Here is a 72089-nt window from a genome sequence, read left to right on the forward strand (position 1 = left end):
ACACTTAGAGGCGCCTCTCTTCTCTTATATACTCGGTTGTGACATGATGCTACTCTTATATCAAGACATCGCTTATATATCAAGTCAAAAATTATTTAAAAAATTGCTTGTCTTGCAAAACGCTCTCAAACTAGGTTACTCTCAAACCAAGGTTTTACTGTACTTGACCTAATAGCTAGGGCCTAGAAGACCTCCAGCTTTGAACTTTCAGGAGGAGAAGCAGAGAATACTGGACAGTTTAGTTAGCAATAATACTTACAGCCTTATGATCACCAATATCATATATAATATATTTTATAATGAAAACTGTTTTAGTGGTATTCTGAAAACTTGAGGCTTCCAACATGTAGAAAGATTTTTAAAAATACTCAATTATTACATAAAATATTTTATTACATTCTTTCTTTAACATTTAAACAGTAAAGTTTGTGATAACAAAACCTTATACAGTATATAGTGGTGTATTCCTTAGTAAATGTTGAACAAAAGTAACAGTTTTTTTAATTCCAAACAGGAATGTAGAAGGGTTATTTACTATGTAGAAAGAATGTGTCAGTATATTGAGAATATCTCTGTTTAAAAAATCCTGTCCATTATGTCTTAGTGAGAGCTTGGGATCCTTAGTTCAGTTCCTACCAGAGACACTATCCTTATGAAGTTTGTATCATTTTTTTATTTTTATTTTTTGTGTGGTTTCCATTTATTTCCAGCCAGGTGCTCTGTTGTCCTGCCACTATAAAAAAAAATAATTCATACCAACATATGTTCATGTCTTCCTCTGTAAAGCCTAAAGTTCATTGGCTCTTTAAAGCCCAGCTCCAGGCACATTTTGTTCCCATGCAATGGGGCTCTGCATGGGTTAGCTGCTTGTTTTGTCTAGCGGTGAACACAGCGCCTATACTTCGAACCTTCAGGACATGGGGCTGACTGTTCCTGATGTCTTTGTGTCCAGAGTCGGTCTATTGGCGTGACTACGTCAGAAACACCCACAAGACCACTAGACCACAGGGAGCCAGGAACCCAAGAAACCAGTCCTGCGCTTGGAAGATTAGGTGGGTATATCTTGGCTCTCCGAACCCCTAGACCAGTGATGGCGAACCTTGGCACCCCAGATGATTTGAAACTACATTTCCCATGATGCTCAACTACACTGCTGAGTGCACGAGCATCATGGGAAATGTAGTTCCAAAACATCTGGGGTGCCAAGGTTCGCCATCACTGCCCTAGACCAAAACAAGCAGGTAACTCATACGGTGCAGGCACAGCCCCAATGCATGGAAAAAAACATTTGCCCGGATTTGGGATTTAAAGTTTACGATACTGTGACTCAACCATTTTTGGTCACTTCATTTGCAACACATTTATTGTAGCATGTTGCTAATAAAGAGACTGCTAAAAAGACTTTAGTAGCATTATATAAAATTACCCATGTAATAATTGCTTTGTTTTCATCACATTAGATATAATGAAAACTGTTAAACAAGCTATTTACAGTCATGCTAAAAAGATTCATTTGTGCTATGTTATGAAAAATATTAGGCCTCATGCACACGTTTTTTAAGTGTTCAGCATTTTTTTTTCTTTCTCCGTTTGCCTATGTTAGCCTATGTGTCCATGCACACATAGGTGTCTACAAGCACATTAGAAGAGGAGTGTTTGGGCATAAAAAAAACCAGCAGAATGCACCTAAACACTAGATGCGTTTATGCGTGTTTGCCAGTTAATGCATTCTGCTTTCTAGGATATTCTGGGAAATAGGATGCATTAACAAGCACATAACGGCTATGCAATACGTGACTATTACTACTTATTTTAAGCAGTTTTTCTCCTGCTAGGAGAAATGGAATTTAGAGGAGCTGAGGCATTAGTGATTAATTTCTCATTTCCTTACCATGAAGTTCTTCATCCTCAAAGTTCTGAGAATACTTTCACTAAGGCCTCTTTCACGCGAATGATTCGTTCAGGTCCGCCTGTCAGTTTTTTAGGCGGACCTGAACAGATGCTTCATAGACCTCTATGGATCGTCAGATGTCAGTGATGACATGTCCGCTGACATCTGACCCGCTCCGATCCGAAAAAGTGTGACGGAGGAAAAACCTACTTTGCCATCCATCTGCGGAATTGGATCGGGTGACGACGGACTCTGCGGTTCTGTCGCCATCCAATCTCCCATAGGGGAGAGCGGCGCTCTGACAGGTCCATCCCTGCACAGTGTGCAGAGACAGATCTGTCATCTTCCTGCGATCCCCACTGAGCAAGCAGATGTTCACTGAGTGGATCATCATGGATCCGTCCCGTATGAAAGAGGCCTAACATTTTCCCTCAGGAGATGGCTTTGTTCCCCCTGTCAACAGTGAGTTGGTAGCCTGCCAGCCTTCCAATCTGTAATGCAAATACAACAGGTGTACAGGGAGCAAGGAAAGAACTTAAGGCCAGGTTCACACTTGTACGACAAACACTCCGACATTGGGAGCTCATGTCGCATGACGTGTGAAAAATCAATGTTTCCCTATGAGAGCCGTCTAAACTGACTTTGGTCCTAGTTCAGCCCATTGAATATCATTGAAGTCGGATCAAAGTAGGATCCTTGTCCTAACCATCCGACTTGGGACATCCGACATGGTGATTACAGCAGCAGTAAAAGGATATTATGTCACACTGGGATTGTTTTGATTGGTCAAAGGATAAGATGTACTATCTCAAAGTCAGATCAAAGTAGTATCCTGTTCATTCAAGTCAGATGGATGCAGGACCGATGTAGGACTGATGTCGCAGAGCATAGTAGGATGATAGTCCTATGACTGTCATGTAGTATCAGTGTGAACCCAGCCTTATGCAGATTACAGATTTCTAGGACTTCACTTGATGTTTTGTGAAATTTGAGGATGAATTGCTCCACAGTGCCTGCAACTGAGATAAGTAATGTCTTTTATTTAAAGCTTATTAAGGGCAGGTTCCCACTGGTGCAATGTCCGAGATCAGATGTGATTCACTTGCAGTGCAAATCACATGCGAACTCTGTGCAATGCAATTTCAGCCATACAGATGGTATGGCTGAATTTGCATTGCATTCAGATCAAACTCGCACAGGACCGTTTTTTGGTCCGCAGCAGAATTGGAGCGCATGGGTGACCGCACCCATGTGCTCCAATTCCTGTCTGAGTTTGCAGATCGCACTGCGATATGTGAGCTTATTTGGGGGTGTCATAAACTTTTAACACCCCCATCGCCGGGAGACATGCAAAGCGGGAACCCTTGGTCGATTTGCAGGGTTCCCGCATTCGCAGCAGTGTGAAACGGCCCTAAAGCCAAAAAAAAAATCCCCAATTAAAATTCTCACCCAGGAGTTTACGACTTTCAGTGCTGCCTCCCTGAACTTTTTATGCGCAGTAAAGAATTAACAATGGACACTGCAGTCTTGAGACAGTCCATTAGCTTCTAGAAGTGAAGGGGGATGAGCAGGGTAGGGCCTTGCCATCCATAGGCTATGGGGCTGTGTTTTTCTATTGATGCACATAGTGTATTCAGACACAACTCTAGTCCCTGCATGCAAGAGTAGCTCCATATAATACTGCAAGAGAAAAGAGCCACCCTGAAAAAGGAACCCTGAGGCAGCGGTTACGACACCAGTATAAATAGAGGAACATAGGCAAGGATTAAAAAATAAAGAAGTTGCACACTCATTAGGTGATTAAATCGGATGCTTTAAAAAACTGACAGTTTAATATTATTTTAAATCTAGGTGATTGCAGACAAGGCTCTGTTACTTATCTGACACCCTGATGGCTCTGGTGCTCTCCTCTCAGATCTGTGGATAGAGCCTCTGCATCATCACGTACAGTGCAGGGCTATTAACCCTATATTGTACACGGTGGAGGCGGGAGTGTGACCAGGAACAACTCATAAAGGAGGCTGTGGGGAGAGTGATTGCACTCATCTCGAGAGCCTGCTGGAGCAAGGACAAAGGTAAGTTATACAGCCAATTCCTCAACCCCCAGATTTAACAAGCATTTAGCCCCTGCAATATGGGGGACACCACGGCAAGGGTTCATTTTTTTTTTTGCTTTTGTTCCTGGAGTTGGGCTTTAATTGCTTGCCAAGCATACTGTAGGTAAGTAGTTCAAATTTGTTAGTCTGGTCACAGTTCTATTCTACATTGGTTACAGACGGACAGATCTTTTGTCATTTACAGTAAAGGTCGTCTAATAGCAGTTGTGAAAGCCATGATCTAGTTCAGATTTGAATGTTTAACATACATTTTCCATCTTCCTGCAAGATTTCTGTGACTGATCGTGGCAACTTTCATTTGCTGGATCTAACTATCAATCACACATAACTCAAATGTTTGTTAATTATCTAAAGAAGGTCTTATATCTGTGCCACTGCTTGTGAAAATTCCATAGCTGAAATTATGACCAGTGGTAGTATCTTGCGCATTGTGACTTCTGAGCACTATATATACGTTTTTTGACTGTTAGTGCTTTTACCAGTAGCGAACATTATTTATTTATTTTATTTTTGCATTTTATTTGTTTAGAATATTCATAAAAAATGCAGGTAGGGCTACAAGTCCTCTGTTACGTAAATATAAAGCTGTGCACCATGGGGCATGAGCACTTGTCAGCTTGTCTTACTTTTCTCCAGGACCCATAACACCTGGCATTGCCCACAGCTTGCCAGTGAAGAATCTGATTCCTGAAAATAAACATCAAAAGATAGGTCAGTGGAGCAAACATTTTTTTAAAATAATAATTATATAATAATAAAAAACAATATATAATAACAAAACGATTTTAAAAAATGCCTTAACCCTCATTTTCTTTTTTATTCCTAACATTAAGATACCAAAGACATTGGGTAAGTGGAATTGCTTATAGGTTCCACAATCATACTAACTTAGCAAGATATCATGATGTAACTTAAAGCAGAGTTCCAGGCTGGGTGAAAAATAAATACAAATACTGTAGCTGATGCCTTTTAATATAAGGGCACTTACCTGTCTGGGTTGAGCTCGCAATGTCGGCACCCAAAGCCGACCCGTACTTCGGCTCCAGGTGCAGGCACTGGCATCCTTACTAAGGGAAACAGGAAGTGAAGCTCTGTAGCTTCACAGCCTGTTTCCTACACTCTGAATGGCGATGGGGGGGGAGGAGGAGGGCACAAAAAAAACATGGAAGGGAAATCCATTATGATCACCTCAAACTAACTTAAGAGCTTAATATTTTTGGTACAGTAAGATAATCAGCATGAACCAAGGATATGTGTGTGAGCGGCTCAGGCTCTATGGGAAAGAAGACCTGTACCCACCTCTGTAATTACTGGCTGGGGCAAAGCCTGCTGTGTGATAGTGAATGGCAGTTTTAACCTGGAACCCCATCAGGCTATACCCCAACAACGTATTTCACCTCATCCACCAGAGCTTACTCATGGGGAAGATAATCAGTATGTAGTACACCATAAGGCCCCTTTCACACTGACAGACCAATCGGGTCTGCCTGTCAGTTTTTCAGGCAGATTCGATTGGACCATCTATAGAGCGGAGCGACAGATGTCAGCAGACATGTGTCCGCTAACACCCTTAAGATGCTGCTGCAGATTAACCTCATGTGCCCAGAGTGGCAAGGCCATGAATCATAACATTCCAAAAAGCAGCAACTTCTCTTGTTTAATAAACAACATCAGGGGTAACATCTGATACATTAATGATAAGCCCTTTCTCAAAGAGTGTGAAAAATAAACCATTCTGATGTTTTAACCACTTAAGGACCACCTCACACCGATATACGTCGTCAGAATGGCACGGCTGGGCACAATCACATACCTGTATGTGGCTCTTTAAGTGCCCAGCCGTGGGTCGCTCGTTCGCCGCCGGTCGCATTCTCGCAACCCGGTCCTGTGCTCCGTGACCATGGCAGCGGGACCCGCAGACCCGATCGCCGCTGGTGTTCCGCGATCGGGTCACAGAGCTGAAGAACGAGGAAAGGTCTGTGCAAACAAACCTATCCCCGTGCTTCCTAGTGTGGCTGTCACCGATCGTCTGTTCCCTGTTATAGGGAAAGACGATAAGTGACATCACATGCCAAGCCACGCCCCCAACAGTAAAAAAAATACACACTCATCACACATAACCCCTCCCCACCCCCTAGTGGTTAACTCCTTCACTGCCAGTGTCATTTACACAGGAATCCATGCATTTAAAGTGGAAGTAAACTCCCCTATCGTTTTCAGCCAAGGAAGCTGCCATCTTTGCCTCTGTTTAATCTTCAACTGCTATGGTGCTGCACATGTGATTCGTTATGACACCAGCCATTGGATGGTTTGATAGTTTGGCTGAGAGCACAGCCAATGTGCAGTTAGCATTCCTGGCATGCCTTTTTTTTTTAACTGTTTAAATCGATGGGTTTACTTCCACTTTAAATAGCACTGATTTCTGTATAAATGACAATGGTCCCAAAAATGTGTCATGTGTCCGCCATAATGTCGCAGTCACAATAAAAATCGCTGATCACCACCATTACTAGTAAAAAAAAAATATTAATAAAAATGCTATAAAACTATCCCCTATTTTGTAAGCGCTATAACTTTTGCGCAAACCAATCAATAATCGCTAATTGCGCTTTTTTTACCAAAAATATGTAGAAGATTACATATCGGCCTAAACTGAGGGAAAAAATTTTTATATATTTTTTGGGATATTTATTATAGCAAAAAGTTAAAAATATTGAATTTATTTCAAAATTGTCGCTCTATTTTTGTTTATAGCGCAAAAAATAAAAACCGCAGAGGTGATCAAATACCACCAAAACAAAGCTCTATTTTCGGGGAAAAAAAGACACCAATTTTGTTTGGGAGCCACGTCGCATGACCGCGCAATTGTCAGTTAAAGCGACGCATGGCCAAATCGCAAAAAGGGGCCTGGTCCTTTGCCGGCAAATTGGTCCGGGGCTTAAGTGGTTAAGCAAGTTCACAATGTATGATGGCCGTATTGTTTATAATATGTTATTGCCTGTGATCATCAGCTTCATCTGGCGGGCATTTTTTTTTTTTTTGATTGAGGTGTTTCAGAACAATACTGCATTATGGTTACTAGATGGGGCACATTCACACAGTGACTGGCTTTTTTCCACACTGGATAAACAGCAGTCACCACTAGGGCACATAGAAAACACTGCACTGGGCAATGCAGCCCAGTGTAGTGAGCTGTTCAAAAATGTAGACATGCGGCATTCTACTGCAGCGCACAGATATTCACAACATGTCACCACGCTGCTGTGCAGAGACATGAATGTTGTGTCACTTTTGTGCACTTTAAATAAAGTTTAAATAAGTAAACCATCTCCTCGCTGAAAACTGACAGCTGCCTGCGCAAAGTGTTTAGCATGTGGGCAATGCAAACAGGCCCTTGTATATAGCTATCTAGCTACAAATGTATCACAAACAGAAAATCTAAAAGCATTGTTTGAAAACATAAAAAGGCTTACAACAATATCCAATGGTAAAAGTAGAGCCTAGTTTAATGAGCAATATGTGGCTAATACTAAATGGACCTATGTAAGCAAGGAGTGCCTAGTCACCTTGAGCAGTATTTAGATCTTCTAGTGGAAAAGGCATTTTTGCACTTAACAAATTCACAATTTCACCCTTAGGCTGACTAATTGTGTATATATATATATATATATATATATATATATATATATATATATATATATATATTGTGGTAGTGTGGTACCCCACTAGTGTACGGACACAGCATTTATAACCAGGTGGGTTGAGGGGCTCCAGGGAGCTTGCAACATTGGGAGGAAACTGACTTTTCAGTTTCCTCATTATTTACTAAATTCTGTTTTGGGATCTGGAGCCCGGGGATTTCGTAGTGATCTGGGTGGGATGAAATCCCCAATCCTGGGTCCAGATTTTGGGATTCACCAGCACACTGACTGGTCAGGTGTGTGTTGGTCTATTTCTAGACACCTGACCATGGTTCTGGGCTCCACCCTCCCGAGGAGTCCAGGCAAGCAAGGGAGAAGCATGCATGTCTGCATGGTGTAGTCAGAAGGCCCAAAGCTGTGGGATGAGCAGTAAGGGAGATTAAAAGAGGTACAGTCCGTGATCTCTGTTATATGGCCAAGAGGGCTGAAGGGTAAAGCCCAAATAAAGCCAGATGGCTTGGTATTTTTCGTTTACTACTGCTTTGAAATTGAAACCCCTGCGTGGGAATTATTGATGGACATTTTTCTTTTCCTTTTTTAATAAAAGTGGGTCAAAAAGCCCTGAAATTGAGTTTCTGGTGTGGATTGGTCTCGCTAGCGGGTGCTACACTTGAGTTAAACAACCCCCAATATTACTATATGTGTATATATATATATATATATATATATATATATATATATATATATATATATATATAATATTATGGATTGGCCAGTCAATATGCATTCACTAAGCAATAAACACATGTATTAACTTGAGTCCTTCAAAAAAAAGCGAAGTTTTTCCAATAACTTGAATGTTTTATTATTTAATATACGTATTTATGTCTTTAGGATTGATATGAAAGTTTTACATATTTTATGTTACACATAGATTATTGCTACTTCCAACATGAAGGGGGAATTTACTCACTCATTGGCATCACTGCCATCACCATAGCATCGATGACTTCTAATATGCATTGCAGGGTGCTGACAAGCAACACATACTGTGTACCCTTCCCGTAGGTAGAGCATCCAACGGGCATGTGGACGGTCCTCTGTTAGACAAGCTGGAGATAAGGATTCAATCTTGAACTCCACACAATATCTGTTGATAATTATTGGAAGATAACCATCATTTACCACATGTAAACCATGTAAGACACAAACAGAGCTATAAAATTTGCCCAATCCTAGATATATAACTAAGTACACTTAGGAACCACAATATACAACCATTGAAGGGATGATCTTTTACTATTTTACTAAGCATTCCAATATCCATCTTTAAAGTAATCCCACCTCTTAGCCCTCAGCCATTCTAAAGAATTTGATGAAGGTGCCTAAGACTAAAGTGATTATGCCACTGGTAACCACTCACCAGCTACCAAATTGCTAAAAGTCCACTGACCCTCTCCTATGGTGCCAATTTCTAATTTTCTTAACCAGGGAGATGTCACCATGTTGCTGCTCCCTCATTAGCAATAATTCTGCAGAAAGAACTTGACATTTTGTAGGTAAGCACCTCAGTGAGATGTTACCAGCGGTATTCAAAGTTATTTGCCAAATACTAGTTTTGCCTGCAGTCAAGACAGTCTGCTTGCTTGGTCTTCTATCTGCTATACTACTATCTACTGTATGTAAACTTTATTGTTAAGTTTCCATTAGACAAAAGAGGCAAATATGCCGACAGGCTGACCAGCCAAAGATTATTATTATTCTTTTTTTTTTACAGAGTGATGCATAAGTACAATATATATGCTCAGGTTCACTACTTGCATGTTTATATACACGATGACAGGAAGGGGACCACTGTCAGAGCCGTGGGTGCATGAAGAAGGTATTTTACCACAGAGAACATCAATAAGGCTCCCTTGAGATGCAAACATACCAAGATAACCATCATTATTTCTCTTTTCGTTTTTGTGGAAGTTTATCTAATGTACACACCCTGCCAATATTCATGGTGGTACCCTCATTCATTCAATATTTATCAGGTTCCTGGTCTTAATTTTTTATTTTTTATTTTCAATATACCAAGATAACCTCGAATGCCCAGTTGGCCAAGTGGAGCTGAGTAGCGGTAATCTGCTACTCAGTGCCACATTTACACATCAGTGGTTACTGAATAATGTAGTAGGCTGTATCAATTATATAAAATTCTTCAAGAAGCAATGTTATTTTAAATATTTGTATGTCTATATATTTATTGATATAATCATTTTTTTCTACTATATATGTAAAATAAAAGGATTTTATTAAAATCCCAAAATAGAGTTTTTTTCATATTTTGTAATTATTTTTTTAATGCGGTGCATTATAGCATCACTTTGTAAAAGGGTCGCTCTTAAGAACTATCTGAATCTACTGCATGTGTCAGTAAAGTTACCAAAACGATTAGTAGAGATTTTTGAATTTGGTGCATGCCATTTTAAAGGGCCTCAGTCCCAAACAACTGTTGGTATTTCTTCTATAAATACCCCCCCTCCCCCATTGCGAAATATCCTGTATCAGTGTCGTGGAAATCGTCACAGAGGGCTTTTGTTCTGTGCTCCGTGAAAAACTAGGAATAAGTGCTAAAATATTCGTGTGCATCACCTCTCTATGGCACTACTCTCGATATTTAATTTTTATTTATTCATTCATGGACAGTGCTAGCGTCTGGAAGCTGAGTGTCAGCCTACAAACAGAAAGTCATTCATTCATGATAACATCAGATGCCTAAATACTTCTGAGATCGGCCCCTGGCCCCTGTACCTACATCAGCAACCCTACTGTAATAGTTCACAATATTTGATTAAATGAATACCCAGGATCTTCTGTATGGGAAGCCCAGTCTGGAGACAATGCACGCTTCCTTCTGGCTTTGTTGTACTCAAAAGTCGTAATAAAAGCAGGCACTGGAAATAGAGAAACATATATATGATATGAGCCAACGCAAACCTGTAAGTGGATCACACATACACATTCTGTACACTGACTGTGTCACACAAGAGCTTTTTATGCCAATGATTTCTTTGTTATAAGTCAACCACCTAACTATGGAAACCAATGTGAAACAGTGTCCTCTGTTACAGATTGCTTTGTATGGGTGAAAATAATCTTGAAAGACAGAACTGCAGATATGAAATCACAGGATGTCATGGAAAATGTTTTTGCGACGTTATCCTTGTGTTATAAATACTGCAAAAGTAGCAGTAAAAATGCACGTATCAATTTAACCAATATGTTTTGTTTATTAATGCTTTATAGTCTTTTGCCTATATACTTTGTGTTAAAAGATTTCCCTCTTTCTCATCTCTTAGACTGGCCATACATGGTTCAAATCTCGGCCGGTTCAACTGGAAGTTGATCGATCAGCTTGGGTACAACCAGCCTGCTGGATTTTCTTGCAATTATTGCTAGCGGCTGCTATAGCTGCTAGCGATAATCGCTGTCTTCTCCCGGCAGGGACAGCTTCCCCCACTTCCCTGCTAGGAGAAGACAATTGCCAATTCCCCTGTCAGCACTGTCTGTGTTGATTGGGGGAATTTAGCAAATTCCTTTTGTGCCCCGTCTATGGCTTGCCTTAATGGCCATTAATCTCATAATCAAAATTACCATATGTAATTTTACTGCCTTCTAATCTCAAACATGTGCCCTAATACAGAGACTATCTGAATGCTACTATTCTTTTCTTTCAATTTTGTACAGGTTTGGTGGTCCTTATTTTGTATTTAGAAATCTAATTGGAAATGTACTAAATTTTGTAGAGTTTATATAGTCTCTGATAACTATATACCTTCTTTCTGATGCACAGTATGTCTATATTAGAGATTCGTTATGCTGTTGCATTATTTTGGAAGTGGGAATCATCATTTTATTTCACTTTTATACCTCATGTTGTAAAGTGCTGGGCAAGTCTTTGGTGCTATATAAATCCTGTATAATAATTATGATAATAAAAATAATATACTGTATTTATTGCAATATGTATTTATTTCATATGTCGTGCATTTTTCATAATAATGAAAAATGTTGATGCAATATAAAGAATCAATTCGGATCATTTGTTATGTTGTTACGTTATTTCAAAAGCTTCAAACATTAAGAAAAGGCCCAAGCTATCACATCATGTCATCTGAATGAAATAAATGAATACAAATTAATTTGTTGTTTCATTATAATTTATTTTGTATTCATTGAAATTAGTTTCTATTGTGATTGTGATGCATCTGAATTTTTGAATAGTGAAATTTTTGTCCGAATTTTGATTAGTAACAAAACAAATCACACATGTCTAAGCTATATCCTAAGTCTGAGCCTTTAGAGTAAACGCTACAGCTTCTATTATTTTGTATCGTACCATGTAAATGTCCACACTCAATGCCTTGGTGTGTGAAATATTCAAGACACCCAGCCTTCTCCTCCAGATGTGGACAGGGCTCTCCGCCATTCTCTGCCTCCTGTAGAACATCACGCCTGCGCACTCTGTATGTTGGGGTACATTGATTTGCACAGCCACTCCAATGACTCCATTCACCAACAACGCATGCAAGAGCTGGTAAAGTAAACACATATATTAGACCAAAGCTGCATATTTAGTATATTCTCATTCATGACTATATTGGAATGCACTGTACTGGGGATAGTTTTACTTTTTTTGTACTAGGTGTCTACCTTACAATTGTATACTACCCAGGTAAGTTTAAAAATTTATTGAGAACCTGTTTTTTTTATTTGTTGAGTAGATTGTTTAATGTAAAATCCTTCAACCGCATTTCTGGGATTTTCATGTGCATGCACCAAGGGTAATAGTGGGGTGCCAACAAGATCAGTTTACTTAACCACGTGATTACTGGGCACTTAAACCCCCTTCCTGCCCAGAGCAATTTTCAGCTTTCCGCGCTGTCACATTTGACTAACAATTGTGCGGTCATGCAAAATTCTACCCAAATTTAATTTTAATAATTTTTTTCCCCACAAATAGAGCTTTACTTTGTGCACTGAAAGGTGGCACAGATGGACATCACTGAAGGGCATTTGTAAGCTGGGCACTGATATGCTGCACTGATGGGCACTGATAGGCTGAACTGATGGGCACTGAGAGGTGGCACTGATGGACATCACCGAAGGGCATTGATAGGTGACACTGAAGGGCACTGATAGGTGGCACTGATGGGAACCGGTAGGTGACACTGATAGAGAGCACTGATAGGGGGGCACTGATGGGCATTGATTGGCAGCACTGATGGGCATTGATAGGTGGCACTGGCAGGCGGTACTGGTGGGCACAGATGAGGCAGAAATGGCACTCCCTCTCTGGGACTGATGTCCCTTTGACATCAGCCGGTGATCAGCCTTTTGTTGCGTGAGGAGAAAAACAGCCGATTACGACCTTCTGTTTACATCACATGATCAGCTGTCATTAGCTGATAGAGGATCACGTGGTAAGGGGCCAGGATCAGCCCCTTACTTCGATCCGTGATCAGCTGAGTCTGCGTGCAGGCAATTCATGCATGGGAGGATGTCTATTGACGCTCTCTCTGCAATTAAGGCCCGCGCCGTAGCCGTCTTTCGGCTATAGCGCAGGCACTAAGTGATTAATGACACCTAAATACACCAAAGAAATAAAAGATGCTGTGTGGCAATGGGCAAGACAGGCCTTGGAGAATCCCCCAAAGTATGCACTATAAAAGCAGAAAAAAGAGTGCGTTATCATAATGCAGTACTCTAGTCCAGTTCAGCATCGGGTGGTTGAATCCCTTCTGCTTTGAAACACCTAACTGAACATGACAATGGTTACCTGAAGCTAAGTGTTAATCTGGCTATGCATAAATAGAAAATCGTGTGAAAAAGAATTAGATAAGCTGACTTTAGAAACGTTAGTGGGTGCATTTTTATTCTCAAAATGCAAAGTTTTCTGCCATAAGAAAGATCGGTCATGTTGGAATTTTGTTGAGTAATCGTATGATTTTCTAAATGTTAGTATGGAAATCGATCGTAAATAGTTTAAAAAAACGTACAGCACATGTGCATTGCTCATTGATCGACAAAAAGTGTACCATTTATGTCTCTAACAATCAATAATATGTTGACAAGTGTGGAAAACAATTACTGTAGATACAATGATGGCGTTAACATGGAGTCCTTAGACAGACCTTTATCAAAAACTACAATTTTCACTGTGTACTGTAATAAAATACAGAGTTCCTCTGAAAAGTCCTGTCCCATGTCACTACACACTGTAACTTGGTAGATTTAGGTGCATTAGGAGGGACATGCAGAGCCTGCGCCCACTCCACCAGTCCAGCGTACCTTTGTTACTTTGCTTCCAGTAACAGAGTGGGATCCAGTGGTGCACCTAATGCATTAACTACCTATTAACTACTTTCTTTGCATACCTCGTGACAAGGCCATAGACCTCCATAATGTGAGTTTGGATCCGGTTGCCACTGAATATTGACTGCTAGGGAGGGAGCCAGAACATCGCCCCCTCACTACTGGAGGACCTAACGACTGGTTGCTTTGTGTCTTGAACTTGTACTTGGTTACTCATATGAATTACTCTCCTCTTCCTTGTCTTGCCGAGTTAACACTTTGTAGTGGTGTTACTTCATAACTTGTAGTGTTTACAGACCCTGGATCTCCAGATACACCAGAACCAACATGCACCCCTTTAAATCACTTCAGACCAGGTTCAAAATTGTTCATGTAACAGCCACTAACTCATTAGAACATTTCAACCTGCCTACACTATAAAGGTTTTCTATCTAAACAATTTTTGAAGTATGCAAATAGAAGAACTTATGAATGCAAAGATTAATGCCAGGTTGCCTAAACAAAGCTATAAAAAATATAAGGCAAACATTTGTGCATACATATAAAAATCATTATAAATACTTTTTTCCCCCTTTTTTTATAAGTAATCACATTCCCTCTGTTCTCAGCTGCGAAAGAGCTGGGGGAGGAGAAGCAACAGCACATTGATCTTCCCAGAAAATGGCTGTTGCAGGAAAGGGGGATATCAGTACAAGCCTGATCATTGGATTAGGTCCTAGCACAGCCAGAACACTGACCATGATGTGCACCCATGCCTAGCGTGGTCAGTTTTTATTAGGAAAGCAGAGGGACCAGCAGGAACAGCAGGAGTTTCACACAAAGGAAGCAATACAAAAAGAATAATTTTCCATACAAGTAACGGGTAAAGCAGGCCCTTTCAGGAATATGAAATGTTGGGTTTACCTATTCTTTAATGCCTAAGCAAAGACTTTTATGTCTAAAGTATCATTACACCTATGTACACCTATTACACCTATGTGTAAGCATTTTTGATCATATAATTTTATACATCATTAGATTTATATACAGTATTTCACCACTAGATGGTAGCAGCTGGAGCCATGGAACTGTTTCGTTCATATTATGTTTGAGCAAACGAGGGAATTGAAAGTCTTTGCTGTTACAGTTTAAAGAACAAGATTTTACACATCAATTACAAAATAAGATCACGGCAAGAGCAGTTTAACGAATTAGGCTCCTTGCACACGTGGGATGTCTAGCTGCTGTGCAATCCTCCTGGTGTTTCAGTGTGCCCAGAAGGTACAGGTGCAGTGTCCACCAATGCTGCCCTCAGCCTGTTAAAGTCTATGCATTCATGGGACAGCAGGAGTAGAACCAAAATACAGGACGCAAAATATGGGACTGTTGGTAAGTATGCCAATACCTTTGTTGGTGTCTAGACATGTCATCTTATTCGAGAAAAAGAGCACCAGTTCTTCCCTCTACATATCTAGACTCATGTCAGCGTTTCCATGTGACCGAACAAGTTTCTCCTAGGACAACAACTGCTCTCCCCTCACACCGCTCATTCCAGAGTTGGCATGTAGGAAGGTTGAAATGCATTTAATTCGTTTCTAGGAGCCGGCCCAGGCTGTGGAAGGCTTAAAGCACTTTTGGCCTAGTTTCTGGGCCTTTTGAATTTGCTGGGCCCACCTGTGATATATAAATAGGAGGACTGCTAAGATTGGGGGTAGTAGCAGTAGTATCAGGTGTAGTCACTGTTAATGTCGTTTGTTGATGGGTTGGCGAACACTGGAAGGAGACATCGGGAACCAGGGATAGCTTCTAAGTCATGGACAATACCCACTGTATATGCATACCTCCCAACATTTTGAGGAGGTGGCAACGAGGGACACCCTTTTAGCAAAAGTATGTAGGCATAGGACACACCCCCTGCCACACCCCCTTAAAGGACAATTATACATAAAAAAAGATTGGTTAAACCCACAAGTGCTTTTTTTTTACCACTATTATTTATTGACACTGGCTGCAACAATTTATAAATTGGATGAAAGGTTTAACACTTTTTGGAAGATAAATAGTCCATTTTGTAAACTATATAGATGAGACCAAAATGAAGGACAAATGAGGAGGAAAGAGGTACAGAGGGACTTTATTTCAAACCAGGGACAGTTCCTCAAAAATCAGGGACAGTTGGGAGCTATGTTAATGGACTCTCACTTTATGGAGGTATGCCTGGGCCACTACTTCATGTTAGTTAGGATTAGGGAACTATTCAAATGATTGCCTAATGTTTAACATTCCATTTTAACCATTCTAAGCCTTGTCTGAAGTTATTGAAAGGGTTGTATGTTGGTTCTGGCATATTCCAAAGAACCTGGGTCTGTAACTGAACAATGGGGTGCGAAGTAACACTACTACAGAGGTTTATCTCAGCAAAGATAAGAAGAAGGGTGTAGTTGCTATGGATAACCAAGCAACGGAACAAGCTACAGCAACCAGTCGTTAGGAGTGGTACCTGGTAAGATAATAGGTCCTCCGGTAGTGAGAGGGCTGGTTTTCGGGCTCACTTGCTAGCAGTCCATTTCACACAGCAACCAGGAGCAGACTAACATTATGGAGATCTATGGCCTAGTCATGTGGTACAAAAAGGACAGAGCCAAGTGAGAGAACACTAGTGTCCCTTACTGTCCCAATATTGTAATAAGAGAACAACAAAGTGAGCTAATCACAGAAGCAGGGAATGCGATTTCTGGAGCAGTTCGGTATACAAAGTTTGGCATAATGACACATTTGGAATAATGAAAAGAAACTGTAGAACTGGGCAGACTTTTTCCTCTGCTTACTGGTGCCAGGAAGTGTTCTCAATATAGTCGGAGGAGCAGCCATGTTGCTGGAATTGGCTGATTTTTTGAATGAAGCAACCCCCCCGTGGCAGGGTAGGCTGAGTCCATGGCTAGTAAATGAGAAACATTAGGCATCAGTCACTTTAGTTTCTTTAATGATCCAAACACACACCATACCTATTCTTTCACTGGCCAGTGGTGAAGTCAGGGACAAAAAAAAAAACTAAAATATAGGCCAACTTGCTATTATCATTCTGCATCAATGTAGTGGTATTTACTTCTCCTATTGCTGCCATTAAAGTTGATAAAAATGTTCCTTTATTAAGCCTAGTGTGTTCTGGCCAGGCTCTTCACAAGCAGTATAAGGGAGGAAAATTATTTGTGTTAAGGTGCTACTAATTACTTTGGTATTCTACAACTTGTCAGCCTAAAGCCTCATATACATCATGAGAATATCGGACAACTGATCGTCCATATTGTATTGCATGCTAGTCTCGTATCAAAAATGAAGAGGTTGCTAAACTTACAAAAATTTTCGTACGACAGAATACAACTTCGGAACTTCAGAAGTGATGTAATGTGTTGTATTGTATTGTATTGTAATGATTTTTTTCAGATGAAAAAATGTACTGATTAAAAGAAAATGCACAATCTAGTATCGTACGAAAACATTTTTTTGTGTTTGTCCCTTCAGATAATTTTGGATAAACTGTGTATTAGGCTTTAATGTGATAAGATCTGTGTTTCCATTGTTCTTGTTGTAGGGCTTGTCCTGGCCCTATTAAAACCCTTTGCTTTGTTACTGGTGTGTTCTTTGTTACTGGTGTGTTGGTGAGTTTTCAGGTCTAGGTAAGGGCAGGTTACCACTGCAGGACTGCGGAATTCAACAAACCAGCTGCTCCTCAGGGTGGCAATGCTACAGAATCAGCAACTGAATTTATTAGCAGTGGCAGAAAGTCATTTCTACATGTTATAATAGAACATTTTTATAGTGCCTTTAACAGGCAACTACAACATTTAAAAAAATAAAAGGCATATCGCTATATTCTTTTAAATATGATAGTGGGAGAAATGTACATAGTGTAAATTTCATAAATAGTTCATTCCAAGGCTCAGCCATCAGCTAGTCTCTTGTTACACTGGGTAACATTGAGGATGTTAAAAACTTTTGGAGATACAATCTACAGTCAAACGCCTTTGTTGCTGGCACTCTCTATTCTGCCGCCACCTTATTTTGACTGCTTTACAATTTGTGGATTTAGAACAGAGCAAATTCTTCTCATCTCGTCAGGCTGAAATTCCTGCAACAGCTTCCAATCAAACTTTATCTAATCCTTTGCCAAGATTTTCTGTTTGTCATTTTCTAGCTCTGTCAAAACCAAACAGTAGCTGGTTGTGCAATGCTGTACGGTATATGTGGGAGATATACAGTCCTTCCCTAGGTTCTTGATGTGTACCATCACATATCTAAGAGGCTTTGTGGTTTACACTCCCTTCAAACTGAGAAATTCAAATTACATGAAAGAGACCGTCTTTACTCTGAACCAGGCTGCAAACACATCCCACGGTTTAGAAGCAAGTAACATATCCATCTCAATCTTAACAGAAGAACAGGATCATAGACTTTACAGTCCTCCCACTGCTGGGTCATACAGTGTGAGCTCTCTGCTTTCCTTCTGATGGGTAGAGATCCACCTGAAGGGGAAATTGCCTTGGTTCATTCCCTAAATGTTTGCACCGGTCCCAACCATAACCTGCTAGAAGGATCTGCAGTAGCATTTGGATACTTCTGAGGGGCACCTTTCTCTTCAGTGCTTTATTCTACAACCATCCCATAGACCTGTAACACAGGGTGGCGCCCTGGCAGAAGCACATGGCAATGAATTCACATGCTATGTTACATACCAGCTCTCAGATCATCCCTCAAAACCTCACATCTCCAACCAGAAAATAGAATAGATGTTTGAACTGCTGGGACAAACAAAGGGGACAAGCACAACCACTGCAGTTTCACAATTAAAAGGTTCAGCTTCAAAAGGGCTTGTATTTAAATAAAGGCATTTTTTTTACTCCCCTTATTCCCCACCTTAATCTCCATCTGAAAATAACAGTGGTCTAGAAGAGATCCAGAAATTCAGCAATCTGATTACTTTATAATAATGTCATAATTATAGAAACTGCATGTTGTTGGGAGGTCTGGTCTTGGACACATTTGTGAATGTGCATTTTGTTACCTTAACCATGAAAGTAGACTGTTGTAGTTCAAGTTATCTTTACTAAGTGGCAGATTCATATGTATATATAATTGACCATGTCATAATTCAATATATATATGGTGCTCCATAGTTCTCCAAAATGCGGTTTTAAATGCAACCATACACTGTCAGAAACAAAGAGGAGGCAAGGGAGCAAAGAGAGAAAGGAGAGAAACTAAGGGAAATAATTGAGGTTGGGAAAGAGGGTGTGCATGGGGCGGTATGTTATGATGATGCAAGGCAAGCTTTACAAATCAGAGAGGGGAACACAGAGCACTTCACCACCCCATCAGAGTCAATTAGAGGCAAGTGATTTAAATGCCTGTTTAAAGATAAGCCATGAGCTCTATTGAGCAATGTATTAAGGCTCCATTCACACTTGTATAACTGCAAAGTTGCGCTGACATTGTAGTGCAACTTTGCTGCATTTTTGATGCAACTTTGGATAGGTGTGACTTGGATACGACTTTGGCTTTGACCAGTGATAATGGACACCTGTTGCACAATTGTTGCATTGTATAACATTCAGGTACTACATCCATGCAACCTTTGAGAGTTAACATTGAAGTCTATGGTCGTCAAGGTGCATGAAATTCAGACCAAAGTATTGCATGAACTATTATGAAGTCGCTGCAACTTTGATGTCAAAAGTTGCATGACAAGTCGCACAAGTGTGACTGAAGCCTTATCCTGAGTGTCATGGTGATAAGATGTCAGATTTTCCATCCTCATCAGAAGAAAAGTTTGGCAACCCTTTTTGTAATCTGGGGCACCATGTTAGATTACTAATGTCTAGGAATTATGGTAAGCATCGACGCAGAAAAAAAAAAAATTAATTAAGCCACGTCTTGGATATCATGGCATAAGGGCCTGTAGGGACAGTCATTAAATCAACTTTGGGTATTAGGGATTATAGTCTCAGTGACCTGCAGATTTTTATCCCAGGTCTTTCCCCAGAAGGGTTAAATGTGGGGACAGTCTTACCATGTATGTGACATGGTGGCCAGAGAGAATCCATAGCCCCAGCAGGTTGACTGAGCCAGTCATTTAGGTTGCATTCACACCTAAGCATTTCAAGAAGGTGGGGAAAAAGTGTGTTTCTGCTTGTGTTTCCAGAAACACATGAAAAATGTACCAAAACGTATATATTGCGCTGGCGGTGCCATTATTTATTAATGGAACTGCAGGTAGCAGTCATGCGTGTGTCATGTGAAAAATGTGGCAAAATCAAAAGCATGCTTGGCTCACTGTCAAAAAAAAAAAAGGTGCAAGAGCTACTTTGGAGTGTTTGTTGCGTGTAGAGCATCCCATTCAAGTGAATAGGCTGCCTTATGCTGTCACTTGACAAAAGCGCTTTAAAAGAAGAACAGCGCAAGGGTGTGAATGCAGCTTTAGTAATTCCTGAGTTGCTTGTTGTCTGGTATGTATTAACTTCAAACTGATAATCAGAGGGGCTAGAAGCACCTTAAGCCCCATACACATTATCAGATTTTCTGCTGATTTTTGTCTTCAGCTTTACCAAAACCATGTAGTGCGAGGGTCTGCCTGATTGCATGCAAATTGAAACGCCTAAGGTTTGACCTCATATTATATAGTTTTGGTAAATCTAAAGACAAAAATCAGCAGAAAATCTGATAGTGTGTATGGGACTTTATGCAGCTTTTTATCATTCACCTCTTGATACTGGAAAGTCTTTCTAAAGCCTTTACTGTAGGCAGGCAACTGAAAACATATTTTAAAATGCTGAAATACTGCATGCCTGCTGATCATCTGCTATTTTTTTATTTTTTTTTATGCTCTGTTATCTATTAAATGTAACACAGCACTGCGACGCCTGAGGCTTTATGAAGAAAAATATGCCAAAAACATCTCATAAACCCACTCCCAAAAATTCTTCTCTAATATGTTTATCGGGACATTTAATTAGAAAATAATAATAACACCCACCACCTTTTCTCTTTCCCCTAGAGCCTTAGGCCGCGTACACACGGGCGGACTGTTCGTCCAACTTTGTCCGCTGAACAGTGTTTCAGCGGACAGTCCGCTCGTGTGTGGGCTTCAGCGGACAGTTTCAGCGGACAGTCTGATGAACAAAGTTTTTCGGAATTTCCGTAAGACTGTCCGCTGAAACTTGGTTTGAGCGGACAGTCCGCTCATGTGTAGGCTTGTTCGTCAAACTAAGTTCCGCGCATGCTCAGAAAGGATTTCCACGCCGAAGGTTGCATTGCAGTGTATAGGACTTCGAATCTCTCGTCCCGTCGTACGTGCCGTTCACGTCATCGCGCAAGTTTTCAGCGGACTTTTCGTTCGTCATGTGTGGTCAAGTCCGTTCATGCTAATTTTGAACGGACTGTTTGTCAAACTGTTTGACGAACCTAGTTGGGCGGACAGTCTGCCCGTGTGTACGCGGCCTTAGATTAAGAATTTAAATTAATTGAGGCTCCAAATTGTTTTGCAGTTCATTAGAGCTTTGAAGTCAAGTACTCCAAGAAATTTGTACCCCGAATTTCATTGTGGTTACACTTTTTAAAATTCAGAATTCATATAAATAAAAAGTGAATTTATATTTTATGATGGGTGTGTTCATGTCAAAAAATATCTATGAAATTTGTGCTGGCATATCTATTTTACTTTTTAATTAAAAGCTGAACTCCATTTAAACATCTACATATACAGTTGAACTGCAGATATGGGAGCTATTTTACTTGCCAAAGGATTTATAATTCTGTCCTGCCACATTTGCAGACTGCAACTTTATTTTTCCTAATAATGTTCCAGCTTACATGTTATAGTGGATGTTTGGGAACCACTCTGATTGGTTCTGGATCATTGATGGAGAATGGAGCTGTCATTGACAGCCTAATCTGACAGCTTACAGTCACCCATTGTGGTGCCTTCTAGCTGTCAAAAAAGGGGCATAGATTTACATTTCACCAGCATAGGACAATAAGGGTAATTTTTAACTGCAGAGAGTAGTAGTTACTGGTCGTGACAACTCGGTGTAGGTATCCATCAGTTTAAAAATGTGAAGGTTCAGAATGGCTGCTCCTGGTACAGCAAAAGATGAGTACACAGAACAAATTCATCAACCCAGATCAATAAAGGTTTACTTTAGGGGGACAGATTAAGTGTTTTGGTGGCCATACAAACATTGAAAATGTTTGATTGATCTTTTCAAATAGGAATTTTCGATCTATAGTCAACAACCTATTCGGTCGATATGACACACGATTGATAGTTTAGATTGTAACTTATGATCATAAGTTATAAGTCACATTTCTGTTTCCACCATGTAATCTCATATCAGGGTGCTGATAAAGGCTAGAGCCAGTACTCCTGTACTGGGGCCCATCGGTTTCACAGGGGCCCCAGAGACAGAAAGGGGATGCTATAAATACCTTTGGCCCTAGGTGCTGTGACTCCCAGTGTTTAAAAAACGTATTCAGCAGCAGGGGCCGGGGGCAGAGGTAATTATTTATTCGTTTTCAGAAGCAGGCTGAGTAATCCTCTGTGCCACAGGCTCTTGGCAATTAAATTCAAGTTCCGATCTCTTTTTCTGTATCAATCTTTAATTTCATTGTCAGGAGCCTGGGCACAGAGGATTACTCCACCTGGTCCAGAAGATGTGTAAATAGTCCCCTCTCTATCACTGCTGTTGAATGAATGCGGCCCAGGGAACCTTTATTTAATTGCTGTAAGCCGAGGCTTGCAAAATTAATGTGCACGCGCAATAAGGTATTTTAGGTCCGTTCTCTGTGTACAGTGGGCTCTGTCAGACAGGCTGTATGTGGCCCCATGATTTCCAGTAGTCGCCCTGATCTGATTTATTGAAATACTAATGAATTCATTAACAAAATATCACAGTGCTACTGCCGACTGATGTAAAACAATCATTAGGATTTAACCTTGGCCAATCAACTAATTTTCATTGAATTCAATTAAAATTGAGTCTAAATTGATCGAAAGAGAAGTTATAGCTGTTTGTTTGTGGATTTGATTGTTTTGATTGAATCGCACATCTATTGGATAAAAAAAGTCTTCTCTAGAAGAGCACCAATCATCACTACCAACTGACATGGTGGAGTTTGTAAGATAACGTGGTGGATTTACTAAAGGCAAATATACTGTGTACCTTGCAAGTACAGTTACACTCATTTTCCTTAGTAAAGAATAAGGAATACCCGATCAGGTGCAAGGAAAACATTTTGCTTGCACATGATTGGATGATGAAAATCAGCAGAGTTTTCCACATTTACTAAGCTATGGGGGAAGTGAGTGCAACTGCACTTTCAGAATGCATAGTCTATTTGCCTTTAGTAAATCCACCCCAGTGTGTCCCCTCTGTGTCCGTTACCAATACTAATGCCGTATACACACGATCGCAGATTTCCAACAACAAAATCCATGTTTTTTTTCCGACGGATGTTGGTTCAAACTTGTCTTGTATACACACGGTCACACAAAGTTGGTCGGAAATCCCAAACGTCAAGAACGCAGTAATGCACAACACGTAGAACAAGCCGAGAAAAATTAAGTTCAATAGCCAATGCTGCTCTTCTGCTTGATTCAGAGTATGCGTGGCACTTTGTGTGTCGCAATTTTGTTGCCGGAAAATTTGAGAACCAGATCTCAAATTTTGTGTATAAGAAATTCCGATGGAGCCTACACACGATCAGAATTTCCGCCAAAAGTCTTCCATCGAACATTTTCCGTCAGAAAATCCAACCGTGTGTACGGGGCATTACAGTACTTCATGATTATGTTCTGCAGTGATGTAGGAGGATATAACCAAAGCATGTGGGGCGGACATAGCCATCAGGAATTCCCAAAAGGGGTTACAATAGGGAAAACCTAATATGCTAATATACTAAGCAGATTGTGCTTTTTACTGCAAGTTTTGCTTAAATGTTAGGGTGTTACTAAACCCACAACAGTAAAAATCAGTGTGTATATACAACCACTCTGACAACCACTAGGAGGTTCATGGCTGGTAGTGCATGCTGGGAAAAGACATGTATAAATGTTTGGGGAGTGGTCTGGTGAGCCCTCTCTCCCCGGCTATAGCTTGTTGTGGTGTGTATGCAGAAGAGCTTTTGCTTTGTAGGCCTGGGATCTGTTTGGGCATAGCACAGAATTCCTCAAACTGCCCTGCCTGGTCAAAGAGGGTACAGCACTCAACGTGGAGAACCAGGGAAAGATGTCCTGCTGTAGACAGATGGAGTGTGCCCATAAAGGATACTGGTATTCCTTTGGAAGGAGGATGCTTAAAAAATACCCACTGCCTGGCCTGAAGGTCCCTATTTTGCAATAAACGGTGGTTCTCATTTTGCACTGTGAATGGAGGAGGAGTGTGGCAGAGTCTGTACCCTCTCTCCTTGTAAGCCAGGGAAAAAAACCTGAAGAAAAAGGACTGAACTGATTGGCATCCTTCTTTGTCATCTCTATCATGGATCCACCGTGGGGTAATGATAGCCCTCTCCCTGTGTGGGAGTATGTTTTTACCCCCAGACAGGAGGGGAGCTACAAAAATAAGAACAGTTAGGTGAGTTGCAGGATTTATTGCATGCTGTAGGTGCTGAGAGCTCTGCAATAAAAATAAACAGCACCAGGAACTAACACTTGGGAGATCATATGAGTATATGCCTCTGGTCAAAAGACTTCTACCAAAGTGGAATTGCAGCTTTTCTTGCCATAGTACATATCTTGGGCCCACCATTTAAGAGTTAGCAGGGTTGGGTTGACAGTAAGGTTTAAGATTTTAATTTAACAATAGGCCCCTTTTTGAAATGAGGAATGTTAAGGAACTGGAATGGCGGTTGGAGACAATGATCTATCTGTGGATAATAATATGTGAATCTATGCAGGAGATTCCTGGTAGATTCAGATGATGATAATGTTGAATCCGTAGAATCGGGAAGCAAAGAATAGAAGTGCTATTTGTAAATAATGTACAAGAAAATACCTGACCAGAAAATCTGGACTGAGGCTGGGTTCACACTATTGCGAATTGGATGTGTTTTTTCTTGCATCCAATTCGCATAACAGGAGAGTGTGACTGGCTATCAATGGAGCAGAAGAGTCCTGTGCGTCTTTGGCTCCATTTCAGGTCTGAATTCAGCCAAAAATTTAGACCTGAAAGGGTGAATGGGGACGCACCGGGGACCCTCTGCTGTGCCATGTGGCCGCATATAGTATGAACCCAGCCTAATAGTCGCTGCCACCTTACTGTAAAGTTTAGCCATGGCCTGGTCAGCTGTCATTTTTATACACTCCTCTCTCTATTTAATTGCTTCTGTGTTTGTGTTCATAAGATTTTCCATAGTTTACTATTACTTGCACAGAAAGTAAGGGAAATCTTTGCCAATGGTGATACAGACAGGAATAAAAACCTAACAGAGGTTCTAACAGTTTGTTATACCAGGAATCTGCAAGCTTTCTATACGAAGGGCCAGTTTACTGTCCTTCAGACTTTAGAGGGGCCAGACTAGGGCCAGTGTGAGTGGAAAATGTCCTGCATCCCTTGGGAATAAACAATGCCCTATCTTTGGTGTCAGTCAAAGGAATAGTGCCCTTTCATTGGAGTCAATGGAAGGAATTCTGCCCCATTGTTGGTGTCAATGGAGGGAATTCTGCCCCATCATTGATGTAAGTGGGAGGAATTCTGCCCCATTGTTGGTATCAATGGAAAGAATTCTGCCCCATCCTTGGTGTCAGTGGCATAATTTCTGCCACATCATTGGTGTCAGTGGGAGGAATAGTGCCGCATTGTGGGTGTCAGTAGATGGAATAGTGCCCCAAGGGACGGATAAAGGCACGCAAAAGGCTGCAGTTTGGAGACCGCTGTTCTATACCATACAAAGCTAAAGTGTTAAAAGATAAAGTTTAATCTGCCTTCTCTAGTACCCTGGTCCCTATATTTGCCCCCCCCCCCCATCAACATTTTAATAAAAATGTAAAATAATTCCCTTCCGTTTTTATAATATACATAATTTTAATTGGCATCATGTGGTTCTCTAGTACATACAGAAGTACCCTGTCTCAGTACTCTCTCAAGAGCAGGCTGGGTTTCAGGAGGAGTGATACAAATATCAAAATGCCTGGATGAGTGGATGTAATTCCAGAGGAGTGGGCATTCCTGGGCAGGCTGCATTTACATACAGACTCTCCCAGGTAATACCCACATGCGGTGCTAAGCCTCCACAACTAAAAGAAGTGAAATACAATGAATAAAAGGTGCAGGCTGGGGAATGAAGTGCTGGATGATGCTGAATATCCTTCCACCACAATATGAGGCAGGATCTATCTGACTTGCTGCAGTTTCTAATGCACACTGCCTAAAGCTCACAGTGTGCAGTAAAATCAGAGTAGGACATTTCAGTAGAGGACAGGAGTCTTCAACTGTGCAAGACTGAAGTTAAGGCTAGACTTCCACTTTAAGAGCGCTGATTAGCGGTGAAACTACCAAAAGAACTGGAGTAGCGCCCCCCCAGGGAGGCTGGGTATGAAAATGAACAGCCTCACCCCTCTCACCCAATTCCCAAGTGGGGAGACTTTTCAAGTTCCTTGATCACAGTGTGAAGTTTCTGTCTGCTTTTTTGTTAGTTACAATTCTAATTAGTACTTGACAAAATTTCCTCCAGCAATCCCTTTAATTATTACACAAGCCTAATTGGCTAGCATCTCCTCTTGTGTATTATTTTCAGAAATGTTTGTTTCTTATTGCTTCTATGGAAGAAAGTAAGAAAACCAGCGTGCAATCAAGAATGGGGGGAAATTAGTCATTTCATAAAATACAAAGGTCAAGCCTGATCCACCCAGATGAATCTATTAGAAGGAATTTCTGATTGTTTCCTATCTTCCTGTATTACTTCTCATGTTGTAATGCAGCCCACACAAGTTCAATAAACATTCAGAGACACTCGGGCAGCCTGGGGTTCTTGAGTAATAGAACAGCCAAGGGCAGGCAATGCTGGGTCTTGAAGTCCTATATGAGCTATAAGTCCATAGGCTTTATGTCAGGGGTCTTCAAACTATGGCCCTCCAGTTGTTCCAGAACTACAATTCCCATCATGCCTAAGCATGTCTGTGAATCTCAGAGTTTTACAATGCCCCATGGGATATGTAGTTCCCCATCAGCTGGAGGGCTGTAGTTTGAGGATCCCTGCTTTATGTGGTACACTGTTGCCCCTATTCTTCTTCTACAGTGAAGGAAAAAGGCATTTGATCCCCTACTGATTTTGTACATTTGTCCACTGACAAAGAAATGATCAGTCTATAATTTTAATGGTAGGTTTAATTTAACAGTGAGAGAGACAGAACAACAACAAAATAATCCAGAACACGCCTTCCAAAAAATTATAAATTGATTTGCATTTTAATGGGTGAAAAAAGTATTTGACCCCTTCCCAAAACATGACTTAGTACTTGGTGGCAAAACCCTTGTTGACAATCACAGAGGTCAGATGTTTCTTGTAGTCGGCCACCAGGTCGGGAGGTCGGAAGGGATTTTGTCCCACTCCACTGCAAATCCTCTTCAAGTCATTAAAGCGGACCTTCAGTAATTTTTTCACCTTTCCAGCTATTTAATCTTCTGCTCTTAAATACCTTAAATACCTTATACAGCCCACTTCCTGTTTCTTGTCTGGTAAAAAGCCTAGGTTTATGACATCATGCACAGCTCTCTCTCTCTCTCTCTCACTCTCGTGAGAGTTTTCCAGGAAGGGAGGGGGAATGAGTCATAAGAGGGCCAGTGTGAGCTGCAGAGCTGGAGGTGTGCATTTGTGTGTCTGTGTAAATCCAGAAAGTGAACAGGCAGCAGCTTTAGCTGCCCACAGTTAAAATGGCTGCAGCCAGACTCAGTGGAGGGAGATTTATGCAGCATATTTGGCAAGTACAGTATCATAGTATTCATAAAATAATATGCAAAGTCGTTGGAGGAAAGCTTCAGAATGGCAAAGATGTTTTTATTACAAATTATGTGAGCAGACTGCAGTTCCTCTTTAATATTTCGAAGGCTGATGTTTGGTAACTCGAACCTTCAGCTCTCTCCACATATTTTCTATGGGATTAAGGTCTGGAGACTGGCTAAGCCATTCCAGAACCTTAATGTGCTTCTTCTTGAGCCACTCCTTTGTTGCCTTGGCCATGTGTTTTGGGTCATTGTCATGTTAGAATACCCATCCACGACCCATTTTCAATGCCCTGGCTGAGGGAAGGACGCTCTCACTCATGATTTGATGGTACGTGGGCCCCATCCATCATCCCTTTGATGCGGTGAAGTTGTCCTGTCCCCTTAGCAGAAAAACACCCCCGAAGCATAATATTTCCACCTCCATGTCTGATGGTGGGGATGATGTTCTTGGGGTCACAGACAGCAATCCTCCTCCTCCAAACACAGCGAGTTGAGTTGATACCAAAGAGCTCAATTTTGGTCTCATCTAACCACAACACTCTCACCCAGTTCTCCTCTGAATCATTCAGATGTTCATTAGAAAACTTCAGACGGGCTTGTACATGTACTTTCTTGAGCAAGGGAACCTTGCGGACATTGCAGGATTTCAGTCTTTCACACCGTAGTGTGTTACCAATTGTTTTCTTGGTGATTATGGTCTCAGCTGCCTTGAGATCATTGACAAAATTCTTCTGTGTAGTTCTGGGCTGATTCCTCACTGTTCTCATGATCATTGAAACTCCACAAGGTGAGATCTTGCATGGAGCCCCATAACGAGAGAGATTGACAGTTATTTTGTGTTTCTTCCATTTGCAAATAATCGCACCAACTGTTGTCACCCTCTCACCAAGCTGCTTGGCCCTTGGCCCTTGGCCCATTCCAGCCTTGTGTAGGTCCAAAATCTTGTCCCTGACATCCTTGAACAGCTCTTTGGTCTTGACCATGGTGGAGTGATTGGAATCTGATTGATTGATTGATTGATTGATTGCTTCTGTGGACAGGTGTCTTTTATACAGGTAACAAGCTGAGATTAGGAATACTACCAGAAATCTTGCTGATAGGGGATCAAATACTTATTTCACTCATTAAAATACAAATCAATTTATAACTTTTTAGAAATGTGTTTTTCTGGATTTTTTTTATTTGTTCTGTCTCTCACTGTTAAAATAAACCTACCATTAAAACTATAGATTGATTATTTCTTTGCCAGTGAGCAAATGTACAAAATCAGCAGGGGATCAAATACTTTTTCCCCTTACTATACAGTAATGTCTAGTACACACAATGAAAAAATTGGACGAAAAATAACACGTTCGTCCGATAATCTGATCATTAGTACGCAGCTTTCAAGAGCCGATTATTACAGTTCATGGTAAATTATCTGAAGGGAGAAGCACAAAACATTTTCACATATGATAACAGAACAAACGATTTTCGTTTAATCGGGACAGAATTTGTCCGTAAAAAATTGAGTGACCAAGACAGCGCATGCTCGGAAATGAAAGAACACATTGCAATACAATACAATACATTACATCATTGCGGGAAGTTGTATTCTGTCTTACGAGAATTTTCAGAACTCTAGTAACCAATTGTTTTCAATATGAGACTAGCGATAATTATTCTGAGTAATCAGTGTGACTTGGATAACTCCACTCAAATGATCACACCCACCCTTAGTCAATGCGCTCTTTTCTGATTCCTTTTAAAAAAAATGTAACATACTGCCATCAAAAAAATAAATAAATGTTCACGTCTTGCCAATTTTTGGCTACCATGCCTTCATTGAAATTGTAGATCCCCAACATGTGGAGATTCATGGAATTTCTAATATTAATAACTATTCGTAAATACACAATTATCGCTCTTCCATAAATTCACCTTACCTGGGCATGCTTGCGGGTAATCATAACAGCAATCCATGGCAGACTGGCACAGTTGGTCACAGTAGCACGTTCCATGGGTCCTGTCCATCCTCCAGCCCTGGCTAACACATGTCGAATCTCTACCTTTGCAGCACTTCCCAGCCTTCAAACACCCAGCCTCAGCCAAGCTAAGGAGTCCCATCAGACCCACCACAATCATCCAGACATATCTGCTTCTGTTGGTGCTCGGAGCCATCACTGCACCACCACTCACAGTCCAGGCTGATAGAAATCTTCTTCTACTGAGCTGCCTGCATTGACATTGTTGCTGCTGGGCTCACTTCTCTCCAATAGGTTCTTGCTGACTTCATCCACTAATAACTGTCATATTAATTTAAACCTAAAATTATGGCTTGAGTTTCTCAGAGGAGAGCTTTGGCTTGTCCTTGGTCATCCAACCATCAGGAGTAAATAGCTGCAGACAGGAGGAGTTCCAGTACATGAATAGTAATGGATGTAGAGAGTGTTGAATGCAGGTGATGCGGCTTCCCCATACAGTGACAGCGAGTAGAGAGCGAGCAGAGTCCACAGCTGTCCCCTCCCAGACTTCACACAGCCTGCAGGAATGTCAGTGTTTGGCTGTTCCCCAATGCAGAGGGGATGTTGTGTGTGCAGTACTGGGATGAGCACAAGCACACATACCATCTCCCCTCCATCTAAATCATTCACCAGCCAGCCCTAAGTATATTTACATTTCTTTATATGTTCTATCATGTCTGTTATATTTACTATATGATGATTTTTATTTCTGATAATAGCCCATGGCTTAGCAATACTCCTTGGAATCCATAAAGAGTGTCATAGATAGAAACGTGTCTCGTGATAGAGAAGCTATTTGGAGAAGTTGGGAAAATAATGGAATCATATGAAATGTCAGTTCCAGAGCAACTTAAAGACAAGTTCTGCACTGCGTGGTTTCTAAAGCCTCGTACACACGATCGGATTTTCAGCAGGGAATTGTGTGATGACAGACTGTTGGCCTAAAATCCGACCGTTAGTACGCTCCATCAGACAATTTTTGTCCAACTTTCCTCCAACAAATGTTGGATGGCAGGCTAGTAAATTTTCAGCAGACAACGGTCTGGTGTCAGATTTTCCTATCGCCTGTACACAAATCCATCACACAAAAGTTGAAAGTACAAACATGCATGCTCAATGCTCACCAAACACGACATTAGCAGAGGGTGGCACTCAAGAGCTGAAATTCCTCGTAGTACATCACTATGTTTGTGTTTGTTGGCCGACAATTGTGTACCGTTTTTGTGTGCAAGACAAGTCCCTGGCACACGCCCTTCGGACAAAAGTCTGACGCTTTGTTGGCCAACAATCTGATCGTGTGTGCCAGGCTTAAGATGTGACACAATTGAAAGTTTATTCCAACATGGAAGAGATCTTTTTTTACCTTTGGATAACCGCATTGTCAGTCTGGGTAGAGGGTAGTGTAATGCGCTGTACACACGACCGGTTTTCCTGTCGGAATAAACTCTGAAGTTTTTTCCAGTGAAGTTCCGATGGAATTCCGCTGAAACTGTCTTGCGTACACATGATCACACCAAAGTTTGACCGTCAAAAATGCGGTGATGTACAACACGTACGACAGGAATAGAAAAAGGAAATTCAATAGCCAGTAGCCAATAGCTTCCGCCTCGTACTTGCTTCAGAACATGCGTCGTTTTTGGTCCCTCGGAACAGCATACAGATGAGCGGTTTTCCTGATAGGAATTGCTTCCGTCGGAAATATTTAGAACATGTTCCATTTCTAGGTCCGTCAGAATTTTCAACGTAAAAAGGCACGATCGGAATATATGATGAATAGCTCCCATCTGACTTTTTCTGTTGGACATTCTGCTCGTGTGTACGCGGCATTAGATGTACTAGCAGATTTAGATGGTCTTGACTAACAAATTAAAGTAGAACGCCAGATAACACTTTACAAACTGTTGCAGCAAACAGATTTATTTTTTTGTCAGTGATAAATGGCTCGCCTTAACCCTCTAATGGCTACTTTTTCAGGACAGCTTGGTGTGTTAAAGCAAGTTAAAAAAGAGTTGAGAACCACTGACTTAAAGGACTGGTGTTTTTCCCATGTTGCCCTTAAAATCAAATTAAAAGATGGACCCATTCCCTGCTGTATGGTATATATTACATTTTTATTTGCATTTGGTACATGTCCCATGTGCCAGTTTCCACCTCCCCGTGCCATTTGTACTGCCTTTTAGCCTTGAGAAGGGCCAGGATTGATTTTCAAGGTTTGCCCACTTAAACTTGAGTAGGGTTCGGATTTAAGTTTACAGTTTACGGACTTTAAACAATGGGTTTGATGAACACCCCACATAACAAACCCAGTCACATTCACCATCCCTACTGACCATCAATGAACGAGCTTTGGATGTTAGCAGCACTGCCACTGACCGTCAATGCAGGGAGGGGTTAACACCATTGCTGTTGACCATCAATTAAAGCGGTAGTAAACCCGCAATTTTTTTTTATTTTTTTTTAAACCTGCAAAGCAAAAGGCATAATGAGCTAGTATGCACCGCATACTAGCTCATTATGAAATACTTACCTTAGAACGAGGCCCCGACATCTGGCCCAATCCACGCCGAGGGAGCCAACATGCTCCCTCGGCGTCTCTTCCGGGTATCGCGGCTCCGGCGCTGTGAGTGGCCGGAGCCGCGATATCGTCACTCCCGCGCATGCGCGCGGGAGATTTCAGTCCGGCCGGACGAGCGCTGCCGGATTTTCACGGAGAGAACCCCCTTGTGCGCATGCGCCGCTGCAGTCAGCGGCGCATACCGAGGTGAATATCTCCTAAACCGTACAGGTTTAGGAGATATTTTTTTTACCTACAGGTAAGCCTTATTATAGGCTTTCCTGTAGGTAAAAGTTAGAAATGTGGGTATACAACCACTTTAAGGGGGATTAGAATAGCATTGATACTGACCACTAATAATGGTTATTATTGTGATCACTAACACTAATGCTGGTGGTTATTGTTGAGGTCATTGGCACCAGTGCTGGGAGTTATTATTGCAGCTACTGACACCAATGCTAAGGTTTATTACTGTGGTCACTGGCACCAATGCTGGGGGTTATCACTGAGAAAACTGACACTGATGCCGGGGGTTATTATTGTGTCCGCTGACACCACTGCTGAGAGTTACCATCACTATCACTGACATCAAAAGTGGGACTTACTTTACTCCCTCTATCGCTTCTGTGTATGTAAAAAATACAGCAAAATTTGAGGTACACCCCATTGAAGATGAAAAGGCTGCCTAATCACTACACAGTGTATTGCAATGCATGAAAAATAGTTCCTTTTGTGTGGCCCTCTAGATGTCGGGGGATTCTAACATTTTTAAGCTGACCGTCAGTGGTCACTGGAATAATATGAAAAAAGTCTTATGCTACGTACACACGATCGGATTTCTCGTCGGAAAAAGATATGACAGCTTTTCCGATGGGATGCCACTCAAGTTTGCATTGCATACACACGGTCACGCAAAAGTTTGCTGAAATTACGCCCGTCAAGAAGGCGGTGACCTACAACACTACAACAAGCCGAGAAAATTAAGTTCAATGCTTCCGAGAATGCGTCGAATTGGTCTTTTGCGGGCCAAAATTCCGATTGTGTGTACGTGGCATTAAAGCTCCACCTGCTAAATGCATGTGAGAATTGAAAATACTCCTATACAATGTCTACCTATCAAAAACATAAAAGAAGCATTTTTGTTTTGTGTTCTGACATTAAATCAGGGGGAGGTGTTAACTAAGGAAGGATTTTTTTTAAGGATGGCATGCTTTTTACCACTCTACTTTCTGCCAGTTTTGCAGTGCTATTTCACATCACAATTTTTTATTCTGAACTTTTATCAATGGGAGGAAATGTTAGTGCTGAAATAGGGTAAAGTAAGGTGAAGCCCATTGAAATAATAAGCAATTATTTAAAAAAAAAAGGCCACTTAATGTTGTCATGAGCATCTTAACTGAAATCCCAAGTCTGCTCGTAGAGTCCACAGAATGTTTTTCCCCTGTTCAATTGTATAATGGAACAAAGGGTCTCAGAAAAATAACTGTACAGGGCTTGGAGAGAGGCCTTAAGCACTTGGCAAACTCCAGTATAAATAAAGATCTATTTATGGCATTTGGCACGTTGTCATTTCATTTAATTTTCATTGAAATTTGATTTCTGCTTTTATGTTGAATTGTTTTCATTAGTAACCCAAAACAACATGCTTCGTGCAGTGGCGTACCTAGAACATTTGGCACCCGGGGCGGATCTTATATCTGGCATCCCCCCCCACGTTAAAATTTAAAAAAACACCCCACTGTGCCCCCTGCATACCTCTGCATCCTTCAATATCTCTTTGTCACTACTGTCAATCCCCACAACTGCATCTCTGGACCCCTTTACATTACACAGCCCCCCATAGCTCTGGACCCTTGCATGTTACACAGACACCCCCCTAAAAGTTCTGGACCCTTGTATGTTACACAGACACCCCCCTTAACAGTTCTGGACCCCTCAAAGAGTTCTAGACCCCCTGCTGGTTACACAGATCCCTTCCAACAGCTCTGGACCCCCTGCTGTTATTAGCATTTTTCCCACTCCTAGAAGCAAAATAGTGTTATCCCATGTGTCCATGCACATTACTTTATGCTATTAGCATTTGTTTAGCTTCAGCATCTAGGAGCAGAAAAAAAAATAGTTTTTGTATTTGTCCCCTGTATTGTAATTGAGTTTTTTAGAGGGTTTTTCCAACAGAAAGAGGAAAATTCTGTACTTACCTGATGGTAATTTTACTTTCCTGATGCAAAACATGACAGCATATACGTATGATAAGGCTCTGCCCCCTGCCCTATTCCAGGACCAGTTATACTATAAAACGAAGTCTCCTCCTCACAGACCACATTCTCGTAACTTAGTATCACTGCAAAGCCCTTTCGGGAGGGTCCTATATGCTGTCATGCTTTGCATCAGGAAAGGAAAATTACCGTCAGGTAAGTATTTTCCTCTTTCCTGACACAGCATGACAGCATATACGTATGGGATGTACCAAATCACCAGAAAATAAGGGTGGGTAATGCTGACATGTTTAAGTCGAGGATTAGAGCTATCCCCACTAACGCTTGAAATATATTGTAGCTAGGGCCGCTGGGTCCACTTTAAAATAAGCCCCCAACGTGTTGAATGTGGACCAGGTCATAGTTTACATATTAGTTCTGGAAGGACTCCTTTGGAGTTCCATCCATGGATGCGCAATCCGTCTGGAAAAGCAGTCTCTGCCCTCAATTGATGGATTTGTCCTAGCCATCTAAGCCCCTTGACTAACTTGATCCGCACCACTGCTTGAGTCATGATGCTGGAGCAATCTCTAGAGACCAGATACCATCACCCCCCCTAACCCTGGATTTTGAGGGGGGTCTCCTCCATATAGGCGTTCATGTCTGCCTGTACAGACACAGGAGAGGATTGAACCTGTGCGGCTTGGCCAGATGAATCCGGCAAGGGGAGGGAAAAGAAAAATCCTGCTTTCAACATAATTGGCTGTAGCAGTGAGAGAAAAAAAGAGAATGTGGCCTGCAGAGAGAAGACTTACTCTTAAAGTATAACCGGTCCTGGAAAAGGGCAGGGGGCGGAGCCTACCCATAAGTATATGCTGTCATGCTGTGTCAGGAAAAAACACTGAATGCTCCTAAATGCTCCTAACTCATAACAGCTTTTTTTTTTTTAGCTTTTTTTGAACTTATGAAAAATGTTAGTGTGCATGGAGCCCCAAAACATAAAGCAATAGTACACAAATATACAAAAAAAGAAAACACACAAATACAAAAAACTCTAAAATAAAGTAAACTACCCTAAATAAACTCAAAAACACCCTTTACATAAAGAAAAAGAGTAGATAAGCGGTGTCTTCAAGCAAACTCATGGTAAGAAACTGAGAGTTTCTACTTTAGCAAAATTCATTTTGACAAAATCACTTCTCTCATCCCTCCTGGTCTTACTTCCCAGTGTCACTGTCCTGGGACAAGTATGTAGATTTAGAGTTCGGACTCTGAATTTCTAATCTGCAATCTTGTACTGGGTACTGTACTTGCACTGGGTGAATGATTCAGAAAATACTGCAAAAATAAATGTGTGATTTGGTGCATTGAATTAACATATGCACGTTAGACATGTGTTGCAATAAGACAGCTCATTCATTTTTAATGGGCTGCCAATGCACTGGAACCAACAGGATAACGCTTTCTTATAGGGAGCTCACTGTGTGCAGCCTATTGAGCAGGAAGCTCCTCTTTATGTAGAGTGACTTCTAATAGCTAGCTTACAAAACCAACTCTTTGCACCGATCAACATGTAGGAAACATATCCAAACTAGTAGTAGGCAAGTGGTTAAGGCAGCGCCACCTAGTGGCTGGGATTTAAAAATGACCTGTTGCTGTCTTTTCCAGTAAGCTGTTAAGTCAGGTCCTGATGGAGGTCTATTTTACTCAGCTGCCTTATTAGGCAGTTAAATGAGGTTGCCAGGTTACTAAACCCAGGGCTCACTTTTTGCATAGCTTCAGTGCTGTCAGGGAAACATTTAATTTAAGAGGCTTCTCTTCACACTGGTAGCTCTAGACATCTGTCTTTATGGTCCCACCACAACTCAGAGCCCACTGAGACAGCAGGGCACAAGGTTTACAGAAGGGAAACAGAGTAAACCAATGCCACAATGGTGCCAACATATTAGCAGGCCAAATGCCCCATTCTAAATCGGAGGCCCACAATGGTGCCATGCACCTTTTCCTAGTCTTCACGGACAAATTTGGGATATGTGGGGACCTCTAGTGGAACCCAGGAGCATTGCAGCAGAATTTTCCCATGGCATAACAATGGAGTCCTCACACCTTGCTTCAAATGTACTTGCAATATGCAGTAGTCCAATACTGTGCATTGTGGTGCACTGCAATGCAGGTGTGCAGTTGAGGTGCATTGGGATTTATTATATTGTTATTATAAAAAGTTGGAGATTCTAACTTAAGTGGAAGCAGGATTTGTGTTGTCTGCACTGTTTTCTTCAGTGGAGAACAATGGGGAATAAGACGAAAATGTTTTAAGCTTCCTTTCTGTTTTTTAATGTTATGCTAATTTCCTAAAAAACGAACTCTTGCAGGCTATCAAGTGAAAATCCAACTGATAATTAGAGATGATTAAAGGACAGCTGCTAGCATTGACCACGTCTCATATGCTCGTGCCAAAAAAGGACTTTTAATATAAAGCTGTGCTATCCAAATGTAATCAAATGATAATTGTACTAAATCATAATATTACTGACTGTAGTTAAATATTGGTGGTGAGATATTGCATTCCTATGTAAAAAATCTAGTGAACATAATAATGAAATCTTATGCGATTAAAATTGCGATCATAAACAATTAAAAATTGCAATCCTATGCGATATTCCCAATGTCAATCTGTGTAGCATACACAACTCTATATACACATGTTGCATTCATATGCAACAGAGAAATATGCAACCCTGTGCGATAATAGTGATAAATGTGATAATTGCAGTGACAACCTGTAATTTACATAAATCTATATAAAAGTGCATCAATATACAATAATAGAAATAAAGTGAACCGCGTTTAAAGTGCTCTTGTGCCAAACAAATTCATGCATTAATCTGTGTCCACAAAATCGCAACATGAAGTCCATTCATAACTATTCCATTCTTCTGGTACTCATTGCAGATGATAAAACAGATGATATAACAGTAAAGCGCTCATGTTCACTCTTGTGCTCCCCTTTGGTGTATGCGCTCACCTTACAGCGTGTGACCTTGCACCTAAGCTCGGTCAAAACACGCTTTTAAACCACCTCTGTGTTTATGGTCAGCATTCAGATCCTTGGAAGGTTGCTTGTAACAATATTCATATGGAAAAAAGAGGAAACTGGATAGTGTATTACCGTTTTAAAAGTTTTATTTAAAGCGGGAGTAAACCCTTTTCATACCTGCAAGGGCAAAGGCATAATGAGCTAGTATGCACCGCATACTAATCTCATTATGAAATACTTACCTTAGAACGAGGCCCCGAAATTTCATCCGATACACGCTGACATGTTCCCTTGGCATGTGTTCTGGATATCACGACTCTGGCGCTGTGAGTGGCCGGAGCGGCGATATCGTCACTCCCACTCATGCGCGCGGGAGATTTCTTTATGGCAGTATCTGGCACCTGCCAGGCTTCCAGCCGAGAAACCCCATGTGCGCATGCGCCGCTGCAATCAGCGGCTCATTGCCAGGGGAATATTTCCTAAACCATATAGGTTTAGGAGATATTTTTTTTACCTACAGGCAAGCCTTATTATAGGCTTACCTGTAAGTAAAAGTGAAAAAAAAAAGAGTATACAACCGCTTTAACCACTTAAGCCCCGGACCATTTGGCTGGCCAAAGACCAGATGACTTTTTGTGATTCTGCACTGCATCGCTTTAACTTAAATTGACGTCCTTTTTTTCCCCACAAATAGAGCTTTCTTTTGGTGGTGTTTGATCACCTCTGCGGTTTTTATTTTTTGCGCTATGAACCAAAATAGAGCGACAATTTTGAAAAAATGCATTATTTTTTACTTTTTGCTATAATAAATATCCCCAAAAAACATATAAAAAAACACATTGTTCCCTCAGTTTAGGCCAATACGTATTCCTCTACATATTTGTGGTAAAAAAAAAATTGCAATAAGCGTTTATTGATTGGTTTGGGCAAAAGTTATCGCGTCTACAAAATAGGGGATAGTTTTATTGCATTTTTATTAATTTTATTAACTTAATTTTATTTTTTTATTATTTTTTATTAGTAATGGCGGCGTTTATTTTTATCGTGACTGCGACATTATGGCGGACACATCGGACAATTCTGACACATTTTTGGGACCATTGGCATTAATGCAGCGATCAATGCTATAAAATTGCATTGATTACTGTAAAAATGTCACTGGCAGTGAAGGGGTTAACCACTAGGGGGCAGGGGAGGGGTTAAGTGTGTCCTGGGGAGTGATTCTAACTGTCTGGGGGATGGGCTACCAGTGACATGACACTGATCGCTGCTCCTGATGACAGGGAGCAGACGATCAGTGTCCTGTCACTAGGCAGAACGGGGAGATGCTGTGTTTACATCGGCATCTCCCAATTCTTCAGCTCTGTGAGACGATCGCGGGCACCCAGCGGACATCGAGTCCGCGGATTCCGCGGACACGATCATGGAGCTCGCAGCAGGCGGATATGCACGGTGGGAAATTCAAAGTAACGTACAGGTATGTTACTTTGCCTAGCCGTGCCATTCTGTCGATGTATTTCTACAGGAGCCGGTCCTTAAGTGGTTAAAATGACAATATTCCCTATATTAGGGTACTCACATTTAATAGGTGCTATGAGCGCACCATCCTGTAACAAGACAAACAAAAATAAAGACGCTGTATTGGTGTATCCTCTCCCATTCTGAGAACACTCTACTGTCCCTTGCACCATGACATCACACGCCACACTCAGGCACAGCCTCTGCCAGCGCCGCCCAAACACACTGTAGCAGGCACTTGGATGGTTTCTACTGGCTCTGGAACAGAACTGCACATGCCATATTTTTAACTGTCAACCTTTTCCTGTTACTGGCATTTACTGGAGGCTGCCAGCAAAAATACTGATGGTTGGCAACACTGTTTTGGACCAGGGCCAGGATGATATCTCAAAAATTCATGGACTTTAATATAGACAGTTGCCGGGCATTTTTTGTTTCCGCACCATTCCTCAATTCCAATTAAAACCTATAAGAAATCCATACTTCACCACCTCTTGAATGCAGCAAAATCCTGCATCCCTTTGAAATGGAAGGACCCTAATCCCGTTCCAATTTCTAAATGGCTACACAAGATGGAGGATATCAAATGCATGAACCTATAGGACCTAGAACAAACAGGAAATCTATTTTAGAAAATCTGTTTCAGTCCCTCACCACTCACTCAAAATCTTTAATTCATACTTCTACTAGCATATGTAGCACCCTCTACCAATAGGTAGGTGCTAGTAATAGATTTTTTACTGGTTAGACTGTCAGCACAGGCAAATTTATGCAGGCCTATGCTGCAAACTAGGCCTGTCTGTTTTGATCTGGTGACTGGGAGTGGCTAGAGTATAAGAGGGTGTGGCCACCTGTACTCTAGTTCTGAGGCGCCTCCCCTGCTTCAAGGGAGAATGTTTTGGAAGAGGGACAGGGCCTAGGACTGGAGTGGCAGGCAGCTTGTGTGGGAGCCCTGACCAATCCCCAACTGGTATTGGCAGGGGATGGGCCTCCTATATAATCTTAGGTAACATGCCACTGGGGAGGATTGTCGGCTGAGTGAAGTGGAGGATGGCATACTAGACAGCAGCAGGAGGGCACCCCCACCTGGGGGGGTGTACCGATCGCAAGAGGAGGGAACTTTGCCTCTACACGGTCATTGGCAATGTCTTAATCATTACACAGTCATTGATAAAGAACTCCTGGATCAGAAGGGCAGGTGAAGCTGTCGGAATGTATGGGCCAGTCAAGTTCTCCATCAAGGACTCAGGGCAGAGAGAGGTCAGTGAGTGTTACCACAGTGGAGGGCTGGATGTGCCAGGAAGTCTGTGAGGGAACTTTGCTTTTACATTGTCATTAGCAAAGTCTTCATTAATTACACAGTCAATGATGGGGAGTCCTAGATCAGAGGAGAGACTGTGGGGATATGTGTCTAAATGATGTGGCCTGAGGGCACAGGATTTGCAAGCTGGGCTGGCTGGGAACAGTAGTCCATCATCCACCAAATTCTTTTAATCTACTAGGCCTCTGGGGACAAGTGCTGCAGGCCTCTGGCCTAGTAGCAGGGAGCAACCAGAGCTGGCTTAAGGACAGAGTTCTTGCTTATAGAAGAAGATGTGACATTACTTTACTTCAAGAAAAGTTTTGTGCAGGAGGGGATCTACAATCCTTTACACGATAATGGATGGGGAATTCTTGGAATTAATACTCTGCAGGAGTTGAGCAGAGGAGGAGCAACAGTCTGCATGGTGATGCAAGAGGAAGATCATAGCAATTGCAAATGCACATCATCTCTTCTGGCTCTAACTATGTGCTAACTTTTACAATCTTTAAAATATGATGAAAATTGAATTTTTCTATGGGCATCCCATATACCCTTTTCCCCAACCAAGTTGTATCCCCCAATAAAACAAAAACAAGACCAGCAAAAGACTGTTTGTCTCTGCAAGTGATGTATGGGAGTCTGGCAGTGGGGTGAATTGTTTGTTACTAGTGGCAACTACACCACTACATATAGTAAAATATTAAAGCATTATAGAATAATTTCTACATTTTAGCTATACTAATCACCAAATTCACTGTCTTTGGTTCAAAGAGTTGAAGAAAAATTCCATGATGTCAATGGTCATGTGCTTACGTACAAGCATACATTTTTCACCATAATAAATATTACACTATCAGGCTGTACACCAAAGGGGTGCCATTGTCTGGCCTGTGGTTTATATGAGTAGGTAAACTCTGCTGTTCAATCCAGGACTGCAGACCTAAGGGTGGCTACGATTAATATACATCCACTGATTATTGCAAAATACAAAATGGAGGTTCCAGTAGAAACTACAATGGAGGGTGCTTTAAAAGAGATGGAATTACGTAAGAAGTAAGAATCTGTCAAACTAGCATGTTATGTCTGAGTAAAGCTATGTAAGTAAGCGGGTACAGAGGCAGAGTACAGAGACAGAGCATTCCAGGACTTGTTGTGTCACAGGGCAATGTTTGAATGTGCCAAGCAGCAATTCTCAACTCCTACACTGCTTAATGTTTGGCTGAAACAGCTACCATCTGCATGTGGTCGGGATAACTGAGCTGCTTAAGATCCATTAATAATAAGTGATAGGTTCCCTGGAATGTGTTTAAACAGTTAATGAATTGTAAGTGCTAAAGCTGGTTTATTTAAACTGAATCTGACAAGAGAGCCCAATTCTGCCTGCAGCGCCTCACTTTTCATGTCCGCTGCTGCGATAGATTTATTGTTCGTGGCATCATAATTTATCTTTTGCGTATAATATAAAAAAATAAGACATCCAATAAGAAAAACAGAAATGTGTAGCTGAGTCGATTGTTAGAGAAATAGATGGTGATTGTGATCATGCGACGTTACAACCAAACAAAATTTACGTCTTTTTTTCCCCACAAATAGAGCTTTCTTTTGATGGTATTTGATCACCTCTGCGGTTTTTATTTTTTGCGCTATAAACAAAAAAAGAGCAATAATTTTTTTTAAAAAGCAATATTTTTTACTTGGAGCAGTAGATCCCTGTCATGTTGTTGCTAGGCAGAACAGGGAAATGCCTTGTTTACATGGGCATCTCCCTGTTCTGCCTCTCTGCGTCATGACCACAGGCCACCGACGGACATCGAATCCGCAAGACCCGCGGCGGCGACGTGCGTGTGCCCGCTCGCCAACGATTTAATGGGACTGTACGGGTATGCCCATTTTTGCGCAGCCGCGCCAATCTGCTGATGTATATCGCTGTGCGATGGGCAGCAAATGGTTAACATGGTTTACATTTATTGCACACGTTCTAGGCTGTTTAGGATGGAAAAGCTTTCATCATCCACCTGCCCTAGATGTCTTAACAAAATATGAAAAATTCTGACGGCCTAGAAATAGAACATGTTCTAAATATTTCTGACAGAACCAATTCCTATCAGGAAAACCGCTCGTCTGTATGCTGTTCCGACGGACCAAATACGACGCATGCTCTGAAGCAAGTATGAGACGGAAGCTATTGGCTACTGGCTATTGAACTTCCTTTTTCTAGTTCCGTCATACCTGTTGTACGTCACCACGTTCTTGAAGGTTGGACTTTGGTGTGATCGTGTGTACGCAGGACAGTTTCAGTGGAGTTTATTCCAACTGGAAAACTGGTCATGTGTACAGGGCATTACACAAGATATTTTTTACCAGGGAAAGGGAGTTTATTAAGGAAACAAAAAAGAAAATGCACAGTTGAAAGACTTAATGGAAAAGATGATAGAAAATGTGTGGAGATCAATGAATGGCAGTATCTCCAGTTGAGGCACTTTGCATCATCACTACCGCAACCGATAAGATCAGGAGAAAACCTGATACCATTAGAACAATTGTGTGTATCGGGGAAGGATAAAAGAGGATATCCCGAATATATAAAATATTACTGGAGGTAGCTGGAGAGGGGAGGCCGCCATTCATCGAAAAATGGGAAAGAGATTTAGGTACAAGGGTGAGTGACATGCAAATGAAAAGAATCATACATATTTTTTTTTCTGTTCAGTAGTAGATATAAATACCATAGAAATAAACTATAAATGTATATCTAGATGGTACATAACCCCGGATATAGTCCATAAGTTTCAAATAGAAAAATCTCCTAATTGTTGGCGGGGTTATGATTTAATAGGAAATATGGCACATGTATGGTAGGATTGTCCATGGAATGGAGATAAATCCAATTTAAGATCAATAAAACCTGATAAAAACTCCCTAATACCACATCTGATAAATGCGGCTAAAAGCTTAATTCCACTTGACTGTCAGGATCCTGAAAGTCTAGAATGGTTAAAAAAAGTTGAAGTTAGACACAAAATGGAAGGGCTGCGAATAAGCGACTGGGATGAGCGTGGTTAAGTGGGGAACTATGGGAAAGCTGAATAGAGTTTAAAAAGGAGTGGAAGTATACAGAGAGGCTCAGTGGTAAAGGAGGGGGACTAGAGTGAACAACTAAGAATGAAGCAAAAGGGCACATTGGGGAGGTTGGAGGGGGTGGGGGAGGGAGGGGGGGTAATAAATCAACAATGACTAATGATGGAAAATGTAATCTGTTTTATATGGTGTTTTGTTTTGATATATGGAATTGCTGAAAAATTAATAAAGATGATATGTACAGTATATTAAAAAAAGGAGATACTGAATTACTAATGTCTAAACAAAGGGGATTCCCTATTCCCCAGATGGCTGACAAGAAGAACTAGGAGGACTGATGCACTTTATTTATGCCTTGATAAAAAGCTGAAGCCCTGGGCAGGTAGGTTTTGCTTTCCTGTTATGAATTTGGACAAAACGCTGAAAGAAAAACTTGACAGGTGTTCTGATCTCTCTCCACTTAGAACTTACTTCCAATGTATTATATTTAGCAAATGCAGCCCTATCAGATGCCTTTTGTGCTATATAAACCACACTGGTGTGCCTAAATGCTCCAAGCTTCTTCTCAGATTGTTATTCTTCTATGCAAAGAAAAAATATTGTTTTATGGTGGCAGTCCTGAGACCCTCCCACCATTTCCAGTTGGCAGACACTTAACCAAGCATTACTATTGTCAAAAAAACAATGGAGCAGGAGCCAATTGGCTGTGTGAGCCAATGTCACCTAAATAAAAGGGATTCCCTGATCCCCAGATGACTGACAAGAAGATCTAGGGGACTGAGGCAGGTAGGTTTTTCTTTCCTTTTATGAATTTGGACTAGAGACGACTGGGGTATATTTATAAAGCAGTCAATGTGAAAGTCACTAAACATTCACTGCAGGTGAGTCAATCACTGTAGTATATAACACATGCACTGCGAAGGTTCACTTGCACATTGTCTGCTTTAGAAATATACCCCTAGAACTTTTTCTTTTTTTAGTTTGGCCCTTGTTAGCCTGATTTCTGCCTGGCAAAGAATTAACAGAATTGTCCAAGAGAAACAGCTTTGTTTTGGAGTCTGGAACAACGTACATGTATCAAATTATACGTTTATTAGAAGCCAAAATGTCACTAAAGCTTGTCACATTTGCACTCTCTTTGACCTTTACACTTTAAAATGATCCATTTCCTTGTTCAGCTCATACAATGGCCCGAATTCTCATAACGTCATTCATGAATAAAGGAAGGCTTATTGAGATTGTTCAGTGCAGTATGCATTTTCAATACATAGTATTTGTCTTACAATTACTTTTCACCATATTATGAGAATTTTAGCATGCCTACTCAAGACAACCAGTTTATTCGTTGTTAAAATGCAGTTTGTAACTGGCAAATTTATAAAGATATAGCAAATGTATGAACATTTATAATGTTGGACTCACTGAATTCACTGCACATTCATTGGAGTGATTCTTTGCATTTATAAAATCAAATATTTATCTTAGTAATTATTAATCAATATTATTATAATACCTGCTTCTCTGCAGTGAATTCAAGCCCCGCACTTGTAGGTCAAGGGCTTTAGGTAGACCATATCCCATTTTTATGGGGTTTTTTTTTTTGTTTTTTTGTTTTTATACAGAGACTTAATTTTTTTTAATTACAGAAAAAAAAATAGCATAGCTATTCTGTGATACTACCAGTTTGACCCCAGGCATAAGGGATGCTAATCCTGCGGTAAGAAGGCAGCGGGTACTGAGACCCTTGCTGTGCTGAGGTTATCCCAAATCTTTCAACATTGGAGAAGTGCTTTGAAAAAACACTTTCAAAGCAATGATGCCTGTTTCTGTTGGACACTAAACTCCCCCAATGACCTAGGTGGGTTGCCAGTCTGTTTGTAAGCAGAAATTAGTACCCTTTTAGGGAAACACAACCCCTGGATGGGTACTATGGGTGGGACTAGCCTATTCCTTTATAATCTGTCAGCAGAACTATATGGCAGAGGTTGATGGGAAAAGCCTATAGATCAGAACTATATAGGCAATAGTCCAAGTGGAATACACCCTTTGGGGTGCACCCAGCATGGGTCCCATCAGTGAACCAATCTATGGGAACCTACAGCTAAGGGAAGTGGAACTGCTGAACGGCACCCCCATGTTAAAAATGAATTTGGACCATACAGTAATGCTAATGTCTGGTGGCATATGTCCATTGGTGAATAAGGGCTCTGCTTACATGTTTGTGGTTTAAGTTCAACCTGCTTGCCTTTCACTTTGCTTCATTCCCCTTAATAAGTGCATGCAATTAAGGAAAGTGTTTAAAAAAAACAAAAAAAAACACATAGGCATATAAAATTAACTTAAATGCCCTTTGGTGTCACCACAAAGTATCCAGTGATGTCCAAATTAGTCACAAGTCAGGTCTCCTCTATAGCTGCTCTACCTAAAATTCTCAATGCAAGAACAAAGATCTCACTCACTTCTTGTTACTTCTCTATCGGGAGCTGAGAAGTTTAAAAGGGGGAAGCTTCCCACTTCCTAGTCTCTCTATTGGTGTCTTAATGGAAACAGTAGCCATACTAACCAAAAGAAAGGAGATTGTAAGGAATGGGACCTGGAATAAGTTAACTATCACAGAAAAAACCTAGGTTTGTCTATAACTATAAGACCCCTTTCACACTGGGGCACTTTCAGGCATTTTAGAGTTAAAAATAGTGCCTGTAAAGTGCTTGAAAAGCACCTCTCATGCCTCCCCAGTGTAAAAGCCCAAGTGCTTACACACTGGGGCAGTGCGCTTGCAGGACAGGAAAAAAAATCCTGCAAGCAGCATCTTTGGAGTGGTGTGGGAGCAGTGTTTACATGCCCTGCCCACTGAAATGGATGGGCAGAGCTGCCAAAGCGCCTGCAAAGCAATTCAGCAACATGGGCGCTTTTATACCTTTCTTCGGCTACTAGCACCCCGCTAGTGGCTGAAAAGCACCGCTAAAACGGCAGTAAAAATAGCAGTGCATTAGCACTAACGGACCCCCGCCGCGTGAAAAGCAGTTGATGACCATATAACTTACATATAAAGCGGCAAATTGGCACTACTGCTGATTATACACAGTGAGAGCTGATTGGCGGGTAATGCGGACTTGATACCCACTGATCCTTCGGTAGAGAGGGAGAACAGCGGTCTGCCTATGTAAACAAGTTCTGTCAGTAGGGAAGGCATGGATCCTGTTTTCCTGCTTTCCCTTAGTAAAAGCGCCTCCCACAAAATCACTAGCTAGGAACACAAAGGAACCCTTTGATTGTCCCTGATGTTAACCCAGTGATTAACCCCTTCCCAGCCAGTGACAGTGCATATTTGTAGCACTGATCATTGTATTAGTGTCACTGGTCCCCAAAAAGTGTCAAAAGCGTCAGTTAGTGTCTGACTGTTCCCCCCACTATAAGTCGCTGATCGCCGCCATTACTAGCAAAAAAAAAAATCCCATTGTTTTTTGACGTTAACTTTTGCGCAAACCAATCAATATATGCTTATTGGGATTTTTTTACCAAAAATATGAATACATATTGGCCTAAATTGATAAAGAAATTAGATTTTGTCAAATTTTTTATTGGATATGTTTTATAGCAGAAACTAGAAAATATTGGATTTTCTTTTCAAAATTGTTGTTTTTTTTGTTTATAGCTCAAAAAAAAAAAATGCAGAGGTTATCAAATGCCCCCAAAAGAAAGCTCTAATTGTGGGAAAAAAGGACATACATCTTATTGGGCTACAGTGTTGCAAGACCGCGCAAATTGTCAGTTAAAGTAACACAGTGCTGTATCGCAAAAAATCATTTGGTCATGAAGGGGGGTACGTTTTCCAGAGGTCAAGTGGTTAAACTGTTTATGGTTCTAGATTTGCTGATTACATAGTTACATAATTGGTAAGATTGAAAAAAGACACAGGTCCATCAAGTCCAATCTGTGTGTGTATTTATGTTAATAGTACATTGTATACCCAAGTATGTTGTGGTCGTTTAGATGCCCATCTAAGTTTTTTGAAATTATCGCTCCCTGCTGAAACCACTGCTTGTGGAAGAGAATTCCACATTCTTACCGCTCTTACGGTAAAGAACCCTCTACACAGTTTAACCACTTTCAGACCGGACCAATTTGCTGGTCAAAGACCAGACCACTTTTTGCGATTCGGCACACATTCGGCACTGACAATTGCGTGGTCGTGCGACGTGGCTCCCAAACAAAATTAATGTCCTTTTTTCCCACAAATAGAGCTTTCTTTTGGTGGTATTTGATCACCCCTGCGGTTTTTATTTTTTGCTCTATAAACAAAAATAGAGCGATAATTTTGAAAAAAACGCATTATTTTTTACTTTTTGTAATAATAAATATCCCCCAAAAATATATAAAAAAACATTTTTTTCCCTCAGTTTAGGCCGATACGTATTCTTCTACATATTTTTGGTAAAAAAAATCGCAATAAGCGATTATTGATTGGTTTGCGCAAAAGTTATAGCGTTTACAAAATAGGGATAGTTTTATAGCATTTTTATTAATAATTTTTTATTATTTTTTTTTTACTAGTAATGGTGGCGATCTGCGATTTTTATTGTGACTGCGACATTGTGGGGGACCCATCGGACATTTTTGACACATTTTTGAGACCATTGTCATTTATACAGTAATCACTGCTATATAAATGCAGTGATTCCTGTGTAAATGACACTGGCAGTGAAAGGGTTAACCAGTGGGTGGCAGTGTAGGGGTTAAGTGTTCCTAGGGGTGTGTTACTAACTGTGGGGGGGTTGGGCTTTCATTTAGTGTACACTGATCTCTGCTCCAATCACATGGAGCAGAGACCAGCGTCACTAGTTGCTAGGCAGAATGGAAAAATGTTGTTTATACAGCATTTCCTCCATTCGGCCGCTCCGTGAGACGATCGCGGGGATGCCCGCGGCGATCGAGTCCGCGGGTCCCGCGACCGGACTCACGGGGGTCCCGACCAGCGCGGGAGCGCGCCGCCGGCGGCGCGCTCCCGATGGCACAGCGGCAACGAATATTGGACGTACATGTACGCCAATATGCCTGCCCGTGCCATTCTGTCGACGTACATCGTCGTGCGCTGGTCGGGAAGTGGTTAAGGTTAATCTGCTTCTCTTCAAATTTTAGTGAATGACCGCCAACTCCTTTGCGCGGAAAAGTTTTCTCCCTATTGTGGGGTCACCAGTACGGTATTTGTACATTGAAATCATATCCCCTTTCAAGTGTCTCTTCTCCAGAGAGAATAAGTTCAATGCTTGCAGTCATTCCCCATAGCTGAGATCCTCCAATCCCTTTATTAGCTTTGTTGCCCTTCTCTGGACTCCCTCCAGTTCCAGCACATCCTTCCTGAGGACTGGTGCCCAGAATTGGACAGCATACTCCATGTGCAGCCAGGCCACAGTTTTGTAGAGTGGTAGAATTATCATTTTATCTCTGGAGTGAATCCCCTTTTTAATGCATGCCAATATTCTGTTGGCTTTGCTTGCAGCAGCCTGCCATTGTTTGCCATTGCTGAGCCCGTCATCTACTAGGACCCCCGGTCCTTTTTCATCCTAGATTCCCCCAGAGGTTCTCCCCCTAGCGAGTAGATTGCATTCATATTTTTGGCACCCAAATGCATTATTTCATGTTTTTCAACATTAAGCCCCATTTGCCATGTAGTTGCCCACTACATTCATTTGTTTAGATCTTCTTGCAAGGTTTCTACATCCTGCATAGAAGTTATTGCCCTGCTTAGCTTAGCATCGTCCGCAAATACTGAGATGGAGCTGTTTACTATATTGCTTAGCTAGTTACAGGTTTGTTCACAGTTTGCAGCTACTGTATTTGCTGGCGTATAAGACTACCTTTTACACTTAAAAAAAATGCCAAAAAATCGGGGGTCGTCTTATACGCCGGGTATACAATGCTGCCCGATGGATGTCAGCCCCCAAATGTCTGCTAATACTGTATGTGGCTTCAGCTACAACAGTATACGCCGTTGAGCCAATCCCGACGAGCGATGTATTCTATTAATGAATACAGAGCCTGCTTGGATTGGAGTAACAACCTCGGCCAATCCGAGCAGGCTACATAGAGTAGCCTGCTCGGATTGGCTTTGAGAGAGAGAGAGAGAGGCAAGGGCTGATGATGCTATAGCCTCTGCCAATCCAAGCAGGCGTTGTATTCATTAAAATAATACACCGCTCACCATACTTCCCTGGGTAAATCCATTAACTGATCTCCTACTACTATACATCCTGCTGTTTGCCTTTGAGGTCCCAGGCACCCAAGAGGGACAGGCAAATCTGGGACATATGACAAGGGGGTTATTAATTGCATTTTGGTGGACAATTCCCATAGAATGTAACCCAAAAGTGGTATAGGTTTGGTTAGTGAAAAATTCTACTATCCAGAGTTGTGGCATTCAATAGATCTCTGTTTGTGTTATTGTTTGATTTGCTTTATGACATAACACAGCATGGCGGATGAGTAGTTGGCATTCTTGCTTTGTGTTTTTTAATGGTTCTAATGTTTTTTTTAAATGGTGTTGCCTCAGAAGGAGGGTAGTCTTATACCGCGAGTATTGCCCAAAACCTATGTTTTCACTTGAAAAATAGGGGGTCGTCTTATACGCCCAGTCGCCTTATACGCCGGCAAATATGGTAGTTATCATTTGAAAATGATCATCATTGTTATTACGTTTAACTAATGCAACAGCACGCTGCTTGTTAACAGAAATTATTGAACATCCCATCCCATATTAATAAGATGGACTCTGGAAGACTGCACAGAGGTCCAATTCTAGGCATCTCTTGCAGTAGAATTTCCATCTCTGGTAAGATATTTGCCTGATGCTGGCCTGTAGTGTTCTCCCAATAAAATTGCAGGCTGATTGTTGTGGTAAAGTCAAAACTTTTTATTTAGCAATCAGATTGAGAATGGGCACTGATGGGGCCATCAATATTTATAGAACAGAGACAGGCAAGGTTATAGTAACATTTTTAAAAATCTTTACAATACAAAAAGTTAATATGGAGGGTATTGTTTTTTTTTTTTTAACAAAACTGGAGCTTCCATTTTACAGGTCAGTCAACCCAAAATTTATATTTTAGTTATTAGTAAAGCGGGGCAGTTGGCCCTAGCTTCTGCCTTATTATATATACTAAATAATTTAACAGCAAGATTTCCCTCCCATAATTATTGACTTATATCCATCTGTTCCTGCTCTCCTTTGCATGCTCCAACATCTCCAATTGAATTCTTCATAATTAAAAAGAAATAATAAATCTGGCAATTCAAGTGTAGTTATCTCTCCAATAGATTCTCCAAGTGATACAAAGATTGTCAGGTTTAAGGTTCCATTCACACTTGTATGACTCCAAAGTTGCGCTGACTTTGGAGGGCAACTTTGGTGCAACTTTGACGCAACTTTGGATGGGTGCAACTTGGATACAACTTTGGCTTTGACCAGTGGTAATGGACAGCTGTTGCACACAAATTGCATTGTATAACATTAAGGTACGACTTTCATGCAACTTCAGAGGGTTAACAATGAGGTCTATGGCCAAGTTGCATGTAAGTTGGACCAAAGTAGTGTATAAACTACTTTGAATTTGCTGCATCTTTAAGTTGCGCATATATGAATGGGTATCATTGGAAAACATGGGGAGGGACTTGTCATGCCACTTTGACTAGTCTTCAGTATCAAAAACTGAAAGATCAATTTCAGATGAAATAACTATATATATATACTACAGACACGATAAAGTGATGGTCCCAAAATTCAAATACCTATTGCAGTAACAAAAGTAAAAAAAAATGTGTAGAGCAATACGCTATGATTTTTTCATGTATTTTTTTATAGTATACTAAAGACTACTTACTGATAGGAAGACAATCCCATTTACAAAAACATCAATTAATTATAAACACATACAACTTTTAGTCTATTGAAAACAAATGTTGATTGCAATCATTTTGGAGAGTGAATAAAATGAGGACACAATAGACAGTATCCGGGCTGCAGATGAAATAAAAACTGTTTTGAGAATTTCTTTGTACAGGTTCATTTATTGCAGACAGCTGTGTTGTACTTGGAAACACCCCCACACAATGGTATTCATATTAGATATTACACAAATTACACAACCAAGAATACCGAGAACAATGACTAATTGTGGGTCATTAAAAAAAAAAACTTTATAAACCTGCATCTAGTAGTACCACTTGTACTACTCTTGCAACAACAATCGTTCACTGTAGCTGACATTTGCACAACTATTAGTCCACAGCAAGGTCTTTACTCACAATGTCCCAGGAACTGTCTGCCACCCAGCATCTGCAGGTAGATCCTATGTGAAGGAGATTAAGTAGCTCATTCTCAAGACTAGAACTTCACTGCAGTGCCCTCCAGCACATGCAGTCCTCTGGCAAACTTCTCCAGGCCCTTAGTCCAGTAGCTGCTAATACCCAGACCGCAGTTTCTTATCAAAGTGTGCTGCCTCCAGGAACAGCAGCCCCAAGAGAACTGAAACTCTTCCTTGAGGGAAAATAACATTTGCTTCAGGCCTACTGTGCATTTATTATCTCCCCAGCCACCTTCTGGACACCCCCTCCCACTGATTTGCTCGAACAAGATAAATATTCAAGTGATCATTTGAATCTCCTAGCCCTATGCTCTGGAAACAGGTGGGACCAGGGCTGATCCTGGGCGGAGGCGCTGGGTGCATCGCACCCAGGCATCACAGAGGTGGGGGCGCCAAAGTGGCAGAGTTCTCCCCTCCCTCCTTCCAGGGCCGGACTGGCCTACTGCCCTGGGGTCGCATTGATCTGTGGCTGCAGCGCTCCTCTCCAAGCTCCCCCCTCCTCCTCTTGTTTCTCACACACAGCGGGGGGGCTGTGTGTCACGGAGCTGGGTTTGTGGGTGTTGTCAGCGGTGCTGTAATAAGGTCCTGCCCCCTAGACCGGCTCATGTGATAGTAGATGGAACAGTGATTGAATCAGTGTTCCGCCTATCGCACAAGCCGGTCTAGGGGGGTGGGACCTTGTTAGAGCGCCGCCGACAACGCACGCAGACCCTGCTCCATGACACGCAGTGGGAGATGACCATTGGGCACAGTGAGGCTGCATTGATGGGCACAGTGAGGCTGTATTGATGGGCACAGTGAGACTGCATTGATGGGCACAGTGATGCTATGATTATGGGCACAGTGAGGCTACGATTATGGGCACAGTGAGGCTGCGATTATGGGCACAGTGAGGCTGCGATTATGGGCACAGTTAGGCTGTGATTATGGGCACGGTGAGGCTGCATTGATGGGCAGTGAGCCTGTGAATATGGGCAAAATGAGGCTGCGATTATGGGGAAAGTGAGACTGCATTGATGGCCACAGTGAGGCTGCGATTATGGGCACAGTGAGGCTGTTATTATGGGCACACTGAGGATGCATTTATGGGTACAGTGAGGCTCCGATTATGAGCACAGTGAAGCTGCATTGATGGGCACAGTGAGCCTGTGATTATGGGCACAGTGAGGCTGCATTAATGGGCACAGTGAGGCTGCATTGATGGGCACAGTGAGGCTATGATTATGGGCACAGTGAGGCTGTGATTATGGGCACAGTTAGGCTGTGATTATGGGCACAGTGAGGCTGCATTGATGGGCACAGTGAGCCTGTGATTATGGGCACAGTGAGGCTGCATTAATGGGCACAGTGAGGCTGAATTGATGGGCACAGTGAGGCTATGATTATGGGCATAGTGAGGCTGCTATTATGGGCACAGTGAGGCTGCATTGATGGGCACAGTGAGCTTGTGATTATGGGCACAGTGAGGCTGCAGTGATGGGCACAGTGAGGCTATGATTATGGGCACAGTGACCCTGCATTGATGGGCACAGTGAGGCTGCGATTGTGGGCACAGTGAGGCTGTGATTATGGGCACAGTGAGGCTGCATTGATGGGCACTGGTGAGACTGCATTGATCTCTAGTATCATGTCCGCAGTTTCTGACCATCTCTTGTATCATGTCTGCAGTTTCTTACCATCTCTTTTATCATGTCTGCAGTCTCTGACTGTCTCCTGTACTATGTCCCAAGTCTCTGACACCTCCTGTATCATGTCCACAGCCTCTAACCATCTCTTGTATCATGTCCGCAACCTCTGATCATCTCTTGTCTTATATCATGTCTTCAGTCTCTGGGGGAATTTGGACAGGAGTCAAGAGTGGGAGTGCGGCCAGGATGTGGCTATTCCTGTCATATACAGTATAGTTGAGCTGCTCCATGTTAAGATCCTCCAAGGTATTCCAAAACCTGTTGACATTTTAATCAGAATACAGCTCCGAGTTAAAGGAGATGGATGGCATTATACAAAAGACTAAACCTACATACTCACCTCCATGCTGCAGCTTCGCTGTGATGCTGCAATTGTTCCCCATCAACCCTAATGCCCCGTACACACGATCGCAAATTCCGCCAGCAAAAGTCCGATGTGAGCTCTTGGTTGGAAATTCCGACCGTGTGTATGCTCCATCGGACTTTTGCTGGCAGAATTTCGGAGAGCAGGTTCTCTATTTTTCCGACGGAAAGAGTTCTGATCGGAAATTCAGATCGCCTGTAGCAATTCTGACACGCAAAATTCCTATGCATGCTCGGAAACTATTTGACGCATGCTCGGAAGCATTGAACTTAATTTTCTTGGCTCATCATAGTGTTGTACATCACCACGTTCTTGATGGGCGAAAGTTCAGAGAACATTTGTGTGAGCGGAATTCCATCGAAAAACCATCCAAGATTTTTTCCAACCGAAAAATTCCGCTTGTGTCTACGGGGCATAAGTCCTAGAACTAAGCAATCACATGGCGGCTGATCACTAAGTTCTCAGTTCGCCTTTCAGTCACCTCTTTCTGCTCTGCCCCTCGAGCACTCACTGGAGCGCCGGACAGTCGGTGCTCGAGGGCTGGATCTCAGGGGCACGCTGAGAGGCTGAGCCAGCTGCCAATCAGTATTTTTTCCTAGGTAAGGGTGACATTACAGAGCCTATTTCCTGGATCCTGGGAAATCTGAGGAACCCAAATACCATAAGAATTGTCATTTACACAGCACAGAAGCACAGAATTTGGGATCATCAGCTTTCCTATAATCTTATAAGAAAGCTAAATTGGATCACACTAACCCAGTAGTAGGATGCATTTTTTATCCAGAAGATGGGATGTTAGCTTATAAGCAGACCTTATGTTTTTTATATTCATGAAAGATGTATCTTAATGTGACATTAAACTCTGGAAAAAATATCTATTCAAGTATGTATTGTAGACTCAAAACATACCTTCTATTGGTATCAGCCTCCTCCAGATTCTTTTTTTTTTTCTGCTGGGTTCCGACTTCCTGTTAGACGGTGGCTACATTTATTCTCCATGGTACCTCTGTAGGAACATAGCTACCCAATCTTGCTCACTCCCGGGATGGACTATAGACAATGGCGTTTGTAGTGTGCATAGAGCAGTACACATGACGGCTACTAACGCAAACTGTTCATTCCAAACAAATAGAAATGAGGGGGGAAAGCAGACGTTTAGTTTCTCATGAAGAATGTTACAAGGAGACAGAAAAACACAGTAAGAAATTATTTCATGAAAAAAAGATCACTAATAGATTAATATTTTTGGATAGTAAGGATACTGTTTAGTGTCACTTTAGGAGGAAAATAAGTGAATATTCTATTTTAAAAAAAACTATTTTATATGTAGCTTCTAGAGTCCTCTATAAAAGTGGAATATCTGTCTTCACATGCTATTCGTCAGATCTAACACGAAGTCAGTTCATACAGATTATATCACAAAGACTAGTATGTGTTTTCCCTGCAGATTGTAACTTGACAACACTTTTATAGAGCAGTTAAATATGAGCTTGACATCTCAGTGCTATTATTTGGAAATACCTGAATTTTCATTTGTAAAACCAAAGAAAAGTAAACTTAGCATGTAGATGACAGGTTAAACATTAAGCAGTAAACCTTCAGGCCAATCCTCAGCTGTTCAAATTCTGTTTCAACTGAACTATTGACATAGAGTGCAACTTAGCTTTGCTAACCTCCTGCACCAGGGCATTTTACATACATTAGATCAGCATTTCTAAACCTTTTTAACCTGAAGGAACCCTTGACATAACTTTTCAGGCTCAGGAAACCCCTACTGACAATTACTATATCAAAAGGATCACAGTACATTAGAATGATGATCACTAGGAAAAATTATCCTTACATCTGGGATCATTGGGAATATTCCTCCTTAGTCCACGTTCACATTGGGCCCATTTAGCATGTGACAAATTGGTGGTTATCGCTGGCAATGGCAACGTCTGAATCGGTGCAACGACGACTTTGCCACGCCGCACTGATTCTCAAAAGTAGTTCCTGTGCTACTTTTGGTGACTTCGGGGGCAATTTGAATAGACATCTGTGCATGAACCCACACAGATGTATGTCAAATCGCACCCAAAGTCAGACTGCACTGCTGGTTTGAAATCATGTGAGTTCAGCTGAACCATAATTGCCTAAGGTACTCCTAGCAACCTCTGGAGGAACCCTTGTTGAGAAAGGCTGACAATGATATTTAAACACATGTCCGCCTCAACAAACTCTGATATTTGGATACAGCCATGTAAAGAACTATTGGAAGAAATATGAAATGCCCAGATAGATTCCCCACGGAGGTGGACTGATGGTGTTCCTACTCAGTGTCTTCTCAACACTAATGGAACATGTAAGGTGGAGAGACGGCAACTCATCCTTCAGAAAAAAGTCACTTTATTACACTGACTGGAGTGTACAAAGTACAGTGGCTTACACGTTTCGGCAATAAGCCTTAATCATATTGTCAAGGCTGACAATGACATTTAAGCACATGTCTGTCTCAACAAACTCTGATATTTGGGTACAGCCATGTATAGGACTGTTGGTGTGAAATATAATTTTGAGCAGGGTACAGCTCTAGCCTCTGATGAGGTTTGTAACTCTCTAGTAGAAAAAGAAAGCTCCCTTCATCCAATCCATCACATATAACCCTAATGTTCTGTGCCTCATGTTTATATAGAAGAGGGTTTAAAAAAATGTATTTGATGCCGCCGCTTCTGCTTATTTCTTAAGATCACTGAGGGCATTGAAACAATGTTTTATTATCATCCTACAGGCATTTCCTCACAAATCTCCCAGTTCTAAGAATAGCATCTATGTCCCTGTTAGATGTAATTGAGCCTTTGGTATGTACTTTATAGATCCCTTTCTCATACCAATCTACATTATGTATGAAGAGGTAATTAACCACATGTCTTTTTAATGTTGGGGCTTATTTCTAATTATCTGAACCCAAAAATTTAATATATTACAGCTTACAAGTCCTTAGATATGATAGCATTAGTTTTCTTTCTATCCAGGCTTTTTTTTCTTTTATTTTCACCAGGTGGTTCCTACCAGTACCACACTTTTTGTCTTAGGGTGACAATGTTCAATAACTGTACCTTATCTATGGAGGAGTAGCATTTCCCCCTAGGTTGCTCCCCTAGTCCTGGTTTGAACAAGAGAACAACTCCCCTTCTCCACATCTTTATTACATTGAGGGTGTTTTGTAGTCCCCAAAATAAACCTAAGCAGGGCTGACAACACTGCTTGGGATTTCACTGCAGAAGAGGCTCAATGGATTTTTTGGACACTTTTCTGTACTTGCAGTGTTTTTAAATAGAAAATACTTAGAGGAACGTGTAAGTCTTGGAGAGAGATGCACCTAAAATGATGGATCGTGAAATTATGAATCTGAAACCCTTAGCTAAACCAGAATGTTGCCAACTGAGCCTTTACAGCACCAAAAAAGTAAACTGTATTGTGTGTAGTTTTATATTTTTGAATGGTTCTATAAAGGGTGATATCTCTAGACATTTTTTCTTTAGTTTTAGAGTGTAGGGAAGAGTTAAATTCTTTGTCACGTTTTAATTCCTATCTGTAACCTCACTACGGAGAGATTCCCTCATGTCTGGTCTCTATAACACCCTTACAAGAAAAGTATGGTGTGGATGTCATTGTGACAGAAAGGGAGAAAAAGCAATAAAGACACAGTCAGAAGTTCTTACCCTTCCCCACTCTACTAGAATAAGAATTTTTTTACACTTTTTTCAGAGTCCATCGAGGGACACATCTTGATTCATCTCATTTATTTCTCCTTCAAGAGAAAATAACACTAGGCATGTAGAAATCTGAAGGCCAACCCCCTTTGGGCTACAACCCCTTCCACTTCAAACTTGCTCAGTTATAGCAAATGGTACAAAGAGTGAGCAATTTCATATGAAGGAGTAAACTGTGTCCTCAATGGACTCAATGACAAAAGGAAGTTAGTTTGAGTACAAAAAAGTCCTATCTCTATAATTTATTAAGAAACACAGCTTTATGATATTTAAGCAACCTAGATACATCCAAAAGCAGTCCAAATAGCAGGGTGTGCACACCAAAACAAACACTTGTAAACAGACCCAACAAGAGAAAACCAAGGCACATGAAAGTCCAAAGGCAATAAAGCATCTGCTTAAGCAAACATTTTGATGTGACAGAACTTAAAGACAGGACCGTTTTTAAGGCAGGGCAAAAGGGGCAGCTGCCCTGGGCCCTATCATTGTAGTGGGACCCAAAGCAGCTGCCTCATACTTGCCAACTATGCCAGTTTAAATTCCCTTATCCCTTGAAGTTTTGGTCCTGTGCTGTGTCCCGATATCTCAGTGTAAACTTCTGCTGCTGCTCTGTCCTACTGCCATGTACAGATGACTCACCTGCAGACCCTGTGTTTACATGTAAATAACCTGCATTGATATGTAAATAGTCATGGACCATGGAATTGATATGTAAATTGAGGCAGCATTCAAATGTATATCATGCCCCCCTGAGGTCACATCCACCATCACTTCTGCTGAATGCTGCCCACTGGAACATGCTTAAAAGTCTTGCCTACAACTGTGATCATTAAGCCTAACATCAGCCTGTTCTGCAAAAGTAAGCAAATTGGAGGTGGAACCATTCTTCATAATAACATGGTGCCGCAGCACCTTGAATTTTGGTGCATGTGAATACGCAGGCAGGCAGTGAGGAGATAATGTGCTGCAACCTTTAGCAACAAATCAGTGAGTAGCAATACTGTGCACTAACCTCTTGCAACCAATTGGTGAGTAGTAATAATGTGCAGTAACCTCTAACAACCAATTAGTAAGTGGTAAAGATGTTCAGTAACCTCTAGCAATCAATCAGTGAGCAGTATTGATGTACAGTAATCTCTATCAACCAATCAACAAGCAGAAGTCATGTGCTGTAACCTCTAGAACATAACAGTGAGCCATAATGTGTGCTGTAACCTCTAGCAGCCAGCCAGTGAGCGGTAATGATGCACTGTACCCTCTGGCAACCAATCGCAATCGCTGCCTGATCTGATTCAGTAAACTGATTTTGAGTCTATCTGCTATTTATTGTATGTCTCAAAGCATGTGGAGAGTGAAATTGCGTGGAAGAGGGGCCCCAAGAAAATGTTTGTTTGCCCCGGGTCCAATCAATATTAAAGACCGCCCTGCTTAAAGAACGTATGTAAATATGACTGGATCGCATTGTTACTGATCTGGACACAGAGGCCTGATGACCAAAAGCAAAAGAAGTACTCACTGCCCCAGTAGTGTGGGCTTTTATACGAAAAAGAAGAAGTTTAGCTTGAAGCTCTTAACAAGAACCTGTTAAAACTACTTATATATCTGGAAAATTAAGTACTTCTTTTAGGACCTTCTGGGATAACTTACAGGGAATCCATGTGCCTAAACAAAGTAGTGGCTGAAAAGTAAACCCTGATGCCCCTTACTATATCCAGGTAAAAAAGAGAGATCTCTGGGGTGAACTAGTAGTGAACACAAGTAGGACAACACAACATCCTCGTTAGGGTCAAAAGTGGGAAACACTTTGCTAAAAAGGAAGCCTAACCGATGGAGCCTAACACTGGACCTAAGGCCGCGTACACACGGGCGGATTGTCTGCCCAACTTAGTCCGCTGAACCGTGTTTCAGCGGACAATCCGCTCGTGTGTGGGCTTCAGCTGACTTTTTCAGCGGACAGTCTGACGGACTTTGTCTTTCGGAATTTCCGTAATTTTGTCCGCTGAAACTTGGTTTTGTCCGTCCAAACTTGGTTTCAGCGGACAGTCCACTCGTGTGTAGGCAAGTTGGACGGACTAAGTATGGCGCATGCTCAGAAAGGATTTACACGGCCGAAGGTTGCATTGCAGTGTATTGGACGTCGTTTTTCTAGTCCCGTCGTACGTGCTGTACACGTCATCGCGCAAGTTTTCAGCGGACTGTCTGTTCATCGTGTGTGGTCAAGTCCGTTCATTCAAAATTTGGACGGACTGTCTGTCGGATTGTCTGACGAACTTAGTTGGGCAGACAATCCGCCCGTGTGTACGCGGTCTTACACTTACAACCACTCAAATATAATATTTAATAATTAAATGACAAGCAAGAGGACACTGAAAGGGAACAGACAGGGTAGACACCTTACCTTTCATGGTACTAAAAAGAACAAGTGTCATTCTTCTTCCAACTGCAGGAAGAAAAAAACATGGCACTACCACAAAGGTCTGTGTAAAAAAAACTACCAAAGACTTACACCAGTGAAAATAAGTTTTCAATGTTAAATGTTTGAACATAGTTGGGATTACAGAATCTGAATACCCGTGCTTCTAAAAACCTGAGTTTCAACAGCAAGGCCCTCAAAACCAATAACCAACAAGCTGATATATCACACTCTCTGCGTCCATATTGGAGCTATAAGAATGACTAGAATGCTCTCTGCCTTGCCTAGATGAAGTAAAAGTTCAACTGAAGAAATGCATACATCAGCTGATTCCACGGTACCCCCAAAGCATCTGCTATGTCCACCTTTGGGTCCTGCATCCTCGAAAAAACTTGGCTAGTTTCTTGTTGAACTGAGATGCTAAAAAGTCTATGTATAGGGTTTCCCAATACAGACATATCCCAGAACACCTCTGGATGGAGAGATCATTCCCCTGAATCCAGATATCTGCTAAGAAAACCTGCCTCCCAGATTTTTTATCCCAGTAGCAGATCACTGGAACATGAAGCTTAGCCCAGGACAGGGTAGAACCTATAGCTATTATTATACACTTAAGTTAGCCATACATAGAGATTTGGCCAGTTCAGCATGTATGGGTACAGATTTACTGATGGGCTTCTGAACAACCTCATTGTCGGATTTTCCCTGCTCGATCAGCGGCATAGGCAATAGCTGGCAGCTCTGATTAATGTATTCTATGATGGGAACAGAATACAATGGCTCAGCTGGGAGGATTCCCTATGCACATCAATTCTGCGGATGGGGGAATCAATTAAATTATTTTTGTAGCACTGACCCCCGAAGGAGCTGCTGGTTTTATTGGGCTTACCATTACCTTCTTGACTGCTTCTCTGTCTAGGGTTTCCCGTGGTAGATGGCCCAAAGAAATGTGGAAACTAACGTGGAATCTTCTATTGGGTTGTTTATTTGAAACAGAAACAGAGTCTCTCAGTTTAGGGTAGAGGGTTAGGAATAAGTTCAGGTACTTTAGACTGCAAAAATGAAAAGTCTCTTATAGGAAAAATCCAGAGAATAGCAACCATTTCACAGCTGGAATTTACAACCCCCGGATAGACCTCCTCTCACTAGGCCTAGCAGCCGGTAGGGTGCTAAGTAAAGTCTCTGCTACAGACTTGAGCGTAGGATACTTGAGAAAGCCTCTGCCACAGACTTGAGTGTAGGATACTTGAGAAAGTCTCTGCCACAGACTTGCGCGTAGGATACTTGAGAAAGTCTCTGCCACAGACTTGAGCATTACTGAGGGACATAGACAAATCTAAAGAGCTATCATACGGTACCAGTATCTCTCAGTCGATCCAGCGATACCGTATGAGTGTAGATGCATGTAGTGTCCTTCAATTGAGCCTCCAGTGCTCCCCTGGGGTTTCTCCAGTTGCTGGGTCTCTCCCTTAGATGAGACGGCACCGGACCACCTTTGGATCAACAGGCCCCGAAATCCATTCAGGCCTGTCCCTGCAGTTGTGTTGCCTCGGGCTAGCCAGCCCCAAGACTCAAAATGCATGGTTCCACACCCCAGGCCAGGAGGGCCTGGGGCTGGTCAGAAGGACCAGAACCAAGCAGACAAAAATAATCTCCGGAACGAAAAAAACACGTGATGTCCGTACCTTAAATACCACCTCCCCAGAATGCACAGCAGGAGAACACTCCCACTGTGCTGGTTTTGAAAAAACAGGGGCATTCAAATACGCCCAGCTAGACTGCGTTCCTACTCTTGCCGGCGGTAACAGCGACACCTGCGGTCGAGGAGAACCCAGTGCAACCCAGCTGGACTGGTACTGAAACCATACATTTAGATAATTAGCCCCAAAACCCAACTGTGGTTTCAGTAAAATTTAACTTTGAAAAACATATAGCGCCTGCTCGTCAGGAGCCAGCGCTACATTTTTTTTTTGTTTAACCTGCTGTTTGAATGGAAAAAAAGGCTCTTCTCAGGGCTGCCCTAATGTCCTCCTAATTATTGATGTAAGCCACAACTGTTTTATTGTTCTATTGAACCTGGACTGGTTGACCAGTAGAAGGGGTATCCAGGGAAGTAAAGAGAGAAGATATGTTTGTAACTCCAGGATGTTGATTGGAAGCATCGAATCCTCCTGATACCAACAACCCTGAATAGACAGATGATTAAAAAATCTGCCCCAACCCAGAAGAGTGGCATTCATAATGACAAAACGCCCAATGTAAGACAAGGAAAAATATACCATGACAATTACAGGTACAGAAGTCACTAGAACAGAGCCTGTATTTGTCCCATGTCATGAGAATGATTCATTTTAAAGTGATGGAGTGGAACTGAGTAAATGTGATTGCTTTGAAGACAGTTTCATCAACTTCTCCTTGGATAGAAAGGTCTTGGCTTGAAAGTTTACCAGGTAAGACTTGTGGGTCCCTGAACTCAAACCAAGAATGGAGGAACATTTTGGTACAGTATAGGAGGGTGTTGCAGTTTTTATATTGAAAGTAACAATTAACATTCCATACAATCTCCTTCCGAGTACAAAAAAAAAGGAAAACGACAAGCTTGAATACAGATGTCACTCAAAAAAACTAGCAATGCATACGATTTTTAGCACATCCAGTATTAGGCACAGCATTGACGTATCAAGAAAATGTAGCATAGAAAATATAAAAAATAAATCTGTATTTACAAAATCAAAAACCAACCCAGTCCCTCTTACCAATAGAGATTTATGAGCTGGAAACAATTGGATGCAATATCAATCTCCTCTACAGAAATATCTGTCTCTAGTTGCTGTCTAAGTGGAAAGAAACAGAAGACAACAGTGTCTTCAGTACTTCCTAACTGTAGGAGGGGACAGATCCATATAGCCATCTATAATACTGAATAAATATGTTTAGGATGGCATTCAGATCCTTAGTCAAAGGACCCTGGGCAGTTTTAATGCAGAATATATTGGTTTGGATTCTCTGGTCTGCCACTGATAGGGCCCTGGTCACCCTTTTTAATCATTGCATTCCATGAAGAGTCAAAAATATGGTATCCCATGAAGGGTAGTTATAAGGCCTTCTTACATTGTTGCTCTGCCAACCAGCACTTAAGCCAGACCACCTTGTGGATCTGGACAGAAGAGAGGGTTATCTGAGAGAAAATCCAGTTAGCTTCTAGTGCAATAAATTGAGTGTGAACACCAGGAGCTGCCAGATCCTTAGTGATATAGACCAGTCAGCTTTAATGTAGAGCAGAGGTGAGTATAGGTTAAAGAGGAAGTAAACCCCTTCAAACCACTTTGACCTACAGGTAAGCCTAGATTAAGGCTTACCTGTAGGTCCAAGCAATATCTCCTAAACCTATATGGTTTAGGAGATATTTGCCCGAAAATGGGCACCGCTGTCTACGGCGCATGCGCCGTAGACAGTGGCGCGCAGGCGCACTAAATGCGGCAAGTCCAAGAATGGATTTGCCTAATTTGTCGACTCCCGTGTGCATGCGCGGGAGTGACGTCTTCGCGGCTTCGCCGAATGTCATTCGCTGTCATTGGTCGGAGCTGCGAGACGCCACCAGCAAGATGGATGCGGCGGACTACAGGGATCAGCGGTGACTTCGCTGGCTCCTGTGTCAGGCAAGTGACACATAATGAGCTACTATGCGATGCATAGTAGTCCATTATGCTTTACCTTTGCAGGGAAAAAAAGAGGAAGTAAACCCATCAGGGTTTACTTCCTCTTTAAAGGGTAGGGTCTAGCAAGGAAAAGATGAAGTGAGAAATCACTTCTACCTTCTTGTCAGTAGGGTCCACAAAGGAAAAAGTATGTTCTACGTAGTTGGTCAAGTAATATCCTTGCAAAACAATGGCTAACTGAAATCAAGCTAGTGAGGTCTTCTTCAATAGATCAGGGAGGGACTCCAACAATGAATCCTTTGCTTTCAATATGTTTTTATTTATAATGCAAGGTAAGACAGTAAGAAAATATCACAAAAAGTATGGTCAGTGAACAAATAGAATCTGGAGAATATGACCCCTACCCTACACATTAGCCAGGTCTACCAACAGTAAAACATGGGAGTGTAGCTCCTTAAAACCATAAGTCAAATATAAACTAGATGTAATCAGTATAATGATAGGCTGCACATTACGGAATAGCCCAGAAGAGTATGGTGCTTCACCAATCAAATTCACAAACATGCCCCACACTCTGTTAGACCGATTTGGATCTTGTCCAGAGAACCTTTTATGTCTATATCATCAGGAATAATAACAGAGCAGAAAACAGTGCAGGGCAGAGGGGGAGGAAAAAAAAAGAAGAAAAAGGGAAGAAAAAAAAGAAGAAAAACAGGGAGGGGGGAAACTCCCCTACACCCCCCTTCCACAAGGAACGACCTCACAGAGTTACGCCTGACCTTTTCCAAGTTATAAAAAATATCTTTTTAAACAGTAAATATAGAGAAAAAAGAAAAAAAAAGAGAGAAGAAAAAAAAAAGGGGACAGAAAGGAAAGAAAGAAAAGAAAGAAAAAGAGAAAGAAGAGAGAAGAGAGAAAGAAAGGAAAGAAAAAGAGGGAGGGTCAACCAGCGGCAAATCACAAGGGAGAGACATATTTGATCCACGGATCCCAAATCATGTTAAATTTCTTGGAATTATTACGAAGGGTCCAGGTGAGTCTATCATTAACCATGATCCAGTTAAGCTTAAGTTTCACAGAGTCAAGAGGAACCATCGACTGCTTCCAATATCTAGCTATAGTTATCCTAGCAGCCAAAATTATATATGTTATCAGTTTTAAAGATTTCTTGGGAACCCCATCAGGGAGCTTTTGAAAAAGCGCTACCTCTGGGGCTCTACGAATATTGACCCCAGTAACCGTGTATATAAGGTTAAATATACGAATCCAAAATCTAACTATTGTTGGGCATTGCCACCAAATGTGGCACATTGTACCCACTTGACCACACCGTCTAAAGCACATGGGGGATGCAGATGGATGCATCTTAGCTATCCTGGTTGGCACTAAATACCATCGTAGTAGAGTTTTGTAATTTGCCTCAATCAGTGTAGTATTAACAGATACTTTAGATAAAGCATAAGCTATATCTTGCCAATCAGGCAGGTCAAAAGTAAGATTCAAATCCCGTTCCCAGTGGGTCATATAGGGGAGTTTAGTAAGTGGGTCCGTAATAGTAGCATAAATAGTAGATATACTTCCCCGTACTAGGTCCTTTGATTGGCAAGATAATTCAAAATTCGTAAGAGTAAACGGTCTATCCAGCAAACCAAGTTTAGAACGTATAAAGGATACAATTTGATTATACTGAAACAGTTCACTAGGGGGCATCTGTATTGTCTCTATAAAGTACTGCAAGGAATGAGGTCGGTTCCCTTCTAGATAGTCACCTATCCGTAGGAGGCCTTTATTGAGCCACCACTGGAATGCTTGTGGAGTCAAGCCAGGTGGAAATTCTGGGTTACAGAACACCGGAGCCAAGGGAGTATGCGAAGACACTAACGGTTTACGATGGCGCACCCTGTACCAAACCTCGAGGGAGTGAGACAGGGTGGGGCATAAGATAGGAGGGCGAAGGCGACTTGGCAGCCACATCAAGGAGCCAATAGCAAAAGGATGGCACGAAAGAGCTTCAATAGACACCCAAAGGGGCTGAGGCCCCCTTGCTGTGGTATATGAGAGCTGTGTTATTTGAGCTGCCTGATAATAAGCTTGCAAATTAGGGAGGCCAAGTCCACCGCGTAATTTTGAGGTATGTAACGTTAATTTATTCATGCAGGGTTTCCTATTACCCCAAATAAAGCGGAGAACATCTCCTTGTAACTGTTGCAATTCTCTCCTCGGGACTGCAATGGGTAAGGTCCTAAAGTAATAGAGTAGTCTGGGGAGAAACGTCATTTTGATGGAATTAATCTTACCAAACCAAGATAAGGAATAATCCGCCCAACACCGAAGGTCCTCCCGCAATCGGCGAAAAAGTGGGGGATAATTAGCTTTGTATAAAGTGCCAATCGAGGATGTCAATTGAATGCCTAAGTATGGAATAGAGGTTGAGGTCCATTGGAAATGAAAATCGTGTCGCAACTGTTGTTCTACTAAGGGGGGCAAAGAGACATTAAGGGCCATCGTTTTTTGAGTGTTTAAAGTGAGTCCTGAAAGTTGGGAAAATTGACGAAATAGGGACAACAAAGCAGGTAGGGTAATTGTAGGGTTGGTAACGTACATAAGAACGTCATCGGCAAACAGGGAACATTTATGTTCCTGCTGCCCACAGCATAATCTGTGAATTCGGGGATGGGATCGAATCGCGACCGCTAAAGGCTCAATTGCCAGCGCAAAAAGCAATGGAGAAAGTGGACAGCCCTGCCTCGTGCCACGGCTAATGGGAAATGAGGATGATCTATAACCCCGGATAGCGACCTGGGCCGACGGTTTGCTATAAAGTTTTCGTAATAATGAAATAAAAACAGGACCAAAACCAAAGGCCCCAAGAGTAGTAAATAGATAGTCCCAATTAAGGCTATCAAAGGCCTTATGAAGGTCCAATGATAGCAATAGCAGTCCCCGAGATCCAGGAGCATCCCATTGAGAACGAACTGCAGAGATCAACGCTATAGATCGGCGAATTTGGTCTAAAGTTTGGCGTTGGTTTATAAAACCTGATTGGTCTTTATGTATATATTGAACAATGAATCCTTTGAAGGCTCCTCAACATTTTGAGGAGATACCTCTGAAAGGAAAGCAGACATTTTAGAACTCTGGGGACAAGTGAAACAACAAATTGCACATGCTGAATAATAAAATTCTTTGAAATTTCTCATTCTCTATGAAAGAGCACTCAAGGACGCAAAAGGTGGTGATGGTGGTTAGGTCAGAAATGGCTTATTACAAGTGATTCAAAGAAAAGGAAAAGGTCTGGTGTCCCCATTGACACACTTCCATCCCTGTAAAATATAAAAACAAAGGATTCGTCCTGGGACTTTAAATGAAGTGGGTACCGTTTCCGCCAGTAAACATAACAGTAGTAAATATAGTATATGGTTTATTCAAGTACAATTGTTTACATGCATAGATAACACCAACAGTTGCCAATTAAAAAAGATACATAAACAAGGAATATTGGTACATAAATGTGGTAGTAGTCATAGTACATGCGCATCATACTACCTGACTAGTTTTGCGAGATCCAGCTCGCTCTTCAGGGGTGGATGTGTGTATCAATGTACCACTGAGCTTGACTATGGCTCCAGGTGTGCGACCTCAAGATGGCGGCAGCAGGTGCCTCCCCAGGGAGCTGAGGGGGCGGAGTCATATCGGACCCCACCAGGGGCCAAACGGAGAGCAGGCGTGGCAGAGGTGTGGTGATGTATCCCTAGAAACCTCGTTAGTCCATAAAAAAGTATAGGCTGATTATGGTGAATATCCTATGTATAAAAGTAATGAGACACAGCAAGCAATCTCCACAGCTATGTGTGTCCTCAAGTCCTTTGGAAAGATTTAAAAACATGTTTTAAATCTAAAGTCCATCTGATTTTTAGACAGCAAAGGTCCGATGAAGCCCACACACGATCGAATTGTCTGGTCGATTCTTTCCGTTGGAACTTTGCTGTCGAAAACTCTGGTCACGTGTACACAGCATAAGGCTCTCTTAGTGGGGAAATCCCACACATGGCAGCTAGTCTCTGCAGTAAGTGCATTGACTACCAACAGAACCTCCTCCTATCATCATTCCATCTGCACCCACAAGAATGGTAACACAACAAGGGGAACATGGCTTAACTCACCTGTGTTCCCTTTATCACTGATCAGGTCGCAGCCTGTTGTCTGAGCTCTCTTAGCCCCTGTACACACGGTCGGAGATTTCGACAACCAAATCCGTCGGATCTTGTCCGTCGGATTTTGCCCGTCGGTTCTTGTCCGAAACTGTTGCATACACACGGTCGGACTAAGTTGTCGAAAAATCTGATCATTCAGAACATGATGACGTAATTTCGTTACGATGGGACTGCGTTCAGGCTAGTAGCCAATAGCTTTGATGTAGGAATTTGATCTGAGCATGCCAACGGATATTCCAACGGAATCAGTCCGATGCATACCGCACACAGTCAGATTATCCGACAACACGGTCCGATAGAACACATTCCGACGGATTCTCTGACCGCGTGTACAAGGGCTTAGAATATGAGAAGCAGCTATGTTTGTGCACAGCAAAGCTCCAAAGCTTTAGGGTCCATGCACACTGGGCTTAAGAAAATGGCAGTCACCTTGGTAGAAAATAAATGCACATATAGAACATAAATGTCCTAATGTGCAAGGACACATAGGATAACATTGTACAGGCAAAACAGAAAACTCCAGTAGAAGGGGAGTTTTTTTAAGCCAGTGTGCATGGAGCCTTAACATATGCTGCATCATTAAGGAGTAAGGAGAATTATAAAATAGCAGTTCAGGCAGAACCAGCGCAAACTGGAGTAAATAGAAAATCACACCCCTTACTAGTAATCTTTTGGAGTGAAAAAATTTGTCTTTGTGCTTTCACTTAGTAAAATAGAGAATGCAGAAACATCCTATATAAAGACATACAGACAAGTGTAGCACAAAGCTAGATTCCTTGTAGGTGCAAAGTATTTTAACCTCAAGCTACAGTATGTAGCCTACGATTGCATGTGGGCATGCACACTTGACCTGACCTGTGACATTTTTAGGATGTCTGACTATTATGAGAAAGTAAACCAACTCCATAGTTAAAAGTTAAAAGTCAGTTACCAAGGAAATTTCATGCGTTGATATGTCTGGCCAGCACCCACAGACTAGACCAGGGGTCTCAAAATTATGGCCGCTACAAGATTATATCAGGCCAGCAACTAGGGTTGCTGGTTAGTTCCCAGGGCCTACTGTGCTCTCAGTAAAGGTCTTAGCCCTTGTACACATGGTCGGATATTCCTTCAACAAAATCCGTCAGATTTTGTCTGACGGATTTTGTCCGAAACTGGTGTTGCATACACATGGTCGGAAAAAGTTGTCGGAAAATCCGATCATTCGGAACGTAATGACGTTATTTAGTTACGATGGGACTACGTTCAGGCTAGTAGCCAATAGCTTTGGTCTAGGAATTTGATCTGAACATGCGTGGCACTTTGTCCGATCGGAATTCTCTACAAACGATCGTACAAAGTCCGGTCGGATCATGTTGTCGGAAATTTTTTATATCCAGCTCTCAAACTTGGTTGGTCGGACATTCCGACAGAAAAAGTCTGATGAAGCCCACACACGGTCGGATTATCCGACAACACGGTCCGATCGGACATTTTCCGTCGGAATGTCCAACCGTGTGAACAAGGGCTTAGAGGTCAGAGATCAGTAGTAGGTAAGAGCTGCCAATAAAGACCTAATTAGAGTTTAATAAAACCCCAACATTCTATTTATAATACATGAAATACAAAGAATGAAGTAAGGGAGGATGAGGCTGCTGTGACCAGTGAACAATAGCCTACACACTTTATTAACACAAAAACACACCATGGTCAAATTAAAAGTCTACAACTATTTCCTTTCTATGATATGCAAAAATCCTAATTCTTCTATAAATACATACAAATTAAGAAGCAATATACAGTATACGTGCCATTTTTTCTTAGGGATTTGTGTGTTAATAAAGTGTATATGCTACTGTATATTTCAATAGTCACAGCAGCCTCATTCTTTATATTTCATGTATTAGGAGTAGAATATTTGGGTGGGGTGTGATTGTTGGGGTCTAATGAGGCTTTTTTTGTAGTTTTTGTAGTTGTACATCACATTTAACCCCATGCTTGCTGAAGGTAGAGCCCAGTGGGAGGCGAACCTCACAGCTGCGAAATCTATACTATGTAACTACCAGGTACTACTGAATTGCCTGCTGGATCCTTGACAGCTGTCAAGGGATGTTTCAAATTATCCTGTCCCCCTGCCTCTCCTGGACCTCCTCTATATTATAAGTGCTAGAGCTGGAGCAGATTCATGTAGTTCTTGTGATGTGGAGGAGATCAGGTGCTGCAGGAGCAGCAGGAGGACAGGATCGTATGAAACATCCCTTCCTCTCCAGATGACAGCTGTCAAGTAACCAGCAAGCATTTCGGAAGCACCCGCTAGTTACATAGCATAGATGGGACCAGCTGTGGGATTTGGCTAACACTGGGCTCCACCTCCAGCAAGTGGGTGGTTAACTGCAATGTGTGGCCTGCTTGGCTCTTTCCCCAGTCAAAAAATAAAGAGCCAACGTCTCTCCATGTTGTGTAATGTGTGAGAGCACAGTGAGTGCCCCTTCCTTGCTCTACACATATTGCATCCATGGATGATATGCCACTGGTTTGCGTCAAACCAATGGTAGTGCTTAACCTGAACCTTATCTCTCAAACTATGAGCTCAAAGACAAGACAATTAGTGCTTTAAAGTTTTGGTTATGTCTTATTTAACCACTTGCCGACCCGCTCACGCCGATATACATCGACAAAGTGGCACGGGTGCGAAAAACAACATACCCATACTTCGCTGCGTCATCCACGGCTAGCAGGTGCGCGCACGCCGCGTAGGGTGTGCCAGCGGACTGGATGTCCACCGGTGGCCCGCGATCGTGGCACAGAGAGGCAGAACAGGGAAATGCAAACAAGGTAAACAAGGCATTTCCCTGTTCTGCCTAGCAACATGACAGGGTCTACTGTTCCCAGTGATTGGGAGCAGTGATCTCTGTCATGTTCTAGTGAGCCCTAATCCCGTAAATCTATCCCTTATTTTTTGGCGTGATAACTTTTGGGCAAACCAATGAATATACACGTATTGCGATTTTTTTTTTTTTACCAAAAATATGTAGAAGAATACATATCAGCCTAAACTGTGGAAAAAAATAGTTTTTTTTATATATTTTTGGGGGATATTTATTATAGCCAAATGTAAAAAATAGTGCTTTTTTTTTTCAAAATTGTCGCTCTTTTTTTGTTTATAGCGCAAAAAAAAATTGCAGAGTTGATCAAATACCACCAAAAGAAAGCTCTATTTGTGGGAAAAAAAGGCCGTCAATTTTGTTTGGGTATAATGTCGCTTGACCACGCAAATGTCAGTTAAAGTGACGCAGTGACGTTTTGCAAAAAATATTTTTAATAGAACAGCTGTTGTAGAAGTGTTTTGGCTTCTGTCATGGGAAATCTTAGTGAATGCTTGTTTGCTTCCATTGGCTGACCTAGATTAAGCAAGTTCGCTGGAATCTATCCCTATAATAATTAAGATGATTATACTCTTTATCCAGAAAAACTTGGTATGTTTGTTGGAGCTTAGTGAAACACAAGTAGAGGATGTCCTTTATATCAGTTTGAAAAATAAAAGGATTTTATGTACAGTGCTAGCACCCATTTTTAATGAATAAATAGAGTTTTGTAGATTAAAATAAAAAGACATTTATCATTATGCATATAAAACAAAGGAGTTGAGACTCTTCACTCAATATTCACTTAAAACATCTAATCCTGTGAAAAGCAAATTCCTGTTGGTTTATTTATCTCATCTGTACATACTGGGTACGCAAAATGAACATACCTACAATTTATTGAATGAAGATGTTCAATTCTTTTAGCAAATCATTCTGATACATCTAATTTTGCTATTTAGCTAATTGTTTTTTCTTATTAGTAAGCCATTACCATTAAATTGGCGGGATTTGTGCACAGCACACACACACACACACACACACACACACACACACACACACACACACACACACACACACACACACACACACACACACACACACATTCTTAATTTCCATA

The 72089-nt window shown here is 41.6% G+C and overlaps 1 protein-coding gene across 1 annotated transcript; it reads right to left on the reverse strand.

Moving 5' to 3' along the window:
• Positions 1–372: 372 nt before the first annotated feature.
• On the reverse strand, positions 373–30524 carry SBSPON (somatomedin B and thrombospondin type 1 domain containing). Its single transcript, XM_077492875.1, has 5 exons — positions 29911–30524; positions 12037–12231; positions 10501–10591; positions 8623–8799; positions 373–4695 (listed from the first exon to the last, which is right to left on the reverse strand). The coding sequence occupies exons 1-5, from the start codon at positions 30143–30145 to the stop codon at positions 4578–4580; spliced, it is 816 nt and encodes a 271-aa protein (XP_077349001.1). The 5' UTR covers positions 30146–30524; the 3' UTR covers positions 373–4577.
• Positions 30525–72089: the final 41565 nt, after the last annotated feature.

This window comes from Lithobates pipiens, unplaced genomic scaffold (assembly GCF_037356315.1).
Source record: "Lithobates pipiens isolate NorthernLeopardFrog02 unplaced genomic scaffold, aLitPip1_a1.2 Scaffold_19, whole genome shotgun sequence".
Classification (NCBI taxonomy): domain Eukaryota; kingdom Metazoa; phylum Chordata; class Amphibia; order Anura; family Ranidae; genus Lithobates; species Lithobates pipiens.

Bases quoted from the DNA above. Each gene is read 5' to 3' on its own strand.
- SBSPON (XM_077492875.1), bottom strand. From the start codon at position 30,145: ATGGCTCCGAGCACCAACAGAAGCAGATATGTCTGGATGATTGTGGTG. The intron at 12,232-29,910 runs GTAAGGTGAATT...TTACTTTACCAG, and splicing joins TTACCCGCAAGCATGCCCAG to CTCTTGCATGCGTTGTTGGT. The intron at 4,696-8,622 runs GTGAGTAAATTC...GTTTATTTTCAG, and splicing joins GATGGCAGTGATGCCAATGA to GAATCAGATTCTTCACTGGC.